At 36.1% G+C, this 56,408-nt stretch overlaps 2 protein-coding genes across 4 annotated transcripts; both read left to right on the top strand.

Annotated features, from left to right (window-relative positions):
- The first annotated feature begins 7,781 nt into the window (after positions 1-7,781).
- On the top strand, positions 7,782-24,310 carry LOC149081660 (RNA 2',3'-cyclic phosphatase ANGEL2-like). 3 transcript variants are annotated; one of them, XM_089237072.1, is made up of 5 exons: positions 7,782-7,872; positions 7,965-8,194; positions 10,491-10,732; positions 19,282-19,351; positions 20,967-24,294. In XM_089237072.1, exons 2-5 carry the CDS (start codon positions 8,167-8,169, stop codon positions 22,043-22,045), a joined length of 1,419 nt encoding a protein of 472 aa, XP_089093198.1. In that variant the 5' UTR covers positions 7,782-7,872; positions 7,965-8,166; the 3' UTR covers positions 22,046-24,294. The 3 variants fall into 3 exon arrangements, with proteins under 3 accessions (XP_089093198.1, XP_089093196.1, XP_089093197.1); XM_089237070.1 differs by having other exon boundaries at positions 7,794-8,215; positions 20,967-24,295; XM_089237071.1 differs by having other exon boundaries at positions 7,807-8,194; positions 20,967-24,310.
- A 5,355-nt stretch (positions 24,311-29,665) lies between these two features.
- LOC149081659 (transcriptional repressor NF-X1-like) lies at positions 29,666-55,072 on the top strand. The gene is made up of 13 exons (XM_089237069.1): positions 29,666-29,687; positions 33,072-34,052; positions 38,358-38,516; positions 40,249-40,505; positions 41,196-41,331; positions 43,296-43,607; positions 45,037-45,351; positions 47,066-47,265; positions 47,692-47,919; positions 50,246-50,421; positions 51,373-51,574; positions 53,175-53,320; positions 54,675-55,072. The coding sequence occupies exons 2-13, from the start codon at positions 33,080-33,082 to the stop codon at positions 54,841-54,843; spliced, it is 3,273 nt and encodes a 1,090-aa protein (XP_089093195.1). The 5' UTR covers positions 29,666-29,687; positions 33,072-33,079; the 3' UTR covers positions 54,844-55,072.
- The last annotated feature ends 1,336 nt before the right edge of the window (positions 55,073-56,408 follow it).

Below are 56,408 nucleotides of genomic sequence, written 5' to 3'. Positions count from 1 at the left end.
TTCGTGAAATTTATTTTAATCCACTGTTTGCAGTAACGCTTCGTTTCCCGCCATTGCGATTTTTCGCAATTTCGCCAATATTTGGCAATTTTGTACACTTTTGGCGTTGTTCTTGGTGATAATTGGTGATGTCCCGTATTTGCCGGTATTTAGAATTCCAATTTCCCCGTATTTCTGTTAAGAAAATATGGTCAGTTTACTCAAAAGTATTCGAAATATTTGAACCTTATATGGTTAGCTGTGTTCTAACGCAATTTGGAGTCCACGATGGCTTTTGCTGCTACCTATCGAGTAATTTGAGAACTTCATTACTTAATCTCAAACAGAAGAAAAAAGATAGGACTTTTGCTGTTATCTAATATTCAAAGAAAAAACGAAAAACTATGTTATATAGTATTAGTACTATTTTTAAACTGTAGATGACAGGAAATTCTGGATATAGAGTATTTTTTTACCACTAGTCACAGCCGTCCGAATTTTTTATACCAACAAACATGGCGGGCATGAATCCGCAGCATCGATCAAAGCCGCTTGATCTTTCACTTGATGCGCTGATGACTTTCTTGCGCTCTTAATGATCGAGCATATTTATAACTGAGGGGAGCATCACTCACTTGAATAACGTCACTCGTTGAATAACACAGTAAGGCCCTCCTCACACGGGGAAACTAAAATCGAGCTCGAGTTGCTTCAACTTGAGAGTTGAGTTGACTAGAACGAGTCGAGTTTCCCGTTCTCCCTCACACGGCGCTACTAAAAAAATATTCAAAGCCCGGGAAACTGAGTAAAAACAGCACAGTCTATAGTTTTCCTTCTTATCTTCCGGTACTATCTTGTTAGCCGGGTTAAGAAAAATAATTTCTATTATACGTGAACTTGCTACACAGAATTTCAGTTCACAGGTAAATACAAAATTTCATTATTTAAATTGATATCATTTTGAAATGACAATAAAATGGTAAAAATTAGATAATTTTTTAGTATAATTTCATGTTTCATTCGGAAAAAAAATTCGCAATAAAATGTCTGTTTTTCCTCTATAAATGTGCCTTTCAGTACCTATATATGTTGGATTTAATATATTTTTATTGCTTATTAGTTAAAATATTGTCACGCAGAATTTTAAGTAGTTTCATGAGATGAAACGAATAGTACTAATAGGCAAAACTAGAGACAAACAACACATGAATTGTTGTTTATGTTTCAGGGAATGATTTTCCCCGAATACTCCCACACACAGATGTGCGTGTACGTGACCTAGATTACAGACATTCCAAGCAAGGGGGAAAATCAGGGACCATCCCTGTGGAACACGTGCTTGTTTAGGTACATGTAAAAGTAGACAGTATTTTCTGCAGGTTCTTATCCAGGGCCGTCTTAAGAGCAACATGGGGGCTCCCAGCCATGTATTTTTTTTCTGAGATCCTACTTGGCAAACTAATTTGGTTACTCCTGAAATTTTTTACCAGATATAATTTTTGTCACGCTCCATCTTCTTTTGAAATCGCCCCCTCGGGGGAGTGCCCGGGTGGGCCCATGTGTTTACCACAGACCCGTCATCTAGGGGGATCAGAGGCCTATTGCCCCCCGGCTTTCAAAAATATACTAGAAATAGTATATATATGTACATACAGTGAGTATGAGTAAGTGTTCTTTGCCCCCTCCCCCCCGCGTTCGATATTTCGTCGCCAAGACGCTAATTTCCTCGTGTGAGGGTGTCTAGAGCGATATACGTACTGGTCTTCGGGAGACGGTTTCTCTTATCAGTTGCCGAACTTTAGTTTCCAGGAGGGCGAAGGGTTCCTAGTGTGTTTAGGCCCTCCTCACACGGGGAAACTATTATTCATTTGCTTCGATTTTTCCTAACCCGGTTAACAAGATAGTACCGGAAGATAAGGAGGAAACTAATAGACTGTGCTGTTTTTACTGTTTCCCGGGCTTTGAATATTTTTTTAGTAGCACCGTGTGAGGGAGAACGGGCAACTCGACTCGTTGTAGTCAACTCAACTCTCAAGTTGAAGCAACTCGAGCTCGATTTTAGTTTCCCCGTGTGAGGAGGGCCCACACGGGGAAACTAAAGTTCGGCAACTGATAAGAGAAACCTTCTCCCGAAGACCAGTACGTATATCGCTCTAGACTCCCTCACACGAGGAAATTAGTGTCTTGGCGACGAAATATCGAACGCGACTCAGTCACTTGGCGACTGACATGCTAGTCGCCGCCAACTTTTGTTGAAGAAACTATATAGAGAAACTGCCTTTAGCATTCCTTCATATTTTCGTCATGCGAGTTTGGACTCATATTGAAAAACAATCCAGAGTATATATATAATAAATTATCAGTTGAAAGGATATAATGAAATTTATTCAGAATTTCAGTTCACAGGTAAATACACGATTTCTTTATTTAAACTGATATTATTTTGAAATTATAATGAAATCAGGGGCGTCGGAATTGTTTCGAAACTGTGGGTGCTCGTCTTTAGTTTTATATCGGAAAGTTTAATTTCTTAATCAATTCTGGGGTGCTCGGATCCATGCCACAAATTACCGTGGGTGCTTGAGTTTGCACCCCTGGCTCTGACGCCACTGAATGAAATGGTAAACCAGGACTGTCATTTCAACTTTTTTCGGGAGGGGGGGCAAAGAACATATACTCACTGTATGTACGTATATATACTGTTTATAGTGTATTTTTGAAAGCCGGGGGGCAATAGCCCCCCTGATCCCCTAGATGACGGGTCCGTGGTAAACACATGGGCCCACCCGGGCACTCCCCCGCGGGGGCGATTTGAAAAGAAGATGGAGCATCACAAAAATTATATCTGGTAAAAAATTTCAGGAATAACCAAATGAATTTGCCAAGTAGGATCTCAGAAAAAAAAAATACATGGCTGGAAGCCCCCATGTTGCTCTTAAGACGGCCCTGGATAAGAACCTGCAGAAAATACTGTCTACTTTTACATGTACCTAAACAAGCACGTGTTCCATAGGGATGATCCCTGATTTTCCATCTTGCTTGGAATGTCTGTAATCTAGGTCACGTACACGCACATCTGTGTGTGGGAGTATTCGGGGAAAATCATTCCCTGAAACATAAACAACAATTCATGTGTTGTTTGTCTCTAGTTTTGCCTATAGTTTATTTTTTGCCTCTGGGAACCAGCTTTCGTCGTTTCATCTCATGAAACTACTTAAAATTCTGCGTGACAATATTTTAACTAATAAACAATAATAATATATTAAATCCAACATATATAGGTACTGAAAGGCACATTTATAGAGGGAAAAACAGACGATTTTTTTTTCCAAATGAAATGAAATTATACTAAAAAATTATCTAATTTTTACCATTTTATTGTCATTTCAAAATGGTATCAATTTAAATAATGAAATTTTGTATTTACCTGTGAGCTGAAATTCTGTAGCAATTTCACATATAATAGAAATTATTTTTCTTATTCATTTGCTTCGATTTTTCCTAACCCGGTTAACAAGATAGTACCGGAAGATAAGGAGGAAACTAATAGACTGTGCTGTTTTTACTGTTTCCCGGGCTTTGAATATTTTTTTAGTAGCACCGTGTGAGGGAGAACGGGCAACTCGACTCGTTGTAGTCAACTCAACTCTCAAGTTGAAGCAACTCGAGCTCGATTTTAGTTTCCCCGTGTGAGGAGGGCCCACACGGGGAAACTAAAGTTCGGCAACTGATAAGAGAAACCTTCTCCCGAAGACCAGTACGTATATCGCTCTAGACTCCCTCACACGAGGAAATTAGTGTCTTGGCGACGAAATATCGAACGCGACTCAGTCACTTGGCGACTGACATGCTAGTCGCCGCCAACTTTTGTTGAAGAAACTATATAGAGAAACTGCCTTTAGCATTCCTTCATATTTTCGTCATGCGAGTTTGGACTCATATTGAAAAACAATCCAGAGTACATATATAATAAATTATCAGTTGAAAGGATATAATGAAATTTCTTCAGAATTTCAGTTCACAGGTAAATACACGATTTCTTTATTTAAATTGATATTATTTTGAAATTATAATGAAATCAGGGGCGTCGGAATTGTTTCGAAACTGGGTGTGTGTGCTCGTCTTTAGTTTTATATCGGAAAATTTAATTTCTTAATCAATCCTGGGGTGCTCGGATCCATGCCACAAATTACCGTGGGTGCTTGAGCTTGCACCCCTGGCTCTGACACCACTGAATGAAATGGTAAACCAGGACTGTCATTTCAACTTTTTTCGGGGGGGGGGGGGGGCAAAGAACATATACTCACTGTATGTACGTATATATACTGTTTATAGTGTATTTTTGAAAGCCGGGGGGCAATAGCCCCCCTGATCCCCTAGATGACGGGTCCGTGGTAAACACATGGGCCCACCCGGGCACTCCCCCGCGGGGGCGATTTGAAAAGAAGATGGAGCATCACAAAAATTATATCTGGTAAAAAATTTCAGGAATAACCAAATGAATTTGCCAAGTAGGATCTCAGAAAAAAAAAATACATGGCTGGAAGCCCCCATGTTGCTCTTAAGACGGCCCTGGATAAGAACCTGCAGAAAATACTGTCTACTTTTACATGTACCTAAACAAGCACGTGTTCCACAGGGATGGTCCCTGATTTTCCCCCTTGCTTGGAATGTCTGTAATCTAGGTCACGTACACGCACATCTGTGTGTGGGAGTATTCGGGGAAAATCATTCCCTGAAACATAAACAACAATTCATGTGTTGTTTGTCTCTAGTTTTGCCTATTAGTACTATTCGTTTCATCTCATGAAACTACTTAAAATTCTGCGTGACAATATTTTAACTAATAAGCAATAAAAATATATTAAATCCAACATATATAGGTACTGAAAGGCACATTTATAGAGGAAAAACAGACATTTTATTGCGAATTTTTTTTCCGAATGAAACATGAAATTATACTAAAAAATTATCTAATTTTTACCATTTTATTGTCATTTCAAAATGATATCAATTTAAATAATGAAATTTTGTATTTACCTGTGAACTGAAATTCTGTGTAGCAAGTTCACGTATAATAGAAATTATTTTTCTTAACCCGGCTAACAAGATAGTACCGGAAGATAAGAAGGAAAACTATAGACTGTGCTGTTTTTACTCAGTTTCCCGGGCTTTGAATATTTTTTTAGTAGCGCCGTGTGAGGGAGAACGGGCAACTCGACTCGTTCTAGTCAACTCAACTCTCAAGTTGAAGCAACTCGAGCTCGATTTTAGTTTCCCCGTGTGAGAAGGGCCTAACAGTTCCTGTCTATCAATTTCCTCACTAAAATTTACAGTTTAGTCATATTGCGTTAATTGCGTTATTTGCGTTAATTCATGTTGCGTTAATTGCGTAAGATTTAAAAAAAGGATAGGGAACTCCTGTAAAGATAAAAAAAAGATTAAATTATATTTCTTTCATTGATTCTAGAATTATTTCTTTCATTAATTCTAGGATTATTTGCTTTATTAATTATTATTTCTTTCATTAATTTTGAAATTATCACTTTCAATGACGCTGAAATTATCGCTTTCATTAATTCTAGAATTTTTTCTTTCATTAATTCTAGAATTTTTTCTTTCATTAATTCTAGAATTTTTTCTTTCATTAATTCTGGAATTATCACTTTCATTAAGTTTGGAACTACACTTTCATTAAGTTTGGAACTATCACTTTCATTAAGTTTGGAACTACCACTTTCCTTAGTTTTGGAATTTTCTATCCTTAATTCTGGAATTATCTTTCCTTAATTCTGGAATTATCTTTCCTTAATTCTGGAATTATCTTTCCTTAATTCTGGAATTATCTTTCCTTAATTCTGGAATTATCTTTCATTAATCCTGAAGTTATATCTTTCATTAATCCTGAAGTTATATCTTTCATTAATCCTGAAGTTATATCTTTCATTAATCCTGAAGTTATATCTTTCATTAATCCTGAAGTTATATCTTTCATTAATCCTGAAGTTATATCTTTCATTAATCCTGAAGTTATATCTTTCATTAATATTGAATTTACCTCTTCCATTAAAACTGAAATGATCTCTTTCATCATTAATACTGAAATGATCTCTTTCATCATTAATACTGAAATGATCTCTTTCATCATTAATACTGAAATCATCTCTTTCATCATTAATACTGAAATGATCTCTTTCATCATTAATACTGAAATCATCTCTTTCATCATTAATACTGAAATCATCTTCCATTAATACTGAAATCATCTTCCATTAATACTGAAATCATCTTCCATTAATACTGAAATCATCTTCCATTAATACTGAAATCATCTTCCATTAATACTGAAATCATCTTCCATTAATACTGAAATCATCTTCCATTAATACTGAAATCATCTCTTTAAAATTGATTTTTTAATTATCTCTTTCATTGATTTTTTAATTATCTCTTTCATTGATTTTTTAATTATCTCTTTCATTGATTTTTTAATTATCTCTTTCATTGATTTTTTAATTATCTCTTTCATTGATTTTTTAATTATCTCTTTCATTGATTTTTTAATTATCTCTTTCATTTATTTTGTAATTATATCTTTCCTTAATTCTGGAATTAAGTGTTTTAAACTCCTATTATGCCATTAGAAAATGATGGGGATTGTGTGTTTTCACCGGGTCACGTGATCTTTCGACGAATGATGTTGGCGACACCGACCGGAGGACCGGACAGATAGTCTCATGATCTTTAGCTTCGTTGGCCTTGAATTGAGTCGGATGTGACCAGGGACACAACTGGGGGGATGAGAACAGGTGGTTCTAGTGTCGTGGGCGCTTGAATAAAGGAGGCGCTTAATTTACCCTTTAACTGATACTTCAACATAATACGGGGGCGAAAAATGTTTGCTTGGCCCGGCTGACAAATTATCTAGTTACGACTCAATTTATATGATGAGTCTGTCGCGTGTTGTGGCCCTGGGTGTGACTAGGGTAAGGCGAATTGTTATCTTAGAGAACTCATCGAGGGTGGAAAAACCAGTTTTCTGTGTAATGTAAAGTCAAAGTAACGTCTAAACGTTGACAAAATGGCATAAGGGAGGGAGCAACTATTGACTTGCAATAATACTGACATTACACTACAAAGCACTGGGGGTGATGATGAGTCAGCCTGCATTCCCACTGGCTGTTCACTACGTGTACGAACACACATACATACGGGCACGACGATTTCCGATTTTGTGGGTTGGCGCCGTTACGGATTGGTTAAAAAAGCCGAAATTCTAGTTTTTAAACAATCAGCAACTGCACCGATTTGCAGAGTTGCAGGTTCAGAAACCAGCGTGAGCTATATTTGTACCCTAGGCTAAGACGCCTTCATATAGTGTATTAAGGAGTTCTACCCTAGGCATGACCCCCTTCATCCCGGAGGCTGGGATCTCCAGCGGCCCTCTCTATTATGAATTTACACCGTGAAAAACAAAAAATATATATATTGAGAATCGTTCCGAGCAACAGGGCCTGAGCCCTGTCAGCCAGGTCCGTAACGCAAAAAACGGGAAAAAACCGGGACATTTTTGCCAAAAAGTCGGGATGGCTAGAAAAAGAAAGAAAACCAGGACTGTCCCGGGAAATATGGGACGTATGCAACACTTTTCAAGTGCAAAAAATACTCGAATATGTATTTTTCCCGGTAGATGGCAACACATTTTTTGGAATGTGTGGGGAGGGGGATCAAAATTTAGTCAGAAGGGGGAATTTTTGAAGGAAATTTCCCCCCCCCCGCGAGGTTACTGTCACGAACATCAATTCAGGCTATGCGTTACAAAGCCTGAAGTCTATTTGTGGTGCTGCAGACAAAAATAAACTTCCTTGTGTGATTTCCCTCGTGATACATAGGGTATGGCGATATAGTTTCGTTTTCGTAGATTATTATTAATTGTAGGCTATTTTTACTGGCCGATATAAAGTTAATAATTGAATGCTTCGCAGCGCTAGATTAAAGTTTCCAACGAGGATCAAGCCGTCTGCCGCTACTGCGTCCAGGAAAAGAGAAACGATATCGGAATCATCCGCAGTTAATGATAGCAAGCGATATCTATGTGGAGGAGGCGTTATCGACGAATCCGAGCTGCTGTTATCTAAGACAACGAGTTGCGCTCATCGACACAACCAACGAAGAACTGATACTCCAATGGATCATCGACAAGTTGCCAATCGCCGTAAGGACCTTGTTTCGAAAAGTAATGTTCTTGAAAGTGGTGTTTCACTTTGTATTGCTTACAAGATATGGTCGAAAACAGTTTTTGGCGATGTGTGGGTGATTTTTTTTTTCTTTGGTGCGAAAAACTTCCGAAATCATTACGAAAAGTAGCCAAGAGTGAAACTGAGTCATGCTTTCGGAGTCTCTTGCCAAAGAAAAAAATCGCCAGCACATTGCCAAAAAGTAAATAATACTGTTCAAACAAAAAAAACAATTGAGAACAGGTGCTGTATAATCCAGAGATTGGCGATTTCTGGCGGTTTTTTTTTCATCGCCAAACATGTCCGACGTCCCGATCAAAAGTCGCCAAGGCCGTTAGACACTGCGGACGCCGAAAAAAAAAAAATCTCCAGCATGGAAAACAATAATAAAAACCCATTCAAATATGAAAAATATCATGAAACATAAAATATAATAGTATATTTAAATAAACAATGGTCCTGCATGCAGATGTCTGTGAACTACTACTACTTCACCAAACACCAACTCTGGCCATATCGCTATAGTGCAATTTACTGCCATTAGTGAGATGGGTTGGAAGTGAAGGTGCTGTCTATCAGTGGTCGCCTCGAGTTCGTTAGGGAAAATATCTTATCAATATCCTCCCTTGGGTTCGAACCCGGGATCCTGACAACAACCTTCGCGATGGTAGACGAGCATCTTACCACCATGCCACTCGGGCATGGATGTCTGTGAACAAACATGTGGTGAAATGAAAATTATTTTCAATTACATATTTCTGACAAAAAAAGTAGCCAAGAGAAGGAAATTTAATAAAAACACTCATCTCTTTTTTCCCTGAATAAACCTAATTTATGAATTAATTTACAATTCTAATTGATTTTAATTAGTCAACTGTCCCAATTAATTTCTCAGAGCGTTACCAGCAGTGCCCACTTTTTTTTTTGAAGATGCGCACGCTTTTTCCCTTTTTTTTCCTTTTCTTGGAAGTTTGAAATATTAAAATATTTTTTTATAGCTCGAATATGTCAAGATGTAATATGACACCCCAAAAGTGGGGGGGGGGGTCATAATGTCCTGTGACTAAAATAAATGCTGTTGATGGATTTATGTGGACCCATAGTAGTTGAACCTTTGCTAAAAGATATATGAGTAAGCGATGGTGATGCAGCTTTGCAAAACATGACAAAGATAATAGTAATAATAATCTCAGACCTTGAAATATAATTGTTCAACCCCATCTAGTGATGAGATAATAAAGTAGAAGGATGGCTGTAGAGATGGCAGCACATGTGTGACAAATTATTTCGTCATATCTATGTGAAAAGGACATAAAAGTCTGCGTGTCTGCAAAAATGCCGCCGTAGGCACCACCATTACATATATCACTACCGCAAATGCTGTCTTAACCACTTCAATGGTGAGAATGGCCGAAAGAAGTCTGCACGTCGGCAAATGCCGTCGTAAGCATCACCATTACGTATGGCAGAAACAGCAAATGCCGTCGTAACCACTTGACTGGTTAAAGGAGGTTCAAATGATGGCCATATTCTTCTTAACCTTCTCAATACAAAATTTGATAGGTTGCGACTGGTGTTGCAGGATTTGAACTAATGTTTTCTAAATGTTTGAAATGGAAAAGAAACATGATGGTTAAAATTTTCATTTGGCTATAAACAATTGGGAAAAAAATATTTAAAATTATAAAAAAATGAAATATGAAAGTATAATGGTCCTAAAAATATATATTATTGGGGAAAAATAACATATTTTTGTTTCAAGATAGGAAAATTATTTCAAAACTTGAAGAAATTTTTTTAAGGAATGAAAGTTTTTTCGAGCAAATTTTAAAAATCTATTGATGAAAAAATTAAAAACAGAATCGCGACTTTTCAGAAACTGGAGTATAAAAGTGATGAAAAAAAAAAGTTTTGCGTCCAAAATATTTAATGCAACTTGTTGGGGACACAATTTTGTGAGAATGACCCATAAAAATAGTGAAATGCAAAAAACAGCAAAAAATGTCTAAATATTTTAAAGTAAAAAAATGTCTGTTTCAATTTGAACATAGTTTAATTAGTATAAGTGATTGGCTATCAGACCATCAATATATCAGAAGGACCATCAATTAGCTGTAGAAGTACCAGCCATTCCTTATACAGGGATGGTATTTTTAACGATTAAAAGAAGTTTGAACTTGGTTTGTAATGTGTGAAAAATCTAATAGACTTGATTTCATTTTGTTTCACTCTCAATTATATGGAATTTGTTTAACCATAATCATTTTATTTTAGAGAAGATAAGAGATCATATCTCCAGAAAACGTTGGTGGCAACTTTCAGCTTTCGGCCAAAGGTATGTTCGGGGAAAAGTTCCTGATGTTGGCCTGGACTTCACCATCATGTCTTATAACATACTTGCTCAAGAGCTTTTAGAAAGTCATATGTATCTATATCCGCATTGCAAGAAAGAATTTCTCGATTGGGATTACAGACTTGAAAACCTCATGAACGAAATATCTGGCCATTTCGCAGATGTATGTGTGAAAATTTTTTGTTTTTCTTCAAAATAAAAAAATGGAAACCTCCATAAGTTGCACATTCATAACCTACACCAGTGGTTCTCAACCTTTTTTTGTCCATGGCCCCCTTTCACCCATTTCCCATTCCTGTGGCCCCCCTTGTGAACATGAATAATTTTCTACTCCCCCTTCCTTCTCCCCCCCCCCCCCCCGTTTTCCCATTAGAAGATAGTTACTCAAAAATTGTCTGAAGTATATACATATGTTAGAATTTAATTTGATTAATTTTTAATTTATGAAAATAATGAAAAATCAAAACAAACACATAACAGAATACAGTAAAAAATAGAATATTGATTTTCAATCAATGTAACAATGCAACTCTGCGCTTAAAGACGGTACAATGTCATCAAGTTACTGTAGTGGATGAAATTTGTATTGTTACCAAATTAGTTTTTTTTTGTGTGTAAACGGTTATGGTTTCATTGAGAAATGTCAGTTGTAGCTTCCAAAATACGCATTCTTATAATGATAAAATTCGCAAAAAGTGGTAGCAAGCAGTTTTATTAATTTTATTCTCTTCATGTGCGGATAAAAGTAGTAATGAGGGAGTAGCCACACAGAAATGAATCACAATTGAAAAGTTCTTCCTTACACATCGTTTTAATACATGTATCAAGGATATAGGTTCATGTTGTAGTTCTACTATGAATTCAAAAAAATTAACTAAAATACGTGTGAAATTTTTCTGAATATTTGTTTGAACCTTTCATTCCAGAGAAATCATGTACGCAGTGACAACACTGTTCATGTGAACATAATAATGATTCATTATCAGGATTTCAAGCCCATCGGAAAATATAAATAATCAGATTTTCAAATAAGAAAATTATCAGTTTGTTGACTTCAATTTCGATACGTGAAAATCTGATATTTCGTTGGATGACAAGTTACCTTCAAGTGGCTTTTTGGTTCATAATATGACCGCTCTCTCGCAGGCGGACGAAGCAACGTGCAAGTTGGCTTAAACACAGGGCAATATTTCGCATAACAGTCTATACTATAATCAGGGCGCATAGGTAACGGGGCATATGACATTTTACTGGCGAACCATTGGTCCTAGAAGCATACTTCCACTTGGAAAAAGTACCCAAATAATGTGTAGTACTCAGATATTTGATTCATGTTGCCAGGGGTTACATGGTTATTAAAATAAAAATGTTAACTCTTTATGTGGACACCCTGTGCCCCAAAACCCAATGTGAAAGTTGTTTCCCGGTCTCCGACAAAAAAATTCAACGTTTCTAAGTGCAATATTCACTGAGATATTCGAAGAAAGTTGGAAAAAAAAAAAACCAGCATTAAATACGGGGAAACCATTTTATCTGTTAGTGTTTTTTCCCAAATTTCCTCAATTTTTCGAATTCGCATATCTCGGTGAATATTGCACTTAGAAACGTGAAATTATTTTAGTTGGCATCGGGGAAAGACAGAGCAACGACTTCCTAATTGGGTTCTTTATCGCACGGGGACGGTGTAAAAAGTTGGGGTTTTTTATTTTATTTTATAACTATACAGCCCCTTACAACATGAATGACATATCTGAGTTGGTCACGTGATTTGGATACTTTTTCTAGTTGTATGTCGTTGGGTATATGTTGGGTATGTCTCTAAGACTAACGGCCCGCCAGTAAAGTGCCATACGCCCTGTTACCCATGAGCCTGCATATACACGTAAAAAAATAGTTTGGAACGAAATAAAGTCGACTCTCGTTTTAACGAATACTGTTATAACGGGAAAAAATATCGTTTTTACGAAAACTTTTCTAATCCCCGAGTAAGTTTACATAGGAACAATATAAAAATCTGGAATTCCTTTGTAACGAAATTTCGTTATTACGAAGTGATTTCTCCGATATCTTGGCGTTCATTATAATGGGGTTTAACTGTATTCAACTCCCCCCCCCCCCCCCCCCCAAAAAAAAAAAATCTGACATTTTTGCACTAAAGTAATTGAACTTCGGCAATTTGATCTGAAAACAGTCCTTTTTATAATAATTATGTCCTTTTTACTTCTTTAAATTTAGGAAGGAAACAAAAGGAAGAAAGGGTGGGTAGAAAAAAAGAAAAATTACCAAGACGGGCTCGGTTGTGCGTAAATGTCTCGAAATTCCACTTGTGCGCAAGGGGATTCGCGCCTCACTCTCAGTTTTACGACAAAATTTGACATTTATGAGACGTTTGACTACCGTCACGATTAATCTCTATATATAGCTTTCAATATTAAAATATTTCATTTATACGAAGAATAATTTCAATTATTTGGCATTTTCATTTTGATTCGAACTCTCTAAATCTTTGGTATTTAGACATCATTTCTATATATCAAATCCACAAGATTTTTGTAGATTGTGAAAATGCGTCGCTGAATTGGTTTTGCATGCGTATTATCAACACTAAAAACCATAAATTTTAGGTTGACAGATACAAAGAGATGAATTCAGCCGGTTACGGACATTTCAAAGTGAAGACTTACGTGAGAATTTATTGTACTTTTCTGAAAATCAGCAGACGCAGTGAGTCTCAAATAAACAGATTTAAATTGCTTTAAATGTGGTCATACGCCCTTTAAGAATTTTTTTTCTAATGTCCACAACATTGTTCTTGCAGGATAGGAAAATTGCATTGAAATTATTTGGGATGTTGCAGGCCAGTAGTAGGCGCCTATCGACATTTGACTTGTTTATCGACAGTTACTTGAATAGGGGAAAATTTGCGAAAAAGATATGCTATATATATGCTATTCTATGCATTTTGTTTGCAATTAAATTTTTTTAATCAGAGTGACAAAAAAAATTTAATTTCATAAATTTTTTCGTGGCCCCCTTACCAGTAGCCGTGGCTCCCCTTTTGCGAGATTTTCATCCGTGGCCCCCCTGGAATATCCTAGGGCCCACCTGGGGCCATATGGCCCCCGGTTGAGAACCACTGACCTACACTATCCATCCTTTGTCTATTGGAGCCTAAGGCTCATGCCACTTGTGCTTCCCCTCCCAATAAATCTTGTGTGAGAGGCTACACTACTTACAATAAATGCACCTTATACACATTGCTCTGCAGAATCTCTAATGATCAGTAGGGAAGATGTGTGACAGTGGGAAGAGTGGGACAACTGCTTTCGTGCAGTAATTTGCTCCTGTTTTTTCCAATGTATGAAGTTTTCAATGCTTAACATTTATTGCTAACAAACTTTGGGCAAAAAATATTTACCTTGTTATAAATTTTTTTTAAAATCATTTTCGCTATTAAAAAGTAAATAAATAGGCCTACATTTTTCATTTTGTTAAATAATTTTTTGGTTTCATAGCCAAAATAAATAATTTAATACAAATTGGATGGATAATAGAAAGAAGAGAACGTCTCTAAATATATTTAGTCATTGAAGCCTAAAACTATTTGGTTTTTGTTTGAGGCTTTTTTATGCATGAATTCAATAGAGGGAGAAATGGGACATCCTCAATTTAATTACTTTAATTGGCTTTTTTATTTGAAAATACTTGGTAATATGATTATTAGATAGTTTTCTTGTATTAAGAAGCATTCAACTTTGCAAACACATACAAAAGTCAAAAGTATAACAATAGGATACACCATGAAATTGAGAACACACACACATACAAAAATGCCGTCTATGTGGCTCCAAAAGATAACTGTCCTTCCATCAAACCTACAAGGTTGATATTTTCTGTGTTTACACATGCAAGAAAAATAAATAAAAATTAGCAAAAAATAATAATAAAATAAAAGTAATATATATGTATTTTTTTCTTTTATTTTGAATATTTCCATTCGCTTAGCTGCCAATTTGAACCAAAGTACATTACAATGTTATTAGGTTTTCTATTTGCATGAAGACATAAAGTAATGAGATAAAATTGATTAAAAAAATATGAAACAGGCAATTGTGTAATTTTAAAATTTTAAGATCTTTTGTTCAGATATTTTGATTAATGTTTGTGAGAATCTGTAGTAATTTGTTGTTCTTGAACAGATACAATTTTTTTTCAAATTATTCATACAATGTGTCATTATTTTATTTAAATGTGTTCACAGGAATATAATTTTCCAAAGTTTTATCAATATTGTGGTTGTAATTTGAATAGTTCTTTCAATTGTAAATTTAGTTTAACTTCATAGCACTTCAGTGTTAATTAAACTTTTCCATTTTAATTATTGTCCCATTCCTCCCATATGGAATGGGACAAATTTTTTCCAAATTCAAATTTCTCATAAAAAAATGAATTACTGATTTTGGAGTGTCATATTTTTTCCTTATCTCAAAAGTGCTAAGGCTCTTGATTTATCCATCGCAAGGTTTAAAATTTTACAGAAATTTTTTTTAAATTTTTTTTTGAAAAATGTTCCATACCCCTTCCCATTCTCCCCTACATGCAGGAATGTGTTTTGTGTGTGTATATGAGTAGCCCTGATGTATCTATGTTGTCAGAGTTGTGCTGATTCATGTTCTTGCTACTGCCATCTGTCTTGCATATTTTTGTGAGTAGACTGCACCCCTTCCTACAAGTAACTCACAAATATACAGTATAAAGCACCTCCCCCCATTACCAATGAACAGCATTGAATACTCCCATATTTGTACCATATAGGATGCCCTACTACATTTATTTTCATATTGGTTACCCTCTTCAAACCTAAGAAACAAAAACTGGCTATTAAAAATATTTTTTTATTATGTTTATTGCGTGTCAAAATGGCCTTTAGAAAAATGTTTAATTAATTAAATTTGATTTGATATCTTTACTAGGACTATTTGAGTTAGATACATTCATGTGTACCCCAGGTCTTGACTTGGAAAAAAAAATTATTAAATCCATTTAATCAAGGTACACATGTGTACCTTCATGTTTAACAGTTTTATCTTCTAAGATTCTGTATACACTTCTGCTGGGTCACCAGTATGTAGACATGGTGTACTAGAAAACTTCCTGATATAAAGGGCTGGCATTTTCTTTTTTGTCTGTTCTCTACCCTTTAAATTGTCCTGCTTAGATGACCCTGCAAGCAGGCAAGTAGCTATATTACTGCAAGCGTAAGTGACCTCTCTAGGCCATTAGTGCACACAAGTTATCCCACAATGAAAAAAATAGTGACACTGATTAGGGCATGTTCAATGATATTGCTCCTGATTAAGTCAAATGCTAATCGTTTTGTCGTGCATAATTTTATTATAACCTGCAGAATTCACACGCCTTCAGTATCATCTATCATGGGATTGTTTGTTGCAGGATTTACTTTAAATTGAATAAGAAAATGTGTACCTTCATGTTTAACAGTTTTATCTTCTAAGATTGAAACCATATGGGTTTAACTTGAGAACAAAAGACGTCATAAGCTTATTGTTGGGGTTTGTTACAATCCACCGAATAGGGATCAAAACTACATCGCCAAAATGCATGATGAAATTTCCTACATGTGTAAGCGAAAGAGGGTTCTCATACTAGGGGATTTCAATTACCCGGGTATTGATTGGGAGAACCTTTCATCTGGAAATCAGTATGAAAGAGACTTTCTTAAGTTGGTGCTCGAAAATTTTTTGTATCAGCATGTATCAGAAGCCACTAGGGGTACTGCTATTTTGGATTTAGTTCTTACTAGTTCTGAGGATCTAGTTGAACATGTTTCGGTGGGGGAAGAGTTTTCTTCCAGTGATCATCGTATCGTCAGATTTCACTGTAACTTTTCCTCGGGTAAGGTTGATAACAAAAGACTGGTTCCTTGTTTTCGGAGAACTAACTTTGATGTTTTGCGAAGAAGGTTAGCGGAAGTTTTCAAAGACCGGTTGGAATCAGTAGGGGTGGTAAGTCAATGGGAAGAATTTAGTACGAAGCTGTCCTCTGTTTTGCACGACGTCATACCCTTTGTTCGAAAAAAGCGTGTTTGTACATCACACCCTCTATGGTTCACGGATAGCGTGCGGAACCTTTATCTTGAAAAGAAAAGAGCATTCAGGGAATATAAAAGTGGACGAGGTGACCTATCATTGTTTACTGATAAAAGAAGACTGTTGAAGAAAGCGATAAGGGATAGTAAAAAGCAAGTTGAATCTAGGTTGGCAGATAACATTGGCTCTGACCCAAAATCATTTTTTCGATACGTCAATAATGGATGTAAGGGGACAGTTGGCCCCCTCTCGATAGGAGGCTCAAAAGTAGAGAGCAATGTAGGCATGTGTAGTGCTTTCAATGACTTTTTCGCGTCGGTTTTTAATGGAGATAATGATATTCGATATACGGGTGTTGCATGGGGTAATAAAACGCTCAACGATATTCAAGTGGAAGACGTGGAGATCCTAAATCTTCTAAGAAATGTATGTGCAAGCAAAGCACCAGGACCAGATGATATCTATCCCAGGGTTCTCAGGGAAGGTGCTAATGAATTGTTGGGGCCAGTCGCACAGATATACAGGAGTAGTGTTGCTGAGGGTATCGTCCCGAGAGATTGGAAACTGGCTAACGTTGTTCCGATATTTAAGAAGGGTAGTAGAGAAGTGGTGTCTAATTATCGTCCAGTGAGTTTGACGAGCTCCCTCTCGAAAATTTTGGAAATTATCATCAAAAGGCAGTTTGTGAAGTGGATAGACGAGAATAATGTATTGTCGGATAATCAGCATGGGTTCAGGAAGGGGAAGTCATGTGTAACTAACCTCCTTTGCTTCTATGATTACGTGACTAAGGCTTTGGTTAAAACCAAAATGTCGACGTTGTTTACCTTGATTTCCAGAAGGCATTCGATCGGGTCCAACATGGCAAACTCTTGAAGCGTTTACACGAGATTGGAATAGGGGGCAACTTGCTGAATTGGATAGAATCGTGGTTAAGAGATAGGTCGCAACGAGTTATGGTGAACGGGGAATTCTCTGGTTGGACAGACGTCACAAGTGGAGTTCCTCAGGGAAGTGTCCTTGGCCCCATACTTTTTTCACTTTTTATCGACAAACTCGATCAGGGTATCGATGGAATTACTAGCAAATTCGCAGATGATGTGAAGCTAATGGGGGTAATCGGAAATGAAAGCGATAGGGAGTTGCTCCAGACCAACTTAAACAAGATTGCAGCATGGGCAAATGAATGGAGCATGACGTTTAGCGTAGATAAGTGCATGGTCGCTCATTTTGGTTCGAACAACCCACGGTTCTCTTACGAGTTGAATGGTGTCACTATCCCGGATGCAACTAGAGTCACCGATTTGGGAATTCTCATTGACGAGCGACTTAAGTTTTCTGAACATTGTTCAGCGGTTGTCAAAAAAGCGAATAGAATGCTTGGTCTCATTTTCAAAAAGGTCTCTTCGCGTTCTCCTAAAGTCATTCTTCCGCTTTTTCGAGGCTTAGTTCGCCCTGGACTGGAGTATGCTGTAAGGTTTTGGAGACCATACCTACAGAGGGACATAGACTTGGTTGAAGGGGTGCAGAGAAGAGCTACGCGTGTCCTTATTGGCACACAGGGCTTGAGTTATGAAGAAAGACTTCATTTTTTGAATATGTTTACATTGGATGAACGCAGGTGTCGAGGAGATATGATCGAAGTGTTCAAAATTTTCAATGGGATGGATAGGATGGACCATGAACTTTTAGTACACCGCCAATCGACTGCTTTTACAAGGGGACACCAGTATCGATTGGTGAGGGACAATGCAAGGTTATGGTGTCGCAGGGAATTTTTCTCCAATAGGGTTGTTAATAAATGGAATAGCTTACCCCCGGAGGTAGTAAATTGTAACACAATTGACACGTTTAAAAAGAAATACGATAAACATGTTGGGGTAAATCGAGAAGCTATCCATTCTTAGAATAAGACAACCATAAGTATTCTTTATGGGCATTGTATAATATTTTATCATGTGTTATATTGTTTGTAATTTGTGTTAATTGCATTTTTAATTGGGTTGCTGTATTTTTGAAATATATGACAACCATATTTTTATGGGCATCTTTTTATCAGCCACCTCGTTGGGCATTTTGCCTGTTGTGGCGTTGTATTTGTATTTGTATTTGTATAAGATTCTGTATACACTTCTGCTGGGTCACCAGTATGTAGGTAGACATGGTGTACTAGAAAACTTACTGATATAAAGGGCTGGCATTTTCTTTTTTGTCTGTTCTCTACCCTTTAAATTGTCCTGCTTAGATGACCCTGCAAGTAGGCAAGTAGCTATATTACTGCAAGCGTAAGTGACCTCTCTAGGCCATTAGTGCACACAAGTTATCCCACAATGAAAAAAATAGTGACACTGATTAGGGCATGTTCAATGATATTGCTCCTGATTAGGTCAAATGCTAATCGTTTTGTCGTGCATAATTTTATTATAACCTGCAGAATTCACACGCCTTCAGTATCATCTATCATGGGATTGTTTGTTGCAGGATTTACTTTAAATTGAATAAGAAAAGTTTCAAATTTATTTCAACCCACTCAGGTGATTTCTATTATGTTTGTCAGTCCAGGACTTCTTTACCATATCAGTTTGATTACATTCTCTTTCAGGTTGTTTGTCTACAAGAAGTACAAGAAAATCATCTCAATGATCATTTCAGACCATTCATGAAAGAAATGGGTAATTTCAGCATTTTTACTGGCCTAGTACAGTCGATGCTCAATTTTACGAACCTCCAATTTAAAAACTTCACGTTTTTACAAACTAATCTTCTGGTCCCAAACAATGTACTATTCCTTTAAATATCATTCCTATTTACAAACTTGAACTATTTTTTAGTGTGTGCGGGTTCGTAAAAACAAGCATCGACTTTGTTTATATATATATATATATGTGTGTGTGTGTGTGTGATGAAAACTTTTTTATCTCGGTAAATTTTGTGGTTTTTTTTTTTTTCCAAATCCATTTTACACCTTGTTCAATTACCGTGTCTCATCCAGACATTATGCTATAAATTACATGCAGAACCTACTCTTTCCACAATATTTAAGCGATACTAAATTCCTGTTGTTGTGACAGTAATTCTGAAGGTGGTATGCTCTAAAATTTAAATAATATATTTTAAAATAAACCTTAACTGATGGCATCACTTCAACTAATGGCATAAAGGCTGAAACACACTATACTGATGTAACAAGATTTCTCGTCATGCCGGAGATGTTGTAAATTCTGATTCGTAGAAATGCTGTGACATGGGAATTCTACATAGTTTGTATGTCACAGAATTTCGACAAATAAGATTTAACAAATTTGTCATAGTGTGTTTCGGCCTTTATGCATCTCTTCAAACATCAGACCACTGTACACACCATATAATGTCTACTACTACTAAACCACACATGTACATCGTCCATATTCCTCTGCAGAACTTCTAACGAATTGATACATGTTGGAATGCGCATCTCTGTGTTGTGAACCTAATGTGAAGCTTGTTTCTGTGTAATGTGTGAAAATTTTTACCGTTGTAGGCCTGTTGAACCATATGATGTCTGATATGATCCCACGTCATAGTAATGTGTACTGGCCTTTAGATTCATAGAATGTTGCCTCATCTGAAAAATATGATTCTGGAGGTGGCTCACTGATGATGATAACTGAGCTAACATATCCACAGAACAATTTGCATCTACTCTTTTGGTGGCACCGATTTTTTAAAAAAATTTTCTCTTCGTTTGCTCGTAGCCATTGCAGTGTGCACAATGACGCTTTCAAAAAATTTGTCCTTAAACTTGCAGATTTGGGTAGTCACATTTTTTTAATATGTGCAGGGCTGTAACTAGGCTGGGGCAGCCAGGGCACCCGAGCTGAATGGGGCCTCACAAAAAATTTACACTTATTGAGCATAATTTTCCCTTCCTAAGAGGGCCCCCCCCCCCAAGAAAATGTCTGCCCCGGGGCTCCAAGAAGGCATGCTACGTCCCTGCCTATGTGACATTACTTATTTTTAATCACGCGAGCTGTTTGAAATTAGTGACATTTGATCCAGACACACAAACAGGTTTTTTTAACTACCCACCCTGCAGTCGGTTTTTCCAAAACATAATATTATTTCATTTTTGTCATTCAAAGCATTATAGTTATCATGTAGTATGTCATACTTGTATTATTTGTGTGTGTGTGGATGGATGCGAAATTGAATTGTCATACAGTTAAATTATGATATTTATGAATATTATGAAGTATGATACTAACAATAATTATATTAGTGAACTCAATTTATTTTTATCTCTTATAGGGTATAAATACATCTATAAGAAAAGATCTGGGGAAAAAACCGATGGTTGTGCAATTTTTTTCAAGTCTGAAGTTTTTGCTCTGGCTGCCTTCAAAGCAGTGGAGTACAAAAAAGATGATGTTGCCATATTAGACAGAGACAATGTAGGAGTTATTGCAATTTTGAGACCTAGGGATGAAGCTTTTCGTGATATCCGACTTTGCGTTGCTACGACACATCTGTTGTATAATCCTAGAAGGGGAGACATCAAATTATCACAGATTCGATTACTCATTGCGGAAATTGGAAAGCTGATAAATGCCAGTACAGCAAAAGGCCTCCAAGTATACAATCCTGTCATTTTATGCGGTGATATGAACTGTGAGCCACTCTCACCCTTATACAAATTTATCTGTTGCGGAGAAATCAGTTGTGAAGGGATGATATCTGGCAATATTTCTGGCCAAGCTAAGGGGTACAATAAAGGGAGTATAATCACCATGGATGCATTAGATTTGACAGATGTTGGCGTGAACAGTGAAACTCGGTACATAAAGAAAAAGGCTAATAAATCATCAGGGGGTGTAGTCAATCCTCGTGCTGGTCGGTCTGGGAATAATTCCATCAACATTTCTCAACCAAGCTCATCTCAAAGTCAGCCATATTCATATAACTCTTGGGAAATGGCGACTACATCAACAAATTACTGTTCTATGACATTCTCAGATGCCATTGCTTATGAGCCATCTGAAGATTGGCATGTGAAGTGTTCCTATTCGCATCCCTTTCATTTTCATTCTGTGTATCGTAACATTCATGACATCCCAGATCAAGACGAGATAACATCACACACTGAAAGTTCTATGTCTGCAGTAGATTTTATATTCTACAATTTGAAGCACCATCGCTGCCTTAAATCTCACGGAGAATGTACCAATCATGTTAGCAGGGTGGAAGGAGAGCTGAAACTTATCGGTCAATATAAACTTCCGTGCCCCAAGGATGTCCGGGACATTGGTGGATTGCCAAATTCTCACCTGTCGTCTGATCATGTGTGCCTTGTATCACGTTTTCTTCTTGCTAAGAAAAAATTAACATAAAGTTCTTTGAAAAATCCACACAAAAGATGGCTTTTTCTGATTTTGAAGCTGCACTCTGATACCGCTCTATGTTGTATAGATTCGTGTTTTAATTTTTCTTACGATTTTTTGTCTTTTTAAGGAATTTTTTTTGACTTCCCAATTATACAATTCTACCACTAATTGTTTTTCTATCAATGAATATAGACATTTTCTGTAAAGAATCAAAGTGTGTTTTCATGTAAATATTGAATTTTTTTTTTTATTTGCTTCATATTTGTGCTTTCTTCATTCATGTTTTTTATTATGATTTCTCATATCTGTGTAATAATCCTTTATCAGTCGTGGTCAGGGATGTCCGAAGCTAAAAAGAGGGTGATCAGCACCAAAATTTTAATGTGTATGAGGAATCCCCTGATTATTTTTTTGGGCTTAATATTTTGAGAAAAGTTAAAAAGCTATATCTATTACACTATCTATGTATAAGAAACTCCTATTTTTGGGACCCAATTTTTGGCAAAAAAGGATTCCTTATACAGTTAACGCTCGTTTTTACAAACCCGTACAGACTTGATAATTATTTCATAAAATCAAAAGCTTGTAAATGGGGGAAATGATGAAAAAAAATGGAAATAAAAAATAGTTATTCACATTGTTATTGATGATTTCCATAAACATCACTTATTATTGTTTGCTTCATCGCCACATTTTTTGGTAAATATAAGAATCCATAAAATAGATGTAGGATGACATTTCACGTGAATCGCGCCACTTGCCGTAGAAACAATCTTTTGATCTTCGATTAGAGCACTCTGTGTAATTTTTTGAATCCCGTATTTTTTTGGGAATTTCTGTCTTTGAAGAAAGAGTTTAGTACATTAATTTCTTGCAAAATATTTTTTTCATCTACTGTCAAGCACAGTCTTTTTCGTTTTATTGACATTGCGAAACTGCAATGACAAAGTTTTCTGCAAAAACAGTTTGCATCTTGTTTAGAAATGTCTATACACTAATGTTAAACTGCTGTCTCTCGATATAAAGATTATGGCTCTTCACTGATATTTTTTTGTTTTTCTTGGTCCTTAGAGTATCATTGTGTCAGGGTTTCACTGTTTTAACATTTTTGTTGAGCAACTCCTGAAAACGTCCTGTAAAATATATATTCAAAGCTACAATAGTTTATTAGATGGGTTGTAAATAATCAAAACCGCCAGAAACACTTTTCTTGTAGAAAAAACAGGGACAATCACCCCTCCCCAGCTCCGACATCCCTGGCCACAAAGGGAAAATTACAGTATTTCTTGGTGTAAGCACAGCAGTTCGAAAAAATAATAAAATTATATTTGTGAGCTTAAGCACCACATCAGACAATCCATTGCACCTTTCCAGGATAGGACAGAATTGAACTATTGTCCAATTACAGTTTATTGTGTTTCTAAAAATGAATATTTAACAAATTCTTTCATAATGTTTCCAATCAGCTCTAAGTAGTAGTGGCAGGATTGACAAATCCAAAAAACAAAAAAAAATATATTTAAGCAGCAGTTATCGGTGGATTGAGGTTGGTTGAGGCCTCTAGTGCAGAAGAAAATACTGTGCCCCCCCCCCGACCAAACTTGGTGTCATAAGAAAGAAGTGTAAAGTAGGGTTTTTGCTGGGTAGGCCCCCACTGTTAAATCTGCCTCTGATGCCTGGGATTTGTCAAACCCTGGTAGAATTATAGTCAATATTTGAATGGTTGTTTCATTACATTCAGGGTAAATTTCTTAGGAGAGATTATATTTTCAAAATTATATTATAAGCTCTGTATCCTTATTACACCAAGCCTAAAAAAAATTATGCTCTTGTAAAAAACTCAAGTGCTGCAGCAAATTGGACCACCAAGAAATACTGTACTTCATTTCCATTGTACTATGAAAATGATGTGAAACGCCATTTTTATCATGTTTGTTCATTTAAAATTTATTCTTCTTTTTTATAAGATATCAAAGTGATGTAATGTGCAGCAGATGTCCGAAATCATGGACTCTTAATACGTTTTTTGAAAAAGGGGCAAAATTGCAAGACTTTCCTGTGTATTGCACGTATTTCATATTGTAATATAAATATGTCCCCCCTCCCCAGAATGATTGTATATTTTTGTTTAAGAAAACAAAATTTTAAAGCTTTATTTTGAAATTCATGATGTATCAACAAAAGTGAAAATAAATGAATATATTTTTTGTTTTTTGAATACACTCGCACATGAAGGAATAAATGCTATGATAATCTAAAAAATTCCCCTTTATTTCTTATTTCCTTTTTTTTTTCAGTGTGTACAGAATGATTGTGGTTAAACAGAATGTATGGGTTATCAAAAGTTCCTGTTAATTTGAATGCTCATGGCAACTACTTTAACACCGAAATATGGTTGTTTGAATCATACTTGTTTTTGGGAGACTTTGCAACACTGTTGGGTGCCTACAATTTTATATATGATGAAACTGAAGGGAATGCACAGATTGTAACTTAACTCCTTTACGTTTGCAGATGGAATTTTTTTTGTCCAAACACCAGTAGTATAAATTCAATCCACTTCTTTGTGATTGTCTTTCCTCTGTCCTCATCATTGTGAAGCTTTATTGTAACCCTATGAACCAAAGTTGTTTCTTCCTCCCTTCTGCTTTTTCTATACTCTTAGTGATCCCCCCCCCCCATATGTATAATGTATCTTTCTACTATATTCGTGTAAAGGCAAAAAAGAACAGATAGGGCGAGGGCAAAAAAAAGAAAAATTTACTGTATACATTTTTTTTCTTATCCATGATACTGTTTTCCTTTTCTACTTATTGTCTTTTCCCTTCCTTTTTCTAACAAGGTTAAGTTATGACAAGATGTATTGCTGATTTGTCAAACAGAGATAATCTAAATTTGTTGCCAAAAGCTTGTAAGCGATGAGAGTAATTCAAGCATTCACCATCCTCACTTCAAAATATAGAAAGCAGATGGTAGCACCAGAGCAAGAACAGGTGGAAATCTTATCTCTGACGACGAAAATGTTAAGGGCCACACTTTCATATTTGCTAGGTACACATTCTTAGAAATTGCACAGAGGAATGTTTAAGAGTTGTGTGTACAGTTAAGTCAGGGCTTGTCAAATAAGAAAAACTTTCTCAGGACTTTATACTCTGCTGGCCACCGTAAATGCAACACCCTGAAGGAAGCATGCAAATAATATGAAATTTACAACATGCATTAGCGGAGGTGAGATATGCAAATGATTAGAATTTCAGCGCAGACGCACATCACGCGTGCCAGTGGCGCCACTTCAAAGCGCTATTTAAGGCTTGGAGATTTCGACGATTTGAAGTACGGCAATTGTGTTTTTCTTGTGGTTTTTTCAAAAAAAAACGATCAATTATGCCTCGTAGAAAACAGCGATCATCTTTTGATCAAGTATCCGAGTTCGACAGAGGAAGGATAGTGGCCTACCGAGATTGTGGATTATCTTTCAGGGAAATCGGTAGTCGTGTTGGACGAAACCAAACAACTGTAATGCGGATATGTGATCGTTGGATGCAGGAGGGTACGACGGACCGACGTGTTCGATCGCATCCACCTCAGTGCACCACTTCACGTGATGACAGGCGTATTGTGCGTATGGCGGTGACGGATCGCTCAGCCACATCACGAACCATAGCAAAGCACATTCAGTCTGTACCGCATCATCCAGTGCCTGCGCGTACCATTCGACGCCGTTTACAGCAGAGTGGTCTGTCCGCAAGACGTCCATTGCTTCGTCTACCCTTGACGCAGAACCACAGACGTCTCCGTCGCCAATGGTGCGATGAAAGAAGGATGTGGACGGCACAATGGAATGAAATTGTCTTTACTGACGAGTCACGCTTCTGTCTGCAACACCACGATGGTCGGATTCGAGTCTGGAGACACCGTGGAGAGAGGATGCTGAACAGCTGCGTTATGCACCGCCACACTGGTCCTGCACCGGGTATGATGGTATGGAGCGGTATTGGATATCACTCTCGCACTCCTCTAGTACGCATTGCCGGTACTTTAAAAAGCCAGCGCTACATCTCCGAGGTGTTAGAGCCAGTTGTCCTTCCTTACCTTCAGGGCTTGCCCACAGCCATATTTCAACAGGATAATGCGCGACCACACGAGGCACGCATTGTCCAAAGGTTCTTCGTCAATCGTCAGATTGAATTGCTTCCCTGGCCAGCTCGCTATCCGGATCTTTCGCCGATAGAAAACATGTGGTCCATGGTTGCTCAACGATTGACCCAGATTACATCCCCAGCTGCCACACCAGATCAACTTTGGCAACGCGTGGAAGCTGCTTGGTCTGCTGCACCCCAAGAACACATCCAAAGTCTCTTTGAATCAATGCCGAGGCGTGTGGCAGCGGTGATCTCCAACAATGGCGGCTACTCTGGCTACTGATTTTGGCAGGAACCACACTTCACAGAAGTCTATAAATTTAATCATTTGATGCTTGGTCAACATGTTATCTACAAAATAAATATTGTTGCGATATCTCTTGTCTTTCGTGGTGTTGCAATTTGGGTGGCCAGTAGTGTATTTTCTTATGTTGAGAGATAAAGTTATGAAATCAGAAAATTTTGTGGCTGTAATTCAGAGAAAGAGGTGCCAGTACCAATTCTCTAGTTGCCGTGGCATCCTGGGATTTGTCGAGCCGTAGTAGCAGATGGATAATTTAATCATGTGACTAGAAAAAAGAATAAAGACAGACTTTTCGAACAATCTCAGTAATGCTACTTCAAATATTTGAAATTGCCACCACTGTTTTCCCTGTATGCTTTCACAGGTCCAACTGGGTTTTTTTTTATAAGATTTGCAACATTTGTGATGTTATCTATGACATAACTTCAGTGATTGTTTTTATCTGTTTTTGTTTCCGAACTCCTCTGTGGTGGTGTCCGTCGGACACCACCACAGATAAAATTCCACTATAATTGTAGAACCATACTTGCACCATTCCTTGAAGTTTCGTAGGGTAAAAAAGCCATTCCCCCTCTGGAGAATTTTTACTGAACTGGTGCACATCAGAGATTTTCTGGATATTGGTGCTGAGACAAACTTCGGACAAAAAAGTTATTGGTCTCCACCGAGAACAACTTTCCTTCCGACAACAATATACAGAAAAGCTTTGATTCTTTTTCTAAACTGGTTCATGTCGGAAAGTGTTGCATGTGTGTAATTGCAGTCCAAATGTGATTTGTGTTTCAGAAGTGCGTCAAGTGCAAGCGGAAAATGCCTGAAGTTTTATGTTTCATATTTGCTGTAGCGAGACCTTTTTTTTTTGGGAGGGAGGTGGGGCTGGTATTTTCATCTGTAGTTGCCAATTTCAGCCAAACCACCACAGCAGCGCTTTCAGAGATTGAACAAGTGTTACACTTTTGCATGTCAAATATACATAGGTGGAGATAGACTTGAAAGTCTGGGGGAATGGCATGATGATTATGTGTATACAAATTGGCATATGCATTTGGGTCCAACTCCTGAGCTGAGGTTATGGTGTATCTTTGTAGCAAAACCGGTAAAAAACCCTTGAGAAGAAAAAAATATGCCCCTTCTCCCTGAGAAAATCCTATGTAAGCTCATGCATATGTGTATACACATCATATATATATTAGAGGTAGAGGGTTATTGCCTGTCTTGCCAAAAGGCAAAGAAAAAGAAACATGCAATAAATAAAGGCATAAGAATTTGTTGAAAAATTCAAAATAATTCTGAGATCGGTCTGACTCAAGTGCGTAGGCTTTTAAAAAGCTTAAGAAAATCTTTCTCCTCCAAAGAAAACACATTTAGAAGTTCCCTATAGGTTTCAAGGTGTTTGTCAACCTTGAATAGGCCTATCTATGTGCTGTTTAAATTTGGTCACTGAATTTCAGGCCCCTGCATCAATACCTTTTCCCTGAGTTCTTGGATATTAATTTATAACATTGGCCCATCCATCAACAGGCAGGAAAACATCATCCAGAAAAATGAAACCGATTATGGAGCAGCTGCTGCCATCTGACATATATATAAAAAAAGGAAAATGAAACTCACATCTCATTCATGCCATCATTGAAAACTAGATGGCAGTAAAATGATCATCTTCGCAACTGTTTTTGTACAAGATCGCACTCTGACGTTATGAACGAAAGCTGTCCTAGAGCCCTAAGCAGGCATAGAGGACGTTAATCTATCTGTATTTAGCCCAGGTCGATAAGATACTCGCCTAAAGTACCAAAGGATGTGCAGAGGTGCCGCGAGTTCGATACCCGGTTCGTCCTTGTCAGAAAACTTTCCTGACACGGGTACAACAAAAAACGGCGACATGACCACAGAAAAAATTGCTACCGCAGGGAGTTCCCCATCGAGGGGTTAGCGCACCAATCCCTCGACGAGTATAAAAAATAAGCCTGCCGTTCGGAATCGGCAATAAATTGCAGGTCCCGGTCTAATTAGCCCTCGTGTGCAGAAAATGATCGTGGTGCGACAAAAATGATCAAATGATCATGGAGGTATTATGGATATTTATTATTATCCATGGTTTAAACTGTATATTTATAGGCGCACCCAGAATTTTCTCGAGGGGGTTTTCGTTTTTTCCTGCAAAATACACTATAATCTTGGCTGGGGGGGGGGCAGAACCCCAACCCCCCCCCCCCCCCCCTTGTGGCGCCAATGTGTATACACTGAGCTATAAGTAAACTTTACTTATAGCTCAGTGTGTGTACATTAAATATTTTTTTCTCGTTTTCTTGATAATCCGCGGCTCACTTTTTTTTTCTCCTCTGGCGCTTTTTACGGAGATCTTAATGATATGGTACCCTGTATCCGTAGCATCATCAGGAACATTGCTTCATCATCTGCCTACAAATCCAAGGAGTGCGCCGCCATGTTTGTTGACATACAGACATTTGAACGGCTTTGACCAATACTTTGACCGACTTTTTAGCAAAAGTGTCCCGGTTTTTCCCGTATTTTGCAAGAAGCCTACTTGAATTTTTATTCTTTATTGAAGTCAAAGATTGAAATTATTTTCAACTTATAAATTATATTATGATAACTACACCTATAAATGAGTATATGAATCTCCCACATTTGTCTTAGTGAATTTTTTTTTTTTTCGTGGAATTCATTTTAATCCACTGCAATTAGCAGTAATGTTGCATTTTCCCGCCATTGTGATTTCTCCATTATTTCAACAATATTTGGCGACTTTGATCGGTTTTGGCGTCATTTTTGGTGATGACTGGCCATGTCCTGTATTTTCCAGTATTTTGAATCCCAATGGCCCGTATTTCTCTCGAGGAAATATGGTCAGCTTATTCATTCTTAAATTTGCTGCCACCTAGGTCTTAGAAATACTACTAAATTTTTGTTTTTCGTTTGCTTTCTAAATAATAGATAACATTATTAAGTCCTACTTCTCTGTGTTTGTGGTCCTAAATGCAGTTCCCAAATTTCCAGAAAGATGGCAGTAAAAGCCACTGAGCTATAAGTAAAATTTACTTATAGCTCAGTGATTATTGCATAGGGAGTCTTCACTTCAGTTTACTTATAGGTCAGTGGTGGTAAAAGCTGCAATATTCCCCCCATGGACTTTAATTTGCAATCTGACCATATTTTTCCCCAGAAACGTATGACGATCGTAAGTTTTCATGGATATGATCGTAAAATCCCTATATACTACTACTACTACTAATTTTACACATCAACAAAATTGCCAAATGTTGGGCAATTTTTTTTTTCTTTTTTTCCGTTCATTCAATTCGCTGTTACGTAACCCTCAGTATGTTTATATAAAAGCCAGAGTTTGGTTATAAAAAAAAAACCTCGCAAGAGAGACTGGGAGCCTCTTAAAGGTAGCATTTATTTATTTATTTCATATCATCCAACATGATTTGTAATGTTGAATTCGCTGAGAAATGGCTGATGCATTATTTAAACTATCCCAAAAGCTTTTCGTTTAGTTAATAGTAGGTCAAATAATTATTGCATCGATAAATGTATTGACTAAACTCCAGCTTTCAAATTCATCATTATTCTAAATTGCTGGTGTTATATAAAAATTAGGTAAAATTTCTCAAAGTCAACTTAATTGAGCCACAAACCATGAAAAAGTTGTCCACAATCCTGTGAAAGTTCTCCTAATATAAGACTTTGTAGAGTAATTAGTGTTCAACCAGAGGTATATTTACAGAGAATGGAAGAGGGCCCATACTGGGGGCAAGTTCAACGATTGAATGGCGGAGAAAATTACACGAGCATGTAAAAAGGGGCCATATCCGCCCCGACTACAAAGCGAATGATCAGATGAGTGACCTAGAGCAGTGTTTTCTGAACCGTTGAGCCCTGACATCAGTCTAACCAGACCATGAACTGTTCGCTGTTTTATTTTTATCCATTTATATCACATTAGTCATGCATATGGCCGGGCTTCCACTCACAAAAATGAAACCAACCGGGCTGTGTGCTTCTAAAGGTTAAGAACCAATGACCTAGAGGGTTTACAATCATGTGAGTGACTGGAAGAATGGCCTAGAGAGCAAGGGATAAAGTCAGCGGGGGATCTACAGATGGCCACAACTAGCTGCTTGATCAATCTGGGCAAGCATATATTTTGCCCCTTCCCTTGTAATGTTGAAGGAGAGGTTCCGGGAGTCCCATAGTAACTGTGGCACTGCCTTCAAAGTTTGCGCAAACATGGTGAGGGATCAAAACAGTGACCTAGAGAAGCATTACTCAATCTTCATTCACCCAAGAACCAGTAAGATCTCTGAAACAATTTGGCAGACCTCTGATTCATGCCATGACTAGTATGACTGCTACTGCTTAACCTTACATGCACCTTTCTTTTTTTTTCAAACCGAGCACAACTCAGGTCTATTGTCATAGGCAATTTACTACCTAGTGAGTTGTGCTGGAAGTGTAACTGTGTGTACCTAACAGTTTTGAGTGTGTATCTAGTGTTGTGTATGATTTTTCAGTGCTGCCATCTATATCTCAGAAGTGAAGTGAGTGATGTGTAGTGACTGAATATTTGTACTGTTTGTAGGACTGTTGCTCTCTGTGGTGAGACTTTTTAACTGGGAGATCGGCTCGCATTTGCGCCTCGAAGTTGGGAACCACAGAAAACCAACTTCAGCCGACCACCACTGTGGTGACGGTGGGGCTCGAACCCGGGTTCCCGCTGTGCAAGTTCGTCACTATGACCACTCGACCACCACAGCGGCTACAATTACATGCACCTTGTACACATTCTTCTACTGAATTTCTAACGAATCAGCACATGCCAGAATGTGTGCCTTGATTGTATGTGTGGCCCTAATGTATTTATGTTGTTGAATTGTGCTTGTCCTGCCATCTATTTTCCATTTTCTGAAATCAAGATGTAACTGTCTCTTTTTTTTTTTAATGTTACCATTGTGTTTCCTGCCCTCTGTGGAGAGACTTTTTCAAATGAAAGACTGACTACTACAAAACCACACATGCACCTTATCCATATTCCTCTGCGGAATTTCTAACGAAGTGGTACATGCTGGAACGTGTGTATATGTGTTATGAACCTTACGTGAAGTTTGTTTTTTCTGTGCAATGTTTGTTGTGTGTGGTGCTGCCGTCAGTTTTTCTATCTATGAGTGAAGTATAATGATTGAATAACTGTACCGTTGTAGGCTTGTTGTTTTCTGTGGCGAGACTTTTTAACAGGGTGATTGTCTTGCATTTGTTCTTTGAAGTTGGGAACCACAGGGACAATGAGAGACTGGCTCATATGTGCTCCTAAAAGCTGGAAAACTGCAGGAAACCAACTTCAGCCGCCCACTGGTATGCCATCAACAGGGTTCAAACCTGGGTCCTCGGGACAAGAGTGCAGCACGATGCCCACTTGACCGCACAGCTGCAACTAGTATGATTACGCATCACCCAAGTGGTGCAGTGATAAGATGCTCATCTTCCATCATGAAAGTTACCGTCAAGGTCCACGGGTTCAAATCTGGGTAAGAACATTGGAGACAAGTTCTTTATCTACTGAATCTGGGTTGACCACTGATAGTTGGCCCCTTCATTTACCACCCAACCTCCACTGGTTGGAAATTACCATATGATGATATATGACCGAAGTTGGTGTGCGGTAAAGTAGTAAGATTACATGCTATAGCTGTTCCTGTAAGTGCGAGAGACAGGGCCATCAAGTGACAGAAAGCGCAGGGCTGGACCCTCAATCCTGCAAACTATGTGGTCGCGCAAGGCAGCAACTGAACTTGCCAATTTTTATGGGGATTTTTTAAAGCACCAACTGAAGAGGGGGCAATTTTTTTATCATAAAAATATTATTTGTTTGCACTTGAAAAATGCTCAGAAAACTGGGCCTGAGAAAGAGTAACTTATACGGCAAATGACTGTGTAGCATGAGTGACCTAGAGAGTTTGCAAGCATGTAAGTGACCAAAAGATTGAGGGACCAGATGAATGAGTGACCTACAAAACAGGACTGGACAGATCCCAGACACCAGGGCGTCATGATGACTAAAAAAAATTAACATTGGCACGCTTAATTTTTGTGTCCTATAACTGAATTGACATCTTAAGACAGCACAAAATCATCAGAAGTTATGTTAAGTGGGGCTGCTAGCATTGAAAGGTGGGGGGGGGACCCTATGTCCCATGCAAGTAAAAAATACAATATTTTACACAAATTTTGTCAATAACCTGAAAAGGAGGAAAAATGGAAATTTCACTTAAAGGTAGGAGGATGCTTGAAATGACATAACAAAAGAGGATGTCTGGTCACCCAAGACAATGTACATGTGTGGTCTTTGGTAGTATGTATTGTACAATATAAGTACAGGTTTCTCGAATGAGAGGGGGGGAAATCTGTTCATTTTTCACAATTTCAATAGTCATGGCTGGCGTTTGTGGAATAATACATTATCTGAACATTTAAGATCCAGAAAAACACTTCATTTGAATACAAAGTAATTTTTTGCATATATAATGTTTGCTGATGTTATGATTTTTCTCTTCCCTCCAAGTGCTGATCATGGACGAGTCGAGAGAAGAAGAGAAGAGTTCTCCAAGCGAACACCAGCAATCGACGAGAACAAGACAGCCAAGTCATCAAAGAGGGGTTGGTCCATCAAGAAAATACTATCACAGGGGTTCAAAACAAGGTTCATCATCATACAGGTCAGAGAATCATAGAAGTAAAATGGCAGGACGAGATGGATTTAAAAACAGCACTCAGTCATTTGAAAATCCAAATACAAAAATGCACGTGTCCAGTCAAGAATCTGGTCGTCCTATGCCGAATAAAGATGAAAGGAGACAAGAGCAAAGTAACTCAAGAGATAAGGCTTGTGAATTGAATGTTAATGCAGATTGTTTCTATCCCAGAGATAATGCCACTGCCTTCAAGCGAGGTAACAGTCAAGCAGCCAGAAATCCACAGTCTTCACCTAGATCAAATTCAAGAAATGGTGCTTACTCCATGGGTTGCGTTGTGAATGGTAGATATGTCAGACAGAATACTGATTCATCACTGACTCATGGTGCAGCTGACACTAATCGCAACAACAAAGGCGATATGGCACGTAGTGGAAATGTAGGCCTATCTGGACAATGGCATCGCCAAAGCAACTATGACCAAAACTATAAAAACTTTGACTATAAAAACAATCATAGTAACTATGTTCATAATTCGGATAATAATAATTATAATCGTGGCAACTACTATAAAAGCTATTACAATCAACAAAACAATGGGAACTCTTATCAGGATTATGATAAGGCTCGTAGGGCGCAACCTAGAAGAGGAAGAAATGTTCATTCGTATTATGAACAAAATGAAAGATTGCCAGTACAAGAGGAAGGCGCTACTTTTTCGTCTAGGGGTTTTTATGATGATGATGGATCATCACAGCAAAGGGACATGAGAAATCGTGAGCTGATCAAAGCGTCGGTACACAGACTTGAAAATTACAAAGAAAATCAAGAGGCTTCTACAACTCAGAGAGGTAATCTTCTCTTGTCAATTTTCATTTCACAAATTTCCATCCAAACCTATATGAATATTACACCCCCCCCCTCCGCCCGCTAGAAAGGCAGATGTGCAATGTCCTTGGAAAAAATAATGTAGGAAATTACATTTTAACGTTTACTCTATCCATGGAAGTTATTTTCCAAAAATAGGAATTTTTCAAATTAAGCTTGGGGATCCCCCTAAGCCAGTGTTTCCCAAACTTTTTGATGTCTCAGATCTCCTGTAGTGAAAGTCAGTGCACTGCAGACCCTTTGTAGTGCCAGATATTGTTCCTCAGACCTCCCCTGCGGCAACAGAAAGGCAGGTTTGACAACCCCCTCCCATCAAATCCAAATTGTATTGTTTTTATCATTTGTATAACATGAAAAAATTGATTAAAGCCTTGAACTGAAATGACGAGTCCAACTCGCCATGAAATTGTATGTCTAAGCAGAGCTGCCCGAAAATAAATTGCAGTTCAAGGGGTTGCCGCTGTGCGGTCGTGTGGGCATCATGCTGGACTCTCGTCCCGAGGATCCAGGTTCGAACCCCGTTGACGGCACAGTGGTGGTCGGCTGAAGTTGGCTTTCTGCGGTTTTCCAGCTTCAAGGCACGAATATGAGCTGATCTCCCATGTGAAAAGGTCTCTCCGCAGAGAGCAGGCAGGCCTACAACACGATACTCACAAAACATGAAAATTCAAGCATTTATCAAGGGTTATCCTTACTTCAGAAAATGGAAGCCAGATGGCAGCATGAACACGAAACAAGCGCAACTCAACAACATAAATACGTTAGGGCCAAGCATACACTCAGAACACGCATTCCAGCATGTGCCGATTCGTTAGAAATTCCGAAAAGGAATGTGTACGAGGTACATGTTCGGTTAAGAAGTAGTAGTTCAAGGGGTTAAATTATAATTCCACATATCACAAATGTGCCATTCATGCAATGGTAACAAATGAAAAAAATGATTCTGCAGACTCCCTTACAAAGTACTCGCAGACCACAGGTTGAAAATCTTTGCCCTAAGCAATGGTCCTCGAACAGCCTGTTGAAAAAAATTCTAGTGCAATGCGTGTATTATTTTCTAACAAAAGAAGCCTTCATGGAAAAAATATCCACTGGATTCTTAAGGCTGTAGCCACAGGATGGAATCTTGGGGTGGAGTCCCCCCCCCCCCCTCACTGTTGTAATTTAAGAAAGTGACTGATATAGACCTGTATGAGTTGCCCAGTTGTAAAACACTCTAGTACCATTCAGATTCCTTTACAGGAAGTGAAAAAAAACTGTTTATAGGGTGTTTCGTGAGTTAACCGCGTGCTAAAATGTTAATTTTATGACATTGAAATGTTAAATTTCAAGCATTCAGCTTTATGAATACCTCTACATAATTTTCTTTTTCACTTTCTGTAAAAAAATCTGGTTTATGTGTGTGTGGGGCGCTTTACGAGTTTTGCAACTGGATGACTCATATGAAACATGATTGAATTTATTGTATATTGTATATTTACTTGTTGTTTCCAACCTCTGCCCTTGAAATACCAGTTGTCTGCTTATGAAAGAAATTTCTGTCAATACCCTGTTGATTTTAGGTGTTTTATATGTTGCACTTATGAAGACAGAAAAATTTTGTCTATATTAATACTAATTTTCTTATGCATCTGCTTGTAATAAACGTGAAATTCAATGTATTTAAAGAACAAGATGTGTGTGTGAGAAAAGATTCTTTTCTGGTTTATCCTGAGAATGCTCAGTTAAACTATCTCATCCAGACAACTATATAAATACAGACATTATCCTTGGTTTCGCATTCTTTGATCTCCTGGAGATGCTCATCACTCGTGCAAACGAGCAATCAAGTTTTACGGCTCATCCATAATGACTGAACAGACCAAAATCTTTTCATCATAGTGCAAGCGATGGCCGCGAAGACCTAATACATTATGAACGAAACAGGTTTTAAAAGTGCTTTGTATTGGCCCTTCTAGTATTGAAACACTTTAGTTGTAGCCTATTTAGCTGATGATATTAGATAGTTAAATAACCAGATTTGCTCAATATTATATTCTTTGATTTGACCCTTTAACCGTTTAAAGGCCAATGTTCCATAAATGGAACATAGTTTTTATTTGCAAAAATATCAGATATAAATTGATTCAAATATTTCCAGTTTTTTTTATCATATATAGATGAGAGTTCAAAGTATTTTTTGAAATAAATTTGGAACTTCAGATTGATATAAACATTTTTGACAGAATTTTGAAATTTGATATTTTTTGGGTATTTTTTCCCCATTTCGATAAAAATTTGCCAAAATTTCAATTTTGAAGTAAATGGAAAATTCTTTTGTGTTTCTACCACTTAAGTTAGTTTCTTTGCGCTATTAAACGTTAAAGAGCTACGCACTTCAAATATGCATGTTCCATTTATGGAACATTGGCCTTTCAAGAGAGCTGGATTCTAGAGATATCTAATGTGCAGTGCGTTGCTTCGATTTTCCCGTTTGAACCCCAGGGTGTTGTCATCATTCGACATGTATGGGGGGCGAATTCTGGGTAATGTGAAACAGAGGAATGTGCTTTCTGGGGGGTGAATTGTTTATATTTATATTGGTTGAGTACTTTTTATTTCTTGCATTCTTGGAAATACATGTTTTTGTGAACTGCAGACTAATCAAACTGTGATCGGGTAATCGTAGATAGTCTTTTTATGTTCAGCTGTATGTAACCGGAAGATATCTCATATTAGACGAAGCTGTAGGATATTTAGAAACATTTAGATATGTACATAATTAGTAGTATATTTATAACTCGCGTATATATGCCAATTACTTGCTAATGAAAATGGGAACATCACGGATGATGTTATTGTTGAAAATGATCTGGTGACAACAGTTCCAACTGATGTATGTGGAATACTAGATATATATTTTGCAACATCGAAGATGAGGTATTAGCAATTCCCGTAATGCGTTTTTAAAAAATTGTAGGGCAGAAAAAGTGCAACTCCTATGAAGGTTTCAAGAAAAGGCAGTTTTAAGCTATCCGGAAAAAAAACAATGCATGGGATAAAAAAAATTCTTTGTAGAATCCAATCAAAAACCTCAGCTCTGGATTCCATTTGAAAAGATTTGCCATATAACCATTATAGCACGTTGGGATAATTCATTCAGAGTTGCGAGAACAGATCTTATTTTGCATTTGGAATTCCGAAGAGGAGTAACAATGAACCTTCTACAAAAGGAGGAGTTAATTATTCATCCAGGTCCACATTGTCAACTGAAAAAAGATGTCTGGTCATCTGATGGCCATTATATTGTGTCTGCGACACAAGGACGGTGTGCGGTTTGTCAAAAAACACTATAAATGATACCAATGTGACAAACGGGTCCATAAAAGATGTTTTCCTTCTTTTATCACGGACATTATAAAAAAATTTGAATTTTGTTCGCTCACACACACATTTTTATGCTAAAAAAATTGGTATGTGTTTGAATTTGAAATTGTAGTCCAAAATAGAAAATTTGGTGAGATAACTGTATTCCAGAAATAAAAAATCGTGACAATATAGGCGATACCAGTTTCCGCTTTCAACTCTCCCGAAGTGCCAATGATCCATAAATGAAACATCGTGAAAAACAAAGAAAATAAGTTTTTTCTTCAAATTTCAAAGTTGATCTATGTATAGGCATGCAAAAGGACCCAGAATTTCAAAACAGTGAGTGATTTCGTTCATAGTTCGGCCTTTAAACGGTTAAGCAGTTTTTAAAATTTTTCTCATCTGCATTATGAAAAAAATTGCTACAATGTAAATCACTAAACCCTCTAAAAACCATCTATTTTCAAGAAAAATATTTTTTGTGATTGCGTGAGCTGACATAAATACTTTCCCTGAACACAAAATAATAATAAAGAATTAGGAAAAGAAAAAAGACCAGTTGTCTGTTATTTATGCTGCACGCTTAATTGTACAACTACCTCAAAGGGAAAGAAATTATCAGACTTTGAACAAAAGCTGACTCCGCCCACTAGCACTTGATTAACAGGTTGGGGAGGGAAAACATGATATCAGGAGAAGAAAACTTTACAAAGATATCTGGGTTTGTCAATGCTGAAATGAGAGGGTTTTAAGAACTCAATATATTTTAGGATTGCTAAAATAAAGTGATCAAGTTAGATGAGATATCTCAGTATTGCTGCTGTAAGTGTTAATAGAATGATTTCTCTCTCAAATTTTTATATTGTTTTTGGTTTGTCAATATCAGAGTGATGTGTCAAAAGTTTGTGATTCTATTTCAGATTCCCTTATACAGCAACTAGAAAAAGGGGAGTGTGAATGTATGGTTTGCTGCGAGCATATCAAGCTTCGTGATTATGTCTGGAACTGCTGTAAATGTTTTCACATTTTCCATCTTCGATGCATTAAAAAGTGGGCAAGAACTCAAACTACAGGAACTGGTATATCCATATATTGCCTTCAATTTTTTTTAAAATTTATTAGAATGTAGTTTTTTTTTTTTTTGTGTAGTCCCAAAGACATCAATATTAGTGTTTTAGTAAGATGTTCACTGTTTAGTAGGTAGACCTATTATACTGTAAAACCTCTTTTGTGGGCACTGTTGGGACAAAAAAAAATTTGTCTGTAAAACAGGGGTGGCAGTTAATCCGGAGTTCGAAATGAGTACTTTTATTATATAAGGGGAAATATTATTATTTGGCTGTAAAAGAAGGGTAACTGCATCTGAGGGGTGTTCGTTAAGATAGGCTTTACTTTTTTTTTACCTAGTAAATGAACTTAAGTTTAAAGTTTTATTTAACATGAAATCGAATAATATTGTTACATTTATATCACAATTAGAAATTCTGAAAGAAAAAATTGCATTCAGTTTTACAATACCTGAATGCAGAGTAAATGAATAACAACAAATTAACTTAAAGAAAAAGATTCATGCAGTGTCACCTGGTGGATAATCATTTCAACTGTTTATAGCATAAGTGCCCAACCATTTCAGTTAGTTGGCCAAATAATACAAGATGACTACTGCAGAAAGGGGTGTACTTATTGTGTTGTCTATATTGATACATTTTTAATGTATGCTTTTTGTTAGAACCTCTTCACACACGTGAGCTTGAAGTTGCAACCACCCCCCCCCCCCTTCCCAGTCTAAAAATTTCTTGATCATTCTAGACAACGATGATGTAACCCATTTCACAGCAGTATTTCATTCTAAATTTTGTAAAGGGAATACTTGTTGATATCTCTGAACAAAGATAGTGAGTATCTATAAGATTGAAAGTTCACTTTAACACAACATATTCCTGGTAGTCTGAAGAGTTTTCAACTAACTTTAAGAATGAGTCAGCCATGCAAAAATAAGCCATGTTTACATTTTTAAAATAATGTGATCTTCACGTATTCCCAAGGGATCAGCATGATCCATCCAGAGAATTAGTGTTAGTAGACATCCATGTTCATACTGGGATTCAAACCCAGACCTGCACATTAAGAGGCTAGTTCCCTAACCACCTATAGACGGGAAAGTTTTTTTTTTATGTCTATTCGCATACATCAGTTACAGGTGTCCACTCTAAGAGATCTGTCTTGTTTCAGTTAAAAAAAAATACTGTATGACCCCCGCCCCTCCCGCATTAGTTGGTATGCCAATATGCCAGGGAGAAAAAGAGAGGGTGACCAATATGCAAAGACTACTTGTATTTTCCATCATACCGAGAAATTTGTCAGATTCCAAAAAATTCTTAAGTATCTGCACTCTCAACTGAAGAATCGATTGAATAGGTTGATTTGAAACTTCTCTATTGTTTGCGTTTTAAGATGATCAGTGTATTTTGATTTATTGCAGATGTCAGATACTAAGCATATACTTTCTCATAGATTAAATGAGCTAAATGGAAAAATCAGACACATGTTTCAGAGAGACAAAATGGATCTCTCAGAACAGGGATGTCTTTTTTGTGTGTTTGATTCCTCATGTTGTGCTTTGTTCATTATCTTTTTAACAATCATTATATAACTTGTACTTGTTTTTTTTTCCTTCATATTTCATATAATTAGGTGTTGAATGTGTGTGTGGGTATGTATATATATATATATATATATAAGAAAATTTCACCAACATTTTGAATACACACTGTATACTTATTGTATTTTCTCACTTTTTATATTTTTTAGTAGATGTAGGATGGAGATGCCCTACATGCCAGAAGGTAACAGCAAATATTCCTCATCACTATTACTGTTTTTGTGGAAGAAAGCAAGACCCAGATGTCAATCCCCATTTTACACCTCACAGCTGTGGCGAAATGTGCGGCAGAAAAAGGGAAGAAGAAAACTGTGACCATAAGTGCACTTTGTTGTGTCATCCAGGTCCATGCCCCCCATGCGTAGCTACAGTTAATCGGCCCTGTGAATGTGGAAAGAGTTCTAAGGTGCGTAAATCTATTCAATGGTTTTACAATATAAACTAATAAAATTTGAAGTGACAAAAGAAACTTTAAAAAATAGGTTCTCTGGGCAAAAAACTATCTTTGTTATGAGTTCATTGTTTATCAATGTTACTCCAACGCTAGAGGTTGGCATCATCAGGAAAAATTCAACTTAGACACCTCCTGGTTATGGCAATAACAAGTTTTGGAGGGAAATTTTGAGGAAACAAACTCAATGATGCTCTGAGAACCTCTTTTTTAATTTGAAGGAAACTTTACCTGGCTTTTAATTTAAAAAAAAAACAAGTGAAACAGGTCTCCACAACAAATGATATACAATATTTTTTCCCCACTGGTATACACATTTTGGCCCTGACAACAGAGAACCGTCTTCAGAACATTCTGTGTTCGAAAAACAGCTGTCCATTTCCATGGCTAGAATGTCATTATATGATTGTTTTATTTGCTTTAATTAAATTAATTTTAAAATGTAAACATGTTACTAAAGCATAAAATTGGTACTTAAATTTTTTTTAATTATTTAAGGTATCTAAGAAAACTCAGTTTTGTGTACATATGAATATTAGACATATCCTCATTCAAAAGATGTAGATACTATAACATTGTTTCGTCCTTATGATTTATATCTTATTTCACCCTTGAACCAATTTGTTTTATTTTAAAATTTTGCAGAGAGTCCTTTGCAGTAATCCAGAGCCAGTTATATGCGGCAACAAATGTGAAAAAATTTTGAATTGTGGTGTACACAAGTGCGAAGAGCTTTGTCATAAAGGATCATGCAATCCATGTGCTGTTATTCTTCAGCAAGGTGCCTAAATTTACCAAATTAACATCTTTTCCATTATAAGTTCATCACAGATTTGCAATTACCCCAGCCATAGTTAGTTTCCCCAAACGTTTTGTTCCTGTCTTCAATTTTTTTTCCTATCGCACCCATTTCAAGCCAACCTATAAGATGCTATACTGAATCCAAAGGTTTCTATTTCCCCACTCGGGGCCCTTCCATCTCCATACCATTTTGGGAAACACTGACATAAACGGAAGATGACTTATTCTCCAATATATTAGTTCTTAACCTTTTTATTAGGCCACACTGCCAGTTGATTTCAATCCAAATTTTTCATCCCAATAAACTTTGGCTTAAATACTTATACCCTCCCCCCTCTCCCTCTTGAATTAATCAGGTATTAATCAATTATTCTCATCTTGGGATATTTTCCAGCTCAATCCCCTCCCCCACTTCTCAAGAATGTTTAACCCATTAATGCCGGTTGGTAAGAAAATTTGTCATTCTAAATTTTAAGTTTTTCTTTGCCAATAAATGGTGGAAGTGGTTCCACTCATTTTTGTTTTAAAAAAAATCAAAGTTGTCGTTAATAGGTTAAATACTATGGTGGTCAACCATTGTCTCATCCAATATTAGGATTACAAATCTTGCGAAACATTTTGCTTTTCATACACTGTGTCAATATAATGTTTATATGAGGTTTTTAAACATTAAGAAATGAAGTTATCCGTGATTGACCCCATATGTTCAAAATATTAAGCTTTTCCACTGCTGAATGCTACTATAATAAGCTGAAAACTCAAGATTCATTACACCATATAAAAATATATATTATATGAGAACTTTGTGAAATGACATTTTCACCAATTTGCATCTTATATACATTGTCTCTGCTATATCGAAATTGGTTTAGAATGAAAATAAATTTTTGGTCTTGTCACGTCAGCTGCTACGCTGTTATGTGGGCATCATGATGGACTTGTATCACAAGGACCCAGGTTTGAACCCCACTGACAGCATAGTGGTGGTCCCCTGAAATTGGTTTTCTGTGGTATTCCAACTTCAAGATGAGCCACATTTAAAAAATTATCTCTACAGAGATCAATCAGGCCTATAACATTTTAAAATTCATGCATGCTACATATATATTATTTCCTGTGTACTTACTAGATCAGATATAATGAACTTCCGATTATAGTGAACAAAAGCCTTGGCCCCCAGCACTTGGTTGTAGCAGAAACAGACTGCACTAAATAAAGCAATGAATGAAAATGGTCTTTGATTTTTGAAAGTGTTAGTTGAAGAAAAATAAGCTGAATAAGTTCATGAAAATGGTCCCGAGATTGGATGACCACTAGGATTTTAAAATGACTCTTCATCCCAAAATACTGCTCACTAAATGACCATCTCGATAAAATCCTGATCAGCTATGCTTATTATGAATGTTATTTGTTTCAGTACCAATTTTCTGTGAATGCATATATAAATTTTCATACCATTTAAAATAAATTTTATAAATAAAATTCATATTGAAATATCACATATTGCGGTCGGCTGAAGTTGGTTTTCTGTGGTTCCCAACTTCAAGGCGCAAATGCGAGCCGATCTCCCCGTTAAAAAGTCTCGCCACAGAGAGCAGTCCTACAACGATAAATCATTCAATCATAACACTTCACTCATAGTTAGAAAAACTGGTGGCAGATGGCAGCACTACACATAACAAGCATTACAGAGAAACAAAAAAAACTTCACGTCAGGTTTCACTACACGTACACGCACATTCCCGCATGTAACGATTCGTTGGGGGTTCCGCGGGGGGGGGGTGCATGTGTGGTGTAGCAGTAGTAGGTAGGGCCTCCAAAAATGGCTCGGGGATCCATGGTGTTCTTAAGTCAGCCACCTCGTTGGGCAATTTGCCTGTTGTGGCGTTGTATTTGTATTTGTATCACGATTGCTTTTAAATTCTGTGCATGTTTTTCTCACAGAATGTTATTGCAGAGCATCTACAAGAGAAGTGCTGTGTGATGAAGTGACGTGTGGCCAACAACATTACTGTTGTGATTCAACATGTGGAAAAAATCTGGCCTGTGGCCATCATAAATGTATGGCAACTTGTCATCCAGGATCTTGTGAAACATGCAAGTTGATGCCGGAACTTGTTCTCACGTGCCCTTGTGGCAAAACAGCCCTGATAGACATGTGTGCTAAAGGCAAAGCTTCCCAGAGGGTCACTTGTATTGATGCTATCCCACTGTGTGGAGAAAAGTGTGATAAAGAACTTCCTTGTGGACCCAAAGGTAAGATATTTTAGAATCATCCTGAGGAATATTTAATAAAAAAATTTAAAGCACGAGGAGCATTTGGTTATGGCTAGTGCCTAACTTTCTAAAATTATTTAGTACGTACAAATTTAAATGAGGTTTCTTCTAAAGTTTTCAACTTATTTATTGATCATGTTCTCTCAAAGCAAATATCAAATTTCATCATTAGATATATGAATGTCTTGTACTCATATTAAATTAAGCAATAAAATTATGGCTGGAAATCGATTGAAATTCTCAACTAGTTAATCAAAAGTTTTTAATCGATTTATCTGACTTTAATGGAATATTTTTGTAACTATATAGAATAGTAATTGATTGCTATAGAAATATATTTCATTTCACGCATTTATTTGTCAGATGTAAACAAATGTTGGAATTTGGAATACATTAAGAAATTAAAGCTGCCTGCTTGAAGGAATTTAATATGATGAACATATTTGTCAAATCCTGAAATTTCTTCACCTGGATCTTTTTTTTTAGAAAATCTGTTATTTTAGGTTAGTCACTGATTTTGAAACCACTTTAGATCTTCATACTATTGCTTATTTTCTTAGAAACTCCTACCAAATGTTACTGGAGGGGTGGCGAAAACTGATTTTTCCCATGTAGGTAAACTGCTATTCACAGTGGAGACAATAAATTTTGATCTTACCTTCTAAAACTTCCATCAAACTCAATTTGAAACTGAAATCATCACCAGTTTTCATTAAATTTCCCCTTGCCAAAAATTTTGATTGAAATATTGATTTAATAGTTTTAAAGTATGGTCATTCAATCAAAATTTTAAAAATGGGAACATGCAATAGAACCTTGATTATCTGGACTAATGGTGGGAAAGGTAAACATGGATAAACTGCCAGGAGTAAAAAAAACTTTAAATAGTAAAATTTTAAAAAAGGAAGTATTTATGTACTTCACCTGTTTAAAATGACTATCTGCTGTATATATTCATATTATCCATGCAAAAAATATAATAATAAATTTTACTTATTGAATGATAGCCACACTACTAATATGCTGGGTTTCACACATTAATGGCAGAAATGCAGTAGAACCTCAATTATCCATGATAATGTTGGGGAAGGTAGTCACGGATAATTGAAGAACACAGTTATCCTTTTTATGTCGACCATTCTGCACAGTTATAAAATGAACTACAAGAATGACATAAACGAAGAATGGTGCTGGTCCAGCTGATGAGCCAATTTTCCATTCTTTTGCTGTCAGGGCATATCGCTGTTATATTATTGGGAGCTGAATTTTTTCAAATCAAATATAAAATGGGTCATGTACAAAAGAAAGATAAAAATCATGAATGATTTGATACAATGAATATATGCATCATTGCAAAATGTTTTCATATTGCCATCATTTGTTAAATTTCAGTTTATTTTGTGTGCAGATTGCCATCACAGATGTGCTTCAGAGTGTCATGTTGGTGAATGTCCTCCATGTCCTTCGACTACTGTTGTGAGATGTCAATGTTCTTCTACATCTAAGGAAATCTCGTGTAAAGATTTGGTCATGCCTTATGTGTTCAAGTGTGAGAAGAGGTGCAATAAGCGTAAGAGTTGTGGACGTCACAAATGCTTGAATAATTGCTGCGTCATAAAGAATCATGTGTGTGAATTAGTATGCAACAAGAAGCTTTCGTGCGGTAATCACCAATGTCAAGAAATATGTCATGCCTGCAATTGTCCGCCTTGTTGGAATGTCAGTAAGTTTAGTTGACCTGCATTTTACTGCACATGAAATAGATACACTTTTTCTTGTAATTTTTATGAAATGCATGTACACATTAAGTATCATGCATATATTTGTATTGTGTGAGTACACTTTAATCAAAAATTATGAAATTAGCATTTTGATAAAAATATAAGTTAGATTTTAAAAATGTTTCCATTTTATTTAATTACAGTAGCAGTCTTATAGGAAGTATAAACTGTGATTATAAAGACACTCAATAATTTTCCATGGAAGTCTTAAAACTTAGATTTCTTTGATGTAACATAATTTTGTTTGAGCATGTGATGTATCGTCATAAAATTATTAAATCAGGAAATTGAAGATGTGCAGATTGAAAAAAGTGCACACAGCATTTCTTTTGACTTTTTTTACATCTTTTTGCTAATTCAAAGTTTTCTATATTTAGATTACAATAGTCAAATAAATCTACCATATTAACCAGTCATCTGACTCTGATGGAATAGCACATCATGCTGATTTCTAATTTATTCCACATATATAATTGAGAATTCAATATTTCTTTAGTAATTACTTCAATTATTATTATTTTATTACTTTAAAAAACAGCAAAGAACATGACGAACTCAGTTTTGATGCATTCATAAAAATTTTTAATATTTTAATCAAAAAATATATTTTATTATCCTCAAATATAAGCTATTGAATTTACAAAACTTGTTGGAACCTCTATCATCATGAATCTCATCTCCTGAATCATAAATCTTCTATCAAAATGAATCCAAATTGCAAAAATAAATGGTTCATTCTCAAGAAATTGACCTAAGTTGTGTGCCCAGCAATTTTCATTAAATATTTTGGACACAGAACTTTTTTTGTCACTTTCTATTTATATTCCAGTTTCTGAAACGTCACAACTTAGTTAATTTTTTCATCAATCAATTTTCAAAATTGAACTAATTTCCATTTGTTAAGGAAATGTACTTTGTCTGGGTGTCCACAGCCAAATTCATTGACAAAAAAATTGTTCCGAATACTAATGCTTGTCCAAGTTGAAAATGATTTATCAAAAGAGATGGTACTTGTTGCAATTGTGAAACATAAATATCTGTGCTTAAACAGACGAAATGCCTCGTTGAATGTGCCTATCTCTTAAATGGTTAAATTTAAATTAATTTTTTTCACCATTAATTTTTAACAGACTTTGTTGCTGACTATATTTAATTTATTAGCAGGTAAAGAAGTGTCCCTAAGAGTTTTTTTGGTTGACGTTTTTTTTGTAACTTTATTTTCATTTTTGGTCCTATTTCGTGAAGATGAGCTAAATACAAATGTACACAAGAATGAAAACATAGAATTTCATTCTTGAAATTTAATTGAGTTATGTTTAATTTGATTCTTGGCAATAGAACCTCTCAGTGGCATTGATGAGAGATTTGGCTTCCTTAAAAGCCTCTTATTTTAGCATTGACAAGCTCAAATATTTTGTTGAGTTCATTTCTCAATGGAACACTTATTTCTATATCCCCTTACTTTGCACCTGCTGAAAATCTGAGACAAGCCTACCTAGAAAAAGATATGGCATTTTAAACGAGCTTTAGTGATTTCTACCTTGCCGTGGAAAGGGTTAGAGAACATTAGATATTCAAATCAATTTTTTGTGTAAAAAAACTTTCTTTCACATTAACTTGTTTTTGCATTTATGGCATTTCTGTTTTTTTTTAAAGGTTTTGATGAACTAAGATGTCACTGTGGTCATAGTGTTTTGTATCCACCCATACAATGTGGAACTCGTCCACCCGAGTGTGATCAGCCTTGTACAAGAAATCATGAATGTGAACACAAAGTCCAACATGCTTGTCATAGTGATGCAAAATGCCCTCCCTGCACAGTTTTATGTGATAAAATGTGTTTTGGAGAACATGAAGTGAGAGTCATAAGTTATATATCATTATATGAACAGGTATATAACCTGTATGTATTGATATTCATGAAATTGTGATTTGTATCGGAACTAATAACTGATATACGTCATTCCAGAGTATTTTTTATACTCTGAAATATTGTTGATCGTGCTTAAGATCTTTATCTGAAGATATCTTTATCTTAAGACCGTTATCTGGGCCATGCAATAAAAATTTCTTAAACAGAAAACACTATAATGTTTCAGTACTATAAAAATACATAATCAATATTCAATTCCTAATATAAAAAATTTCGAAAAATGGAACATTTGATTTGCTATTGTTTGGGAGAATTTTAAACTGTAAAGATCAGTTAAAGTTTACTGTACCTAAAATTTTTAAATGGTGTTTGTGATGGATTTCAAAATCTATTGCCTTTGTCTTTTCAGAAACGATCAAATGTACAATGTTTCCTTGATGGAATATCATGTGGCAAGCTATGTGGTAAGCCACTTCCTTGTGGAAGACACAACTGCCGTGAAATCTGTCACTTAGGAGCTTGTCTAAAAGAGGGTGCAACTTGCAGACAGCCTTGTGAAGTACAAAGAAGCTGCGGACACCCATGTGATGCTCTTTGTCATGATGGTCAATGCCCAGAAAATCCTTGCAAATCAAAGGTATGTGTGCCACAAAATTTGATGTACTAGGAAATGTAACATTTATGACTTATTTGGTAATTTTCTAGTCATGAGCAGTGGTTTTTTCCCTGATGGTACTGTTCAGCATGCGGTATTGATACATTTTTTTTTTTTTAATATTCATAGTTTGAAAATGTTATTACAAGTATTTTCAAAGTTAATACTGGTTGTTTTTATCTTAAAGAAAAGGCATAATGGTCATGCAATACTGTCTTCTCTCATGGAAGTTGTATGCTTATAAAGGGGAAAGAGAGAGAGGGAGGGAGGGGAAAAGGTGACTGTGTCGGTGAAGGTGACTGTCTAGTAGAGGTTGTGTGGTTGTTGTTGAGTTTGGTCACCATATCAGCTATGTTGTGCTATGATACCACCAACAAACACCAACAAAATTGACAATATTTAATTTTTTTTTTATTTTGAAACATATACAGTGCAAGTAAAAGTTGATGGTTTCTGCTGATATGTATCTTGTTAAGACATATCTAACCATACTCTATTAATGTGAATATTGTTTCAACTTTGCGTAGCACAAAAGTTCTCAAACTTTTACTTCTCATATCGCCCTTGTTCTATTTATGGTTCATCTACTGCTCCTCATATTTGTTTAGTAGATATAATGCATTCATAAAAGAGCCACTTCAAAGCATAAACAAGCACACATATCAATATTTCCAGCTCATCGTGATGCCCCTGACGAAGGTTGGCAACGCCCCTAAGAGCCATTGCTGCACACTTTGAGAAACACTAGGATAACAGGTTTGTCATCTCATACAGTAACGAGATGCACAAAAGTATTCATATCCAAACATGTCAAGGACATAATGTTGGCTCTTTTTTTTTTTACCCTCTCACATTTCATGCTAAACTTTCACAACATATACGTAAAGTAGTGGCTCTTAACCAGGGGTCCTTAGAGAGATTTCTCAGGGTCTGTGAGCTTGGATGAGAAAAACTAGGTATATATATATATACAGACCTGCCAACTCTCCGGATTTAGGTGGGAGACTCCAGATTTTTCATCCTTCCTCCCGCTCTCCGGATTTTTAAAAATTTCTCCAGATTTTCACCGAAAATTAGAGTTTTGCGAGCTTTCACGTTGTCGTGACGTCAATGAAAGTAGTCGTCGTTAGGGAAAACACCCATAGAGAACAGCCATGGTCATTTCCATCGAGCAGCCGTATAAAAAAGTCTTGGTGACCGCATTTAAGCAACTGGCAAAGACTTTAAGTAGCGTTTATCGGCAATCATTTATCAGGGGCATGACCTTGGTTGCCGAATTCCTGTATAATCGTTATTGTATTACAGCCATGCGGTAAACACAAGTTTTTTCATCAGCAGCTTTGTATTTTGAAGTTTTTTAATTGTTTCCTCCGATTAAATACGTCTTCAGAAAGAAAATATAAAACTTTAAGCTATATACAGCTAAATATAAAGCTTTTGAGAGTTCGTATACTCAAGATTATCAATCACTGATAGCATCCACGAAAGGAAACTCAAGTTTTATGAACAGTAAATGTGATTTCTCTATTCTGCATGGAAAGACTGACATGGAATTATATTCTGCTCAGGGATGGGGCGGCAATGGAACTTTTTCATAATTTATTTTAAAAAAATGTTTTCAAAAAAAAATTTTTTGTGTTTTTTTTTTTGATTGAGTCTATGAGTGAGTGGGGGGGGGGGTACCCCCCTTCGGAAGAATCTCCGGATTTCTGAATTCCAAAAGTTGGCACATCTGTATATAGATCACTTACATTTTTTTTCTTTCTTGGAAAATTAATTCCTGATTTTCATTGTCGTTAAAATTTATTTTGATCATTTCTCTATGAAAAATCAGAGGAACATGCCTCTGGAAAAAGCTTTGTGATATATTTTTTATCCCTGAATACAAAAGTTGCCACAGAAAGGTATTCCATCAACTGCCTGCAGAGGTAGGGCTTTGAATAGGGGTAGTTTTAGTATCATGTCAACTGATGCAACCAGTTACCGGTACCAACAACCAGTTATTCTAAGAATAACTGGTTGTTGCATAGAAGTGACTGCTTTTGGAGATTTCACTGTATATATTAGTGTATTTTCAATATAAAACTATTTTTTTCTTCTTTCCATACCCATGTTACTTAAAATGTAGGTTTGGTGAATTCTTTTTTCAATTTCTCTCACTTGAATTTGTGTCTTTTATATTAAATGTTCATATCCGTGTATGTTTTCAACTAATTTACTTTTTTTACCTCTCGATTCATTATTCATGAAATGCTAAAATGTGTGTTTTTCATAATATTTGTTGACTTATCTTGAGTTTTTATGTTAGGTTACAGTTAGATGTCCTTGTGGTTTCCGATCGGAAGTAGAAACGTGCTCTGAGGATGTTGGTGGTGCTTATCGTCTTGTCTCTGCTTCACGCTTGGCTGCAAAAATGAATGATATAAAATCTGGCGAAACTGTGAACTTGGGTGACATCTTTGGAAAGAAAAATAAATACAATAGGTAATTACGTACATGAAGTGCGCCACAAACTTCTTTGAAATTCTGTGTGACCATGATTTTCATGATTACAGCTTTTGAGATCTGGTTTCAGAATTATTAGATACTAGCTATAATACCCGGTGCTGCCCGGTTTTTCTTCAATTACTGCAAGGATTGAAAGAAGCGACAAACCATTATAAAAGAATAAACTATTATACAACTGGCAGCATTAAAGAAGTGGCAAACCATTGTAAAAGCATATGCATGTCTGAAACACATTTTTAGGAACCACGGTAACCAAAGTAAACATTCCGAAAGTCATTGTTGGGGCCCAGAAACCATTGTTGCTCGAAAGATTTTTTGCCCATTTCGGGCATTTGCCCAGCTCTGACAGACTTTATATATAGACTGGTATATATGCAAAATTCGGCGACGATAGATCTAAAGTTGTAGATTTGTATAGAGAACATACATACAAAGACAATCAATTTTATATATATAGATGTATCTGGGTAGTTACATAAAGTCATTTCAGTAATATATATTTTCAATAATTTTTAAAAAATTGGTATGATTGAACATTTTGCAACCAATTATGTAGGAAAGAAAAACAGTTATCCCGTTTTACCAGTACCTATTTACTATTCACCCCCATTTGACCAAACAGGATGTATTGTCACCGTACCTGCAAACTTGACTTTTTTCAGACATAGTTATCATTTGTTATTATCAGAAACAGAGTCCCGATGTGATCACATTAAACAAAATACAAATACAAGGCCACAACAGGTAAAGTGCCCAACGAGGTGGCTGAAAAAAAAGTTGTCCCATAACAAATATGGATGTCATATATTTAAATGGATCATTATGTATATGGATGTCATATATTTAAACGGATCATTATGTATATGGATGTCATATACATAAATGGAGTGGACTGTATATATTAATGCTTTTTCATTTTTATTTAAGGTTGTTATGCAATGAGGACTGTGCTATTCATGAGCGTAATAAAAGGATAGCTGTTGCTCTTCAAATCCAAAATCCAGATCTGTCTAGCAAGCCTGGAGCTCCAGGTTATTCAGAGTTCCTAAAAGAAGAGGCTAAGAAAAACTCAAAGTTTGTCACAAGTGTCTATGATAAGTTTTCAGAGCTTGTTCAACTTGCCAAACAGGTATGAAGCATGTTAATGTGTTACTTTACTGCATAGCCTTCACACAAAAATGCAAATAAGTAGTGGGGGGGGGGGGAAGTGTCATACTTCATAATGTGTAATAAATGTTGCAACGAATGATTGTTTCACTACCCATGTCTTGTAACCATTGACATTTTGCAACTACTGCACTTCTTTGACGCATTATATCCAATTATCAGTACACTATCAGTTCAGTATCAATAGTACTGTTACAGTTTGATGTGACTGTCTAGAATAGTGGTCCAACCTTTTGGACTCAACAGACTACTAAATTAAATTTTGAATCCTACATACCTCTGATATGAGAAAAGTAAATTATAAAAACTCCATTTTTGTTACAGTAGTTTCCTTCCTCTCTCCCCCACACCACTGTATTGCTTGCAGGAGATAAACTACCCACTGAATTAAAAAAAATTGGTATATAGCTTGCATTTTCTGGTTTTTACTATTTATATTCCCAATTCTTTGGCTGGAAGACGAATTGAAAGCCTAATGAAATAACAAAAAAAGCATGTACCATTTCTTCCAAACCTGTGTCTGGGGTGGGGTTACAAAAAATGGGAAAAAATTAAATGCATTTTCATTAAACACAAACAAAACGAGTCCTCCAAAAGCGTTTTGTCCAGACAATGTGTATCTTACAGTAAATGTGATAAATCTTTTATTATTCATACTTACCAATCGTCGTGGTAAGTTTGATAAATTCATCACTTTTACCAGCGAATATTCATAATACCCAAGCGTCGTTGGTGAATTTGATACTAAAAAAATTATCGCTTTTAATTGGAGATTATGTATAATACCCAAGCTTTTTCGTTGGTAAATTGATAAATATTGAAAGCATTATCACTTTTACAAAGATTATATGTAATAACCAAGTGTTGTTGGTAAATTTAATAAATACTTGAAATTTATCGTTTTTATCTGTGATTATGCATAACACCCTAGGGTAATTGGTGAATTTGATTATGAAAAAGTCCAAATGAGTCTGGTATGTGTGATGAATATAATCGTATCTTGATATAAAGATAACAAATTTTACTATCGTACCCTGATATAATAACAAATTTTTTGATTGTATCCCAATATAATGATAAAAAATTTTGCGATGGTACCCGATATAACAATGCAATACATATGCAAATTATCATGCATAGTATATCATATAGTATTGAATGATTGAAGCATGATTTATCATGCTTAATAACGATGCAACACGTGGATATTGTGCATAATCGCCAGTAAAAGTGATTAATTTAGGGAAATTTATTAAACATACCAAAATGCTCTGTGATTATGGGTAATAACCAGATTTATCAGATTTACTGCATAACATATATATATCTAAACTAATAGTATTGCACATGCCAATTGTTTTCTAAAGGTGGTTCACAAGAGGTTGCTGCAAAGTTTGCAGGATGTATTTCAGAACAAAGCAGAAATTAGAGCAAAAACATAGCTAAAATTTTAGAAATAAAGTGAAAACAAAGCTTCATTGCTAACTAAGAAAATTTAGTTTCAAGTTTTTTTTTCTTGTATCAAATTTCATTTTTCTTATATTTTTTTGCTCTCTAATTAGTCAAAGCAAAAGTCTAGAAGTTATGCTTTTCCACCGATGAATCGAGACCAGCGTAGAGTTGTTCATGAAATGGCTGAATTTTTCGGTTGTGAAACTCAGAGTTACGATGAAGAACCGGTGAAAAATGTTGTAATAACTGCATTTAGGTGAGAAAAAATTGTTCTGCATATGCATGTGCTTAATTAACTTTTCTTGTTACCTAAGTTTTACAATTTAATATTTTTTTGTGTATTTTGCTCCTTTTTCTTTTTGACTTCAATCAAGTACATATACATACAAGTCAAAAAATTATTTATTTACACTGCTTTTCTGATAAGTCCAAGTTTACCTGTTCATTCTAGGTGGAAGAAACTCATCCTGGCTCTTTTTTTTTACTGTCGTGGTGGGAATGATTTTTTCATTCACCTTATAATCTAATATTCACCGTAAGCTTTTCATGAAAGGTGCTGAATGATAGTTGGTAGGTCGATAACAAAAGAACAATAAACTCACTCCAAAAACAAAGACACTAGTTCTGAAGATTCATGGCTGGAACCAGAAATATATATGGTGTGCCATAAATTCAAAATTGTTTAAAATCTCATTAAAATTGAGGGAATTGGTATATTTAAATGCAGTTTGTGAAAAAGTTTACTCACAAAGGCAATTTTTTTTTTTTTTTGGTGCAGAGAAAACAAATAGTTGAAATTTCTGTTGATAGAGAGTGCTGCACAAAAACAAATTACTGGAAATATGCAAATCCAAGTCCTATGAATTGTAGGGTGTACAGTTAACAGTATATTTCTGAATTTCCTGTTAATTGATGTTTAATAAGGTTTTCATTGTGATGTTGAGACATTCAGTAAAGCACTATTGGTGAAGCTGTTTTACCTCCACCATAAATTATCAGCTGAAGCTTTACAAACGTTTTGAAAGAAATTGAAGAAAGGTGTAGGTCCAATCACTCCTGCTAGACTGGTTTCTCTGGTCATATATAGACAAATTTGAACTAATTTTTTTCTGCACCAAAAAAATTCCCTTTTTTGTGAACATAATTTCTTTAATTTTTTATAAATTTGTAAACTATTTACGAATTTATAGGACACCCTGTATGTGGTCCATAATTGTTACTTAAATTACTTTGGTGAAAGGGTTAGTTTAAGCAATTGGAGAAATTATTTTTTTCATTCATTTTTGTTTAAAAAATTTCTCATGAGGTCAAGAATCAAGTCCTTTCAGCTGCTTCAAAATTGTTTGCTTCAGTGAATTTATTATTAGTTTTTAATAAATAGACACACTTTTAAGAAGTACAGTCAAACCTCGTTAATGAGTCACTCTTGGGGGAGCAAAAATATGACTTAGTTAGCGGAGTGACTCGTTAAACGGAGTAAGCCATAGCTTGCCAATTCCTGCCTGAGGACAATTGGGACTTCCAAAAAAGTGATCCGGTAAGTGGAGTGACGTGTTAACTGGGTGACGAGCTAACAAGGTTTGACTGTAATTCAGTATTTTGCTTTTCAGGGAACGTAGCTGGCTGCCATTTGTCAGCATAGCTACAGTTGTTGAAAGGGAGATGGGGATTCGCAGAGGGCCTGCACCAGTGATCAGCACAGCATCTAAAGTACCTGTTCAAGTAAGCCTTGCAGAGAAGAAATCAAAGCGCATTGACTACTTTGACTTTGAAGGATGAAAGAAAATGTGCTCGCGAGAGACAGTTTTCTTTCCCATCCGAACAATTTTAATGGATGTTTCAGAAACATTCACTTGTGTGATTTACTAGGGTGGGGACTAGATTAACATATATTCAACAAAAAAACAGAATATAATATGCGTGCTATTCAAGTATAGTATATTTTATATACTTTATAATTTATATAATTGTTCACTGCATGCAGAAATTAAAATGTTTATTCTTTTAGCTCCTTGTCAGCATGATTTTTTTTCCCTCACTGTATTAGGTTGTCATTAAAGTTAGAGCATTTTTCAAAGCTTCAAAATTCAACTGCCAATTTGAAAATAAACATTCTGGGGTAAGATGTGGAAAAAAATCCACTAAGAAAATGTTCAGTGTAAGGAAGGAGGCTGATGTTTCATTAATCGCTTATAATTTATTCATTAATGTTAAGATAGCTTATAACACATTTATGGAGATGAAAACATGTTTATGCATTTTTATATGTGAGTTAAACAAGTTTATTATACATTTATAATAAGTTTATCGGTAAATAAGTTACATCTAAATTTTAGTCATCCAAACAGGAATCGCAAACAATGTTTTTGAGTTTTGTTGAAGATGAGCACATTTCTTCATGTATAATTTTCTCAATACTTAGCATTAATTTTTTTTTTCAACAATAAGACATAGAAGTGTCAAACACAATATAAAAAGGTTGACAACTGATCATACATCAATCGAAATGTCTTAAGTAGTCAGAAAAAAATAAAATATATATGTATATCACAACAAAAGTGAATTATTAGAGATGCTGCTGTACTCTAATTTACCTGAGTCCCGGGTACTCGAAAAATTTGGGCCCCTTCAGAGTGAAAGTGGGTCCCTTTCGAAAAAAATTATCTTGAAAAAAAAGTATGCCCCCCCCCTTTCCCCCATTATTCACTGGTATATCTATGAATTTTTTCCAGCATGCCCCAGGTCTTTGATCACCTGCTTATATCTTTTCATTGAGACTGAGCGGCGGGCCATGTTCTGGGTAGGAACATGAGAGGTATCTCTGTGAATCAAATAAATAATTCATTTATAAAAACATGTTCTATCCAAAGGTTCATTTACTTTCATTGTCTATTAGTAGGAAAAGCTTGCAAAGAAGCCCATTAACACATACTGAGAATTGAACATGTGGAATTTAACACATGCAATAAATCTATGGCAAATATACAGTTGATCCTGCTTATAATGTTCCCATTTGAAACATTTTTCCACTTAGTCTGACTTATTTTCATCGTCCCAACTCTATAAATAAATCTCATTAAGATTTCTCGTTTAAAGTGTTTTCCTGCTTACGTTTTTATGATAGTTTTTGAAAAACGTTATAAGCAGGATCCACTGTAATTAAAATTTAGAGGCACGTATTTATTAATAAATCAATTTATAAATTCCCTTCTGATTGATTTTTCATTTCTTTAAAAAAATCTTAGCTCCTTCAATAATTTCTGATTAAATTTAAAGCAAATAAGATTCTCTCAGTCCCCACTCTCAGACACTCATCTTCTGATTTCCGTGTCATATAAATTCTT

Source organism: Pholcus phalangioides, unplaced genomic scaffold (genome assembly GCF_987345545.1).
Source record: "Pholcus phalangioides strain wild (caught in Gottingen) unplaced genomic scaffold, Ppha-v1.0 ptg000009l_1, whole genome shotgun sequence".
Lineage (NCBI taxonomy): Eukaryota > Metazoa > Arthropoda > Arachnida > Araneae > Pholcidae > Pholcus > Pholcus phalangioides.
Note: the sequence above shows the minus strand (reverse complement) of the source record. Positions and strands in the feature narration are given on the sequence as shown.

Bases quoted from the DNA above. Each gene is read 5' to 3' on its own strand.
- LOC149081660 (XM_089237070.1), top strand. From the start codon at position 7,954: ATGCTTCGCAGCGCTAGATTAAAGTTTCCAACGAGGATCAAGCCGTCT. The intron at 10,733-19,281 runs GTATGTGTGAAA...ATTCTCTTTCAG, and splicing joins TATCTGGCCATTTCGCAGAT to GTTGTTTGTCTACAAGAAGT. The intron at 19,352-20,966 runs GTAATTTCAGCA...TATCTCTTATAG, and splicing joins ACCATTCATGAAAGAAATGG to GGTATAAATACATCTATAAG.
- LOC149081659 (XM_089237069.1), top strand. From the start codon at position 33,080: ATGGACGAGTCGAGAGAAGAAGAGAAGAGTTCTCCAAGCGAACACCAG. The intron at 41,332-43,295 runs GTGCCTAAATTT...TTTTTCTCACAG, and splicing joins TGCTGTTATTCTTCAGCAAG to AATGTTATTGCAGAGCATCT. The intron at 51,575-53,174 runs GTATGAAGCATG...CTCTCTAATTAG, and splicing joins TTGTTCAACTTGCCAAACAG to TCAAAGCAAAAGTCTAGAAG.